Source organism: Salmo salar, chromosome 24 (genome assembly GCF_965601325.2).
Source record: "Salmo salar chromosome 24, fSalSal1, whole genome shotgun sequence".
NCBI classification, from domain to species: Eukaryota; Metazoa; Chordata; class Actinopteri; order Salmoniformes; family Salmonidae; genus Salmo; species Salmo salar.
Genome location: NC_138314.1, coordinates 21,951,806 through 22,023,894, shown reverse-complemented (window position 1 = coordinate 22,023,894; position 72,089 = coordinate 21,951,806). Strand labels below are relative to the sequence as shown.

Sequence of the window (72,089 nt, the reverse complement as noted above, 5' to 3'; positions counted from 1 at the left end):
GCCTGAGATAGAGTAGCTCATGATAAGCTGTAGACCACACTATCTACCTAGAGAGTTTTCATCTGTATTTTTTGTGGCTGTCTACACACCACCACAGACTGAAGCTGGCAATAAGACCGCACTCAATGAGCTGTATTCCGCCATAAGCAGACAGGAAAACGCTCAACCAGAGGCGGCACTCCTAGTGGCCGGGGACTTTAATGCAGAGAAACTTAAATAAGTCTCATCAAATTTCTATCAGCATGTTAAATGTGCAACCAGAGGTAAAAACAACTCTGGACCACCTTTACTCCACACACAGAGACGCATACAAAGCTCTCCCTCACCCTCCATTTGGCAAATCTGACCATAATTCTATCCTCCTAATTCCTGCTTACAAACAAAAAATTTAAGCAGGATGCACCAGTGACTCCATCATTAAAAAAAGTGGTCAGATGAAGTAGATGCTAAGCTACAGGACTGTTTTGCAAGCACAGACTGGAATATGTTCTGGGATTCCACCGATGCCCTCTGACGAACCATCAAACAGGAAAAGTGTCAATACAGACTAAAATCAGATCGTACTACACCGGCTCTGACGTTCATAGGATGTGGCAGGGCTCGCAAACCATTAGACTACAAAGGGAAGCACAGCCGAGAGCTGCCCAGTGACACGAGCATACCAGATGAGCTAAACTACTTCTTTGCTCGCATCGAGGCAAAAAACACAGAAACATGCATGAGAGCACCAGATGTTCCGGAAGACTGTGTGATCACGCTCTCCACAGCCGATGTGAGTAAGACCTTTAAACAGGTCAACATTCACAAGGCCGCAGGGGCAAACGGATTACCAGGACGTGTACTGCGAGCTTGCGCTGACCAACTGGCAAGTGTCTTCACTGACATTTTCAACCTCTCCCTATCCGAGTCAATAATACCAACATGTTTTAAGCAGACCACCATAGTCCCTGTGCCCAAGAACACTAAGGTAACTTGCCTAAATGACTACCGACCCGTAGCACCATGAAGTGCTTTGAAAGGCTGGTCATGGCTCACATCAACACCATTATCCCAGAAACTCTAGACCCACTCCAATTTGCATAACACCCTAACAGATCCACAGATGATGCAATCTCTATTGCACTCCACACTTCCCTTTCCCACCTGGACAAAAGGAACACCTATGTGAGAATGCTATTCATTGACTGCAGCTCAGTGTTCAACAAAGCTCATCAATAAGCTAAGGATCCTGGGCCTAAACACCTCCCTCTGCAACAGGATACTGGACTTCCTGACGGGCCGCCCCCAGGTGGTAAGGGTAGGAAACAACACATCCGGCACGCTGATCCTCAAAACAGGGGCCCCTCAGGGAGTCCCCTCCTGTACTCCCTGTTCACTCATGACTGCACGGCCAGGCATGACTCCAACACCATCATTAAGTTTGCCGATGACACAACAGTGGTAGTCCTGATCACCGACAATGACGAGACAGCCTATAGGGAGGAGGTCAGAGACCTGGCCATGTGGTGCCAGGACAACAACATCTCCCTCAACGTGATCAAGACAAAGTAGATGATTGTGGACTACAGGACAGGGCTGCAGTGGAGTAGGTTAAGAGCTTCAAGTTCCTTGGTGTCCACATCACCAACAAACTATCATGGTCCAAGACAGTTGTGAAGCTGGCACGATAAAACCTATTCCCGCTCAGGAGACTGAAAAGATTTGGCATGGGTCCTCAGATCCTCAAAATGTTCTACAGCTGCACCATCGAGAGCATCCTGACTGGTTGCGTCGCTGCCTGGTATGGCAACTGCTCGGCCTCCGATCGCAAGGCACTACAGAGGGTAGTGCGTACGGCCCAGTACATCACTGAGGAAAAGCTTCCTGCCATCCAGAACCTCTATACCAGGCGGTGTCAGAGGAAGGTCCTAAAAATTGTCAAAGACTCCAGTCACCCTAGTCATAGACTGTTCTCTCTGCTACCGCATGGCAAGCGGTACCGGAGCGCCAAGTCTAGGTCCAAGAGGCTTCTAAATAAGACTCCTGAACATCTAATCAAATGGCTACCCAGATTATTTGCATTGCCCCCCCCTTTTTACACCGCTACTACTCTGTTGTTATCATCTATGCATAGTCACTTTAATAACTCTACCTACATGTACATATTACCTCAATACTGCTGCTCCTTATTTCCTTGTTACTTTTAATTCTTATTCATATGTTTTTATATATTGTTTTTAATATTTTTAAACTGCATTGTTGGTTAGGGGCTCGCAAGTAAGCATTTCACTGTAAGGTCTACACTTGTTCTATTTGGCACACGTGACTAATACAATTTTATTTTATTTGACAATATAGAAAAAAGTCTAAATAAAGAAAAACCCTTGAATGAGTAGGTGTGTCCAAACTTCTGACTGGTACTGTATATAAGTATGTAAGGGATAATCAATGAGGGGTTACAGTATGTGTTCTATGGAAAATAATGAACGACTTGGATGGTGTGTTCCCCAGCCTGATGCCTATACAGACTTCTCAAATTATATTTGATTTATTAGAGGAATAGTCCTCAAACATTATGTTATGCCTATCAACAGGTGTATTATGTTATGAATAGCATATAGTTAGACACACAGCTTTTAAAGAACTTTGGAAAATATGATCTGCCTACACACTTAATGGCATGGCATCCTACTCCATCCATATTATCTCCATGCTCCCACCTCTGGGCTGAAATCAAGAGAGATCAGCATGAAATCCTGAATGTCCAGGATCTCTTTTATTTCTGATCTTTCCTTGATGCGAGCTCATCTGTCAGTAACAATTTTCTAAGCTATAATATTACATTTCAAACTCCCAAAATAACATTGCTGAACAGACAAGCCCACATAAATAGTTGGATCTATACTTCGTCTCCCTCTCACTTACCAAGTGCGCCATGCAGGCCTTTCTGCTTTTCGTGGTTTAACCCCCCCCCAAAAAAACTACTACCAAATATGTTCTCATCTATCTGTTCTACTACTGTAGCCACTTCCTGGTTACTTTATCTAGCTAGAAAGTATTTTATGTGAAAGGGGATGAGGTTTTCTGAAGAGAGAAAAGCTGCCCATTGAAACTGGATGAGAAATTCAGACAAAATGAGCTGGTATGTATTTTGATAAGACAGCTAGACAAATTAATCGTCTTCAACAAGCTAACGGTTTGACTCGACTAGTGAAATTGTGGGGTTAGCTAGCTAACTTAGCAGTTAGCCATTGGCTTAGCTTTCAGTAAGTTGACGGTGTCTAGAACTGGCCAAGCTGTTTAGAAATATTATACACATGATGTGATGAATGGGAGGTTCAATTACCACACCTTTATTGGGTTTGGGCCTGTTTTTTTAATCAATTACTAAGGTACGGCAGGGCTCGTGTATCACTAAATTGATCAAGCGTTTTGCAGTCTTAACTTACTAAGATCATAACATGGTGTCAGACGTGCTTCAACCACGTCAAATATACGACCAGAACATTGTCCGAGTCGACAGGACAGATTTTTTTCACAGAAAATAATAATGTTCCTGAGTTTAGAGTGACAAAAACTTGTCTCGTCTTTGAGCAGCCCGAGGAGGAGAAATTGCTCTGGATACTCACACAGGCAGACTATTAACCTAACGTAGCAGGCGTTAAAGAAACACTTGAGCAGTGTTTCTTTCTGGTCCTGATGTCAAGGAAGGTTCTCTTCTGCACTGTTAAGATCGAGTGTCGCCTTGTTAACGTCCAAAAGCGGAAGTCGCGTCCTGAAAACCGGATGCATCCTGTTTTTTTACAGCCCCACTGAGGGTGGCAGACTAGCAGCAGAGTACATGCTGTGTGAGCACTGCAGGGAGGGGGAAGACAGACAGAGACCAGCAGCTAATGGATACTAATGATTGAAGTTATTTTGGCCTTTCGTCCGGGCCTTAAATTTGGCAGAAACAATCGGGCCTGTTAGAGTAGGACCTGATGGTCACGGGCATGGGTAGGGTTCGGGCTTAAAATGTATGCCCGTGCAGGGCTCTACGCACAGCCAAGCACAGGGTCAAATGTGGGGTGCCTTAAATTTGGCAGAAGCAATCGGGCCTGTGTAGGGTAGGGCTTAATGGTTGCTGGCATGGGTAGGGCTCGGGCTTAAAATTCATGCCCGTGCAGGGCTCTACGCACAGCCAAGCACAAGGTCAAATGTGTGGTGCCTGTCCAGTGAAAGAGCCCTTTATCAACTATGCTGACCAACGCATTCCAGTCAGGCCCTCACTCTTGCTTCTGTGACGTGAGCGAATTGACTCAGGGGTCATCCGAACAATTGCACTCCTAATGTCCTCAACCAGCCCTCTGTACTCCAGGCAATAGCCCCAATTGAAGTGATATGTTATCCCCTTGCCAATGGCGCACACATTTATAGTTCCAACGTAGTCATTGGTTCTTCCTGTAGCAGCATCATTTCTGTATTTTTATCATTCAGAGCTAATGGCTGTGCTGGTAAATAAGACGGTTGTTTCTCTGGGCATGCATACGTCTAGACTAGAGTAGAGTGACGTCCATAAGGAAACAGCTTAGTTCTAAAGGTTTGGTCAAGGGGGAGAGCAGGGGTGTTAAACTGTTGGTTTTAACATGAGCCACTATGTTTTAGGGAATGTAAAACTGGGTACAGCTGTTTGCTGACAGCTAAAACAGTGGGCCTTACCTACATTAATTAGGCCTACACCAACAGCCATACTGTTGTGTTGAACTCAGGGCAAATTAGGGTTTATGCCTTACTCTCATTAGCTACATTTTTACAAGAAACAAGGTAGGGATCTGTGAACTGTACATGTAAATCGTACAGACCTCTGTGAACCGTACATGTAAATCGTACAGACATCTTGGTGTCATTATACTCCTTATACTGTGCTCTAAAATATGGAGCAAGTCTTGATTCTGAAATAAAAAATCTTATTTAACATTGAACATATTAATATCTTAAAAGTACACTTTTTAATTTTGTTAATTGTAAGACAGGCTATTGTTTAGAACAATATACTCTACATGTACATTTTCCAGAATGGGCTCGCTGTTAATTACGGTGCCTTTAGAAAGTATTCACACCCCTTGGTGTCAGGCAGGTTATATCCTGCCTGTTTGGCCCTGTCCGGGGGTATCATCGGATGGGGCCACAGTGTCTTCTGATCCCTCCTGTCTCAGCCTCCAGTATTTATGCTGCAGTAGTTTATGTGTCGGGGGGCTAGGGTCAGTCTGTTACATCTGGAGTATTTCTCTTGTCTTATCCGGTGTCCTGTGTGTATTTAAATATGCTCTCTCTAATTCTCTCTTTCTCTCTTTCTGTCTTTCTCTCGGAGGACCTGAGCCCTAGGACCATGCCTCAGGACTACCTGGTATGATGACTCCTTGCTGTCCCCAGTCCACCTGGCCGTGCTGCTGCTCCAGTTTCAACTGTTCTGCCTGCGGCTGTGGAACCCTGACCTGTTCACCGGACGTGCTTGTTGCACCCTCGACAACTACTATGATTATTATTATTTGACCATGCTGGTCATTTATGAACATTTTAACATTTTAACATTTTGACCATGTTCTGTTTTAATATCCACCCTGCACAGCCAGAAGAGGACTGGCCACCCCTCATAGCCTGGTTCCTCTCTAGGTTTCTTCCTAGGTTTTTGGCCTTTCTAGGGAGTTTTTCCTAGGGAGTTTTTCCTAGCCACCGTGCTTCTTTCACATGCTTTGCTTGCTGTTTGGGGTTTTAGGCTGGGTTTCTGTACAGCACTTTGAGAATATCAGCTGATGTACGAAGGGCTATATAAAAATAAATTTGATTTGATTTGACTTTTTCCACATTTTGTTGTGTTAGACTGAATTTAAAATGGATTACATTTAGATTTTTGTTGTCACTGGCCTACACACAATACCCCATAATGTCAAAAGTGGAATTATGTTTTTACAAATTTTATAAAAAAATTAAAGGATGAAATGTCTTGTGGCAAGTATTCAACCCTGTTATGACAAGCCTAAATAATTTCAGGAGTAAATATTTGCTTTACAAGTCACATAATAAGTTGCATGGACTCACACTGTGTGCAATAATAGTGTTTGAATAGGTACCTCATCTCTGTACTCCACAAATACAATTATCTGTATGGTCCCTCAGTTAAGCAGTGAATTTCAAACAAAGATTCAACCACAAAGACCAAGAAGGTTTCCAATGCCTCTCGAAGAAGTGCACCTATCGGTAGATGGGTAAAAATAGAATATCCCTCTGAGTATTGTGAAGTTATTAATTACTCCTTTTAATGGTGTATCAATACACCCAGTCACTAAAGATACAGGTGTCCTTCCTAATTCAGTTGCCGGAGAGGATGGAAACCTCAGGGATTTCACCATGAGGGCAATGTTGACTTTAAAACAGAGTTTAATGGCTGTGATAGGAGACAAGAGGATTGATCAACAACATTGTAATTATTCCACAATACCAACCTAATTGACAGAGTGAAAAGGAAGCCTATACAGAATACAAATACTCCAAAAGATGCATCCTGTTTGCAACAAGGAACTAAAGTCCTGCATGCTCTAGTCTTATCTAGATTTTTTGTCCAGTCATATGGTCAAGTGCTGCAAAGAAAAACCTAGTTAAGCTGCAGCTGGCCCAGAACAGAGCAGCACACTTTGCTCTTTATTGTAGTCAGAGGGCTAATATCAATACTATGCATGCTAGTCTCTCTTGGCTAAGAGTTGAGGAAAGACTGACTGAATCACTTCTTGTTTTTATAAGAAACATTTAATGTGTTGGAGATTCCAAATTGTTTGCATAGTCAGCTTACACACACAGCATTGACAAACACACTAACCCCACCAGACATGCCACCAGGGGTCTTATCGCATTCCCCAGGTCCAGAACAAATTCAAGGAAATGTACAGTATTTTACAGAGCCATGATTGCATGAAACTACCATTTCATATAGGATTGCACAAGTGAACAGCAAACCTGGTTTAAAAAATAATAATAAAGCAACGCCTCTCCTATTGTTGTGTGTATGTACTAACATGTATGTGTACCTGATAGATGCACACTACAGTGCCTTACAAAAGTATTCATCCCCCTTGGCGGTTTTCCTATTTTGTTGCATTACAACCTGTAATATAAATAGATTTTTTATTTGGATTTCATGTAATAGACATACACAAAATAGTCCAAATTGGTGAAGTGAAATGAAAAAGATAACTTGTTCCAAAAAAAAAAATTACAATGGAAAAGTGGTTCGTGCATATGTATTCACCCCCTTTGCTATGAAGCCCCTAATAAGATCTGGTGCAACCAATTAACTTCAGAAGTCACATAATTAGTTAAATAAAGTCGAAGTGTCACATGATCTGTCACATGAACTCAGTATATATACACCTGTTCTGAAAGGCCCCAGAGTCTGCAACACCACTAAGCAAGGGGCACCATGAAGACCAAGGAGCTCTCCAAACAGGTCAGGGACAAAGTTGTGGAGAAGTACAGATCAGGGTTGGGTTATAAGAAAATATCAGAAACTTTGAACATCCCACAGAGCACTATTAAATCCATTATTAAAAAATGGAAAGAATATGGCAACACAAACAACTTGCCAAGAGAGGGCCGCCCACCAAAACTCACGGACCAGGCATGGAGGGCATTAATCAGAGAGGCAACAAAGAGACCAAAGATAACCCTGAAGGAGCTGCAAAGCTCCACAGCGGAGATTGGAGTATCTGTCCATAGGACAACTTTAAGCCGTACACTCCACACAGCTGGGCTTTATGGAAGAGTGGCCAGAAAAAAGCCATTGCTTAAAAAAAAATAAGCAAACGCGTTTGGTGTTCGCCAAAATGCATGTGGGAGACTACCCAACCATGTGGAAGAAGGTACTCTGGTCAGATGAGACAAAATTTGAGCTTTTTGGCCATCAAGGAAAACGCTATATCTGGCGCAAACCCAATGCCTCCCATCACCCCGAGACCCCCATCACCCCGAGACCACATCTCCACAGTGAAGCATGGTGGTGGCAGCATCATGCTGTGGGGATGTTTTTCATCGCCAGGGACTGGGAAACTGGCCAGAATTGAAACCTGTTTCAGTCTTCCAGAGATTTGAGTCTGGGACGGAGGTTCACCTTCCAGCAGGACAATGACCCTAAACCTACCCTATTGACCCTACCCTATTGCTAAAGCAACACTTGAGTGGTTTAAGGGGAAAAATTTAAATGTCTTGGAATGGCCTAGTCAATGCCCAGACCTCAATCAAATTGAGAATCTGTGGTGTGACTTAAATCTGTGGTGTGACTTAAAGATGCTGTACACCAGCAGGGGGGGGGGGGGGGGTGAATAGTTATGCACGCTCAAGTTTTCTTGTTATTTCTTGATTGTTGCATCTTCAAAGTGGTAGGCATGTTGTGTAAATCAAATGATACAAACCCCCCAAAAATTCACTTTAATTCCAGGTTGTAAGGCAACAAAATAGGAAAAATGCCAAGGGGGTGAATTATTTCGCAAGCCACTGTACATGTTAATGATTTTAAAAGTATAGTACCAGTCAAAAGTTTGGACACCTACTCATTCAAGGATTTTTCTTGATTTTTACTATTTTCTATATTGTAGAATAAGAGTGAAGACATCAAACATATGAAATAACACATATGGAATCATGTAGTAACAAAAAAGTGTTAAACCATATTTTAGATTCTTGAAACTAGCCACCCTTTGCCTTGATGACAGCTTTTCTGAGCACTTGTTTGCTGTTTTTCCTTCACTCTGTGGTGCAACTCATCCCAGTCCATTTCAATTGGGTTGAGATTGGGTGATTGTAAAGGCCAGGTCATCTGATGCAGCACCATCACTCTCCTTACACAGCCTGGAGGTGTGTTGGGTCATTGTCCTGTTGAAAAACAAATGATATTCCCACTAAGTGCAAACTAGATGGGATGGCGTATCACTGAAGAATGCTGTGGTAGCCATGCTGGTTAAGTGTTTCAAGTAAATCACAGACAGTGTCACCAGCAAAGCACCCCCACACCATCACACGACCTCCTCCGTGCTTCACGGTGGGATCCACACATACGGAGATCATTTGTTCACCTACTCTGCGTCTCACAAAGACACATCATTTGGAACCAAAAAACTCAAATTTGGACTCATCAGCCCAAAGGACAGATTTCCACCGGTCTAATGTCCATTGCTTGTGTTTCTTGGCCCAAGCAAGTCTTCTTATTGGTGTCCTTTAGTAGTGGTTTCTTTGCAGCAATTCGAACATGAAGGCCTGATTCACACTGTCTCCTCTGAACAGTTGTTGAGATGTATCTGTTACTTGAACACTGTGAAGCATTTATTTGGGCTTCAATTTGAGGCTGGTAACTCTAATGAACTTTTCCTCTGCACAAGAGGTAACTCTTGGTCTTCCTTTCCCATGGCGGTCCTCATGAGAGGTAGTTTCATCATAGCGCTTGATGGTTTTTGCGACTGCACTTGAAGGAACTTTTAAAGTTCTTTATAGTTTTCCGGATTGACTGACCTTCATGTCTTAAAGTAAAGCTGGACTGTCGTTTGTCTATGCTTATTTGAGCTGTTCTTGCCATAATATGGACTTGGTCTTTTACCAAATAGGGCTATCTTCCATATACCACCCCTACCTTGTCACAACACAACTGATTGGCTGCTTTCAAGAATCTCACATATAATTTGTTTTATTTAATACTTTTTTGGTTACTACATCATTCCATATGTGTTATTTCAAAGTTTTGATGTCTTCACTATTATTCTACAATGTATAAAATAGTAAAAAGTTAGAAAAACCCTTGAATGAATAGGTGTGTCCAAACTTTGGACTGGTACTCTATAAAAACCCGTTTTCACTTTGTCATTGTGGGATATTGTGTGTAGATTGATGAGGATTCTTTATTTAATCCATTTTAGAGGCTGTAACGTAACAAAATGTGGAAAAAGTAAAGGGGTCTGAATACTTTCCGAATGCACTGTATACTTTGACTGTGGGGCTCGATTGTATGTTCTGCTGGGCCAGGATCTTTTGTATTGGGCCAAAGATATAGAGTCGTGGTGTTTTGCATGAATTCTAGCAGTCTTTGCCATCTTTATGATCTTACCTTCTTTCTTGGAAAGTTACTGCGTGTTTAACAAACAGTTGACATATCTTGCAGTCCTTGCCAAGTCTTATGTGATCACTGCTCAGATAGGTAGGCTAGGCCTAGTTACTGCCATAGTGTTCTAGTGATGCATTGCATGGGTAGTAAGATGATTCACACCGTGGACCTCAAGAATTTCAGTGGGTGACGAAACGTAGTTTTCCATGATGGTGTTGGCTCACCAAAAGTATGACATAAGTGAAACTTTTCCTCCTGAATCAGCAATTTTGACTGTAGAATTGATCTGATATGAGTCAGTGATTTATGAATGGGATGCATCCATGTTGTTACAACACTGCTTATCTTTAGGAGTCAAAAGGGTAATCAAAGAACATATTTTTCCCAGCACTTTACCAGGGTTAGTTTGATAGGGACTTAATACTCCCTCCTGCCAGTGAAAGCATCCTTTCTGTTGTAATTCGGATTAAGCCCATTTTCCTGTTGCCTCTCTTGGCTGTGTTGGGTTTTCTGATTGAGCTGTTATCAAAGGGAACTGCCACACACGCATCAGTGGTGTTCCCTGGTTACACAACACGGCCCTGCCTCGCACCCTCATCTTTCCATCTCATTAGTTTACACACCTTTCTTTTGACGCAGCTGTTGTCTCACTGTGCCTGTCAACGGCAACCGTCCATCATGTTCCTTGGATGTTATTAGTGTCACATCAATGTCAACCTACAGCCATGTGTAGTGGCAATAAAAATAGTGTTTTCTTTCTCATGGATTCTCTATCACTCTGGTGATTTTAAGTAACAACTTATGTAGCAAGACATGGTTTAGAAAGTTGGATTCAGGCAGATAAAAGATGGATGGCATTAAGAAAATAAGTTGTTACCTATCAAAACTATCATAAGATGTCACAAGCAGAGGCTCAAACAGGAAGTACCCTTGATGCGCTCAGTTGGGAAATGGTCCTCTGTTTCCGATGCTATGCTACAAAACTGCTTTGCTTGCGCTGACTGGAATATGTCCCATGACTCTGCCAATAGCATCGACAAGCTAACCACCTCCATCACCGGCTTCATTAGGAAATGCATCACGACGTTGTCCCCAAAGTGAAGGTTCGCTGCTTCCCCAATCAAAAACCCTGGATTAACACAGAGGTTGGCGCTAAACTAAAGAACAGGGCTCCCGCACACAGGGCTATCGCAGCCAACTCGGAGGCTACGCCTGAAGACACAAACAAGTGCATGAAGCCCCGCTACGACCTCCGCAGAGCCATCAAACAAGCAAAAGGGCAATATAGGAACACGGTGGAATCCTATTACATAGGCTCTGATGCATTAAGAAGGGGCTACAGTCCATTACGGATTACAAAGGAAGACCCAGCTGTGATCTGCCAACGATGCCTCTCTACCAGACGAACTCAATGTATTTTATGCACTCTTTGACAAAAATAACACCGAGCCGGGAACGAAGGCCCCCGCTGACCCAGGGGACTGGTTGATGTCGGTACTCCGAGGCTGTCGTAAGGTTTTTAAAAAGGTAAACATGCTTACGGCCGCGGGGCCGGGTGGTATTCCAGGGTGTGTTCTCAGAGCATGCTGGCAGGCATATTCACGGTCATTTTCAACCTCTCCTTGACCCAGTCAGTAATTCCCACATCTCAAGCTGACCACCATCATTCCTGTTCCCAAGAACTTTAAGGCTACCTGCCACAATGACTACTGCCCTGTAGCACACATCTGTAATCGTGCTTTGAAAGGCTGGTTATGGCACACATCAACTCCCATCATCCCAGAAACCCTAGACCCATTCCAATTTGCATACCACCCCAACAGATCCATAGACGATGCAATCTCAATTGCACTCCACACTGCCCCCATCCACCTAGATAAGAGGAATGAATACCTATGTGAGAATGCTGTTCATTTACTACAGGCCAGCGTTCAACACCATAGTCCCCTCCAAGCTCATCACCAAGCTTTGGACCCTAGGACTGAACACCGCCCTCTGCAGCTGGATCCTGGACTTCCTGGCGGGCCAACCCCTGGTGTTGAGGGAAGGCATCATTTCCTCTGCCACGCTGACCCTCAACACGGGGGCCCTACAGGGGGGTGTGCTTAGTTTCCCTCCTGTACTTCTTGTTCACCAACGACTACGTGGCCACGCAAGACTCCAACACCATCATCAAGTTTGCTGACAACACGACTGATCACCGTTGACGATGAGACAGCCTACAACAGGGATCATCAACTAGATTCAACCACGGGACAATTTTTTTAATTTATTGATCAAGTGGCCTGAACATAATTACAAATAATTGTAGACTGCAAATTGACCACAAGACGCCCAAACAGATAGTTGACTAAAACATAATAATTTCAAACCTTACTTACATATATGTACAATAATGTGTCGCTCTCTATTATGTGTGGGATTACGTGGGAACATATTTCCAAAATGTAAATCACTTGGTGCTGATTTCCTGGTGATTGTTTTTAATGTCCAACAGTGAAATATATTTATACAGTTGAAGTCGGAAGTTTACATACACCTTAGCCAAATACATTTAAACTCCGTTTTTCACAATTCCAGACATTTAATCCTAGTAAAAAATCCCTGTCTTAGGTCAGTTAGGATCACCACTTTATTTTAAGAATATGAGACGTCAGAATAATAGCAGAGACAATGATTTATTTCAGCTTTTATTTCTTTCATCACATTCCCAGTGGGTCAAAAGTTTACATACACTAAATTAGTATTTGGTAGCGTTGCCTTTAAATTGTTGAACTTGGGTCAAACGTTTTGGGTAGCCTTCCACAAGCTTCCCACAATAAATTGGGTGAATTTTGGCCCATTCCTCCTGACAGAGCTGGTGTAACTGAGTCAGGTTTGTAGGCCTCCTTGCTCGCACACGCTTTTTCAGTTCTGCCCACAAATGTTCTATTGGATTGAGGTCAGGGCTTTGTGATGGCCGCTCCAATACCTTGACTTTGTTGTCCTTAAGCCATTTAAGCCAGTATGCTTGGGGTCATTGCCCATTTGGAAGACCCATTTGCGACCAAGCTTTAACTTCCTGACTGATGTCTTGAGATGTTGCTTCAATATATCTACATAATTCTCTTTCCTCATGATGCCATCTATTTTGTGAAGTGCACCAGTCCCTCCTGCAGCAAAGCACCCCTACAACATGATGCTGCCACCCCTGTGCTTCAAGGTTTGGATGGTGTTCTTCAGCTTGCAAGCATCCCCCTTTTTCCTCCAAACACAACATTTTTTACATTTTACATTTTAGTCATTTAGCAGACGCTCTTATCCAGAGCGACTTACAAATTGGTGCATTCACCTATAATATCCAGTGGAACAACCACTTTACAATAGTGCATCTAAATCTTTTAAGGGGGGGGTTAGAAGGATTACTTTATCCTATCCCAGGTATTCCTTGAAGAGGTGGGGTTTCAGGTGTCTCCGGAAGGTGGTGATTGACTCCGCTGTCCTGGCGTCGTGAGGGAGCTTGTTCCACCATTGGGGTGCCAGAGCAGCGAACAGTTTTGACTGGGCTGAGCGGGAACTGTGCTTCCTCAGAGGTAGGGAGGCGAGCAGGCCAGAGGTGGATGAACGGAGTGCCCTTGTTTGGGTGTAGGGCCTGATCAGAGCCTGAAGGTACGGAGGTGCCGTTCCCCTCACAGCTCCGTAGGCAAGCACCATGGTCTTGTAGCGGATGCGAGCTTCGACTGGAAGCCAGTGGAGAGAGCGGAGGAGCGGGGTGACGTGAGAGAACTTGGGAAGGTTGAACACCAGACGGGCTGCGGCGTTCTGGATGAGTTGTAGGGGTTTAATGGCACAGGCAGGGAGCCCAGCCAACAGCGAGTTGCAATAATCCGATACAATACAACGATGGTCATTATGGCCAAACAGTTCTATTTTTTGTTTCATCAGACCAGAGGACATTTCTCCAAAAAGTACGATCTTTGTCCCCATGTGCAGTTGCAAATCGTAGTCTGGCTTTTTCATGGCGGACTTGGAGCAGTGGCTTCTTCCTTGCTGAGTGGCCTTTCAAGTTATGTCGACATAGGACTCGTTTTACTGTGGATATAGATACTTTTGTACCTGTTTCCTCCAGCATCTTCACAAGGTCCTTTGCTGTTGTTCTGGGATGGATTTGCACATTTCGCACCAAAGTACGTTCATCTCTAGGAGACACAACGCGTCTCCTTCCTGAGCGGTATGACGGCTGCATGGTCCCATGGTGTTTATACTTGCGTAGTATTGTTTGTACAGATGAACATGGTACCTTCAGGCATTTGGAAATGGCTCCCAAGGATGAACCAGACTTGTGGAGGTCTACAATTTTTTTCTGAGGTCTTGGCTGATTTCGTTTGATTTTCCCATGATGTCAAGCAAAGAGGCACTGAGTTTGAAGGTAGGCCTTGAAATACATCCACAGGTACACCTCCAATTGACTCAAATGATATCAATTATCCTATCGGAGGCTTCTAAAGCCATGACATCATTTTCTGGAATTTTCCAAGCTGTTTAAAGGCACAGTCAACTTAGTGTATGTAAATGTCTGACCCACTGGAATTGTGATTAAGTGAAATAATCTGTAAACAATTGTTGGAAAACTTACTTGTCATGCACAAAGTAGATGTCTTAACCGACTTGCCAAAACTATATTTTGTTAACAAGAAATTTGTGGAGTGGAGTTTTAATGACTCCAACCTAAGTGTATGTAAACTTCCGACTTCAACTGTGTGTATATATATATATATATATATATATATATATATATATATATATATATATATATATATATATATATATATTAATTAATTACTTGGGTGGCCAATTAAAACCACCTGCAGGCCAAATTCAGCTCCCATGCCGCCAGTTAGGGAACCCTGGTCTACAGGGAGGAGGTCAGTGACCTGGCAGTGTGGTGAACTACATAAAACGGGAGGGCGAGCAAGCCCCCATCCAGTGCAGCGGGTTGAGAGCTTCAAGTTCCTCGGTGTCCAAATCACTAAAGACTTAAATTAGTCCACACACACTCAAAGCGCCTCTTTCCCCTCAGGATTTTGAAAAGATTTGGCATGGGCCCTCTTGACTGGCTGCATCACTGCTTGGTATGTTAACTGCACCACCCTCGATTGCATGGCGCTACAGAGGGTGGTGCAGACAGCCCAGTACATCACTGGGGCCGAGCTCCCTGCCATCCAGGACCTCTTATATCAGGTGGTGTGAAAGTAAGGTCTGGAAAATTGTTAAAGCCATAGACTATTCTCTCTCCTTCCGCACGGCAAACGGTACCAGATCAATAAGTCTGACACCAACAGGCACCAACACACAGTTAATTTGCTTACTCGCACATAACACACACACATATTTATACTGACTCTAAACACATACACATATATATACTGACTCAGTACTGTGTGCTTCGGGTCATTGTCCTGTTGGAAGGTGAACCTTTGCCCCAGTCTGAGGTCCTGAGTGCTCTGCAGCAGGTTTTCTTCAAGGATCTCTGTACTTTGTGCTGTTCATCTTTCCCTCGATTCTGACTAGTCTCCCTGCCGCTGAAAACATCCTCACAGCATGATGCTGCCACCACCATGCTTCATCATAGGGATGGCGCTACGTTTCCTCTAGACATGATGCTTGGCGTTCAGGCCAAAGAGTTCAATCTTGGTTTCATCAGACCAGAGAAATATGTTTCTCATGGTCTGAGACTCCTTTAGGTGCCTTTTGGCAAACTCCAAGCGGGCTGTCCTGTGCCTTTCACTGAGGAATGGCTTCCGTCTGGCCACTCTACCATATAGGCCTGATTGGTGGAGTACTGCAGAGATGGTTGTCCTTCTGGAAGGTTATCCCATCTCCACTGTCGAACGTTTGAGCTCTGTCAGAGTGACGGGTTCTTAGTCACCTCCCTGACCAAAGCCCTTCTCCCCCCGATTGCTCAGTTTGGCTGGGCGGCCAGCTCTAGGAAGGGTCTTGGTGGTTCCAAACTTCTTCCATTTAAGATGATGGAGGCCACTGTGTTCTTGGGGACCTTCAATGCTGCAGACATTTTTTGGTACCCTTCCCCAGATCTGTGCCTCTCCGAGCTCTACGGACAATTCCTTCAACCTCATGGCTTGGTTTTTTGCACTCACATGCACTGTCAATTGTGGGACCTTATATAGACAGGTGTGTGCCTTTCCAAATCATGTCCAATCAATTGTATTTACCACAGGTGAACTTCAATCAAGTTGTAGAAACATCTCAAGGATGATCAATGGAAACAGGATGCAATTTCAAGTATCATAGCAAAGGGTCTGAATACTTATGTAAATAAGGTATTTCTGTTTTTATTTTTATCAATGTGAAAGAAAAATTTACTTTTCACTTTGTCATTATGGGGTATTGTGTGGAGATTGAGGGGAAAAACAAACCATTTAATCCATTTTAGAGTAAGGCTGTAATGTATCAATGTGGAAAAAGTAAAGGGCTCTGAATACTTTCGCGAATGCACTGTATACCGTAGGCTTAGGATGTAGGCAGACTGGATTCTGTAAGGGGTGCAGAGTGATGCATTGTGAACTGCCATGCTGCAGTCTCCATTCACAGCAATCTGTCAGGCCATGGCCAGTACAACATGTGGGCCTGTGTTTGACCGGGGGGGTGAGTTGCAGGAAAGCCACACAGAGCAGAGGGGACAGCCACTTCTAATTAGTGATATCCACCAGTAATGGAAGCCAGATGTGGCGTGTGATGACAGGAAGTCAATGCACAGGGCTCCTGAAGCACACTCCAGAAGGCCAGGGGTTAACAGCATTTGGATTTGGCTAGCTGTGACTGAGCCAAAGGATTCACTTGTTCACTTGTACCCACCTCGCAACACATTATTACCTACCAGTCAGAGTACCTGTCTGCCAGCCCCTTAAAAATGCCTCATTTCAGTTAAATGCCTGTTTGGATGTGTTAGATTGTATTTGTGATGTGCAGAATGTGGTCTGTCCCACCAATTTATAATTTTGTCTACTTTTAGGATGCCTTTCAAGATTGGACAACCAAAAAAAGCAGATTGTTTCCAAAACGGTAAGTGTTCAGTCTTCTGTCCCCCCCAAAAATAAAAATAATTACTAATGTGCCAACATAAGATCTTCCATTATTTGTGTTGCAACACCTATGAAACTAGACAATACATAATTAAATGTCAAATTTCACTAGACATTCGCTACCAGGCTTTATTTAGCGGGTTGTTGTATGGTTGTTACACTACATGGCCAAAAATATGTGGACAGATGCTCGTTGAACATCTCATTCCAAAATCATGGGCCTTAATATGGAGTTGGTCCCCCATTTGCTGCTATAACAGCCTCCACTCTTCTGTGAAGGCTTTCCACTAGATGTTGGAACATTGCTGTGGGGACTTGCTTCCATTCAGCCACAAGAGCATTAGTGAGGTCGGGTACTGATGTTGGGCGATTAGGCCTAGCTTGCAGTCGGTGTTCCAATTCATCCCAAAGGTGTTTGATGGGGTTGAGGTCAGGGCTCTATGCAGGCCAGTCAAGTTTTTCCACACTAATCTCAACAAACCATTTCTGTATGAAGCTCGCTTTGTGCACAAGGGCATTATCATGCTGAAACAGAAAAGGGCCTTCCCCAAACTGTTGCCACAAAGTTGGAAGCAGAGAATCGTCTAGAATGTCATTGTATGTTGTAGAGTTAAGATTTACCTTCACTGAAACTAAGAGGCCTAGCCCGAACCATGAAAAACAGACCCAGACCATTATTCCTCCTCCACCAAACTTTACAGTTCGCACTATGCATTGGGGCAGGTAGCGTTCTCCTGGCATCCACCAAATCAAGGTTTGTCTGTCGGACTGCCAGCTGGTGAAGCGTGATTCATCACTCCAGAGAACGTGTTTCTACTGCTCCAATGGCGGCAACTTTTACACCACTCCAGCCAACTCTTGGCATTGCACATGGTGATCTTAGCGTTGTGTGCGGCTGCTTGGCCATAGAAGTCCATTTCATGAAGCTCCCAACAAACAGTTATTCTGCTGACATTGCTTCCAGAGGCAGATTGAAACTCGGTAGTGAGTGTTGCAAATGTGGAGAGAGAATTGTTACGCGCTAAGGCTTCAGCACTCGGTGGTCCCATTCTGTGAGCTTGTGTGGTCTACCACTTCGTGGCTGAGCCATTGTTGCTCCTAGACGTTTCCACTTCACAATAACAGCACTTACAGTTGACCGGGGCAGCTCTAGCAGGGCAGAAATTTGAGGAACTGACTTGTTGGAAAGGTGGCATCCTATTACTGTGCCATGTTGAAAGTCACTGAGCTCTTCAGTATGGGCCATTCTACTGCCAATGTTTGTCTATGGAGATTGCATGGCGGTGTGCTCGATGTTATACACCTGTCAGCAACGGGTGTGGCTGAAATAGCCAATTCCACTAATTTGAAGGGGCGGCCACATACTTTTGGTCATGTAGTGTATATGGAAGCACACTGGGATCTTACGACTCCTCACTTTGTTACAGATGAGTAAGAGACTTTCAGACTGCAGAAATACAAGCTTGATATTTTTACCTCTTTTATAGGGGAAGGCTAGGAAGTCTGGCCCAACTAATAAAAATATTTGGTTGCATTTTGTTGTTCAAATTGTATGCTAAAAGATCAAAGCCCTGTGGTGGCTATGGAAGAGGACATTTGGCTTAACCTGTCAATTTTTTCTCTGAAACCTTGAATTTAGACTTGGGGAGAGCAGAGCACCTCTGTCCACACCCTAGACAGTGAAGGAGTTAATGCATGTCTGTTTGGCCTGTGGAGAGAATCACACATAAACCTCAAACAATGTTCCAGGTCCCACAGCATGGTTGTTTTCAGAACTGAATGCACAGGAGTTATAAAGCTTTTACATCCAATCATTGACCTCCAAAGGAGCCTGTAATCAGAAATTAAGTTTAAAGATGAGGAGGAAACCCAAATGAAGTCCCTCATCCTGACCAACTGCATCTTTAACTTGTTTCTTGGGTTTTCTGAAATATCTTTATTGTATAAGGCGTATGAGTCTATTCACAAAATGACCATTGTGTACTAGAGGTAACCAACAGCAAATCGTCAGACAAGTGACTGCACTCTCATCAATGAGCATGGGCCTGTGGGGTGCCAATTTGTCCAAACCATGTGAGGGGGCAGAGGTAGCTGCCTTGAAGTGCCGGTGAGTGGGTGCCTTCCTTTGGGGAAAACCACTTCCACAGTAATCTGTCTGTCTCTGTGGTCCGGCAGTGGCAGACAGTCAGAACGGGCTCCCAGGCAGCTTCCTGTGACATCCCAGGCCAGACCCAGGGAGTGGGCTACAGTACAGGGAGCCCAGTGTACAACCCTCCCTCCACTGACAGACTGGCAGCTGCCTCCCTCACTGTTTATTTGTTTATCCAGAAGCCCACAGAACCACAAGACAGGAACCCCTGCTACCTCCATAACCAGCGCTGGCCAGTTCAATCAGTCCAGTCTGATCTGAGGCGGAGCAGGGAGGGGGTGGGTGGGGGCTGTCAACCAGACCTTTAGAACTAACAATATGAAGCAAATTAGGGGGAGCCAGGCTGTGCTCAGGATATGGCTTTATTGGCTCTCCAATAGTAGGGATATTCAGTATTCATCAAGCACATGTTAGGACCATAATCGAAGGTAACAACATTGAATGAACAAACATGAACACAAAGATGATAATGTTGTATCTAACAATGAGTTTCAATGTGTTTTTACAGGTTGAAAGAGACTTTGAACGAGAATATAACAAGCTCCAAAAGTAAGTTTGTTGCCACTAATGTTAAAGGGCAACTCAAATCAAATCCAATTTATTTTATATAGCCCTTCGTACATCAGCTGATATCTCAAAGTGCTGTACAGAAACCCAGCCTAAAACCCCAAACAGCAAGCAAAGCATGTGAAAGAAGCAACTCCTCTTTTCAAACTCATATTCATTATCTCCAGCACCAAACCAGTGTCTACATATGTGAAAACGGCACATTTCTACATTTTGTAGAAGTTCTACCCGATGAACTGATCTTCAAACATTATGAGATTTTTGGGCAGCAAGAAAATACCCTTAGAAATAGCTAACTTTTAATCCTACTATGTGATGTCACAGAGAGTCATTGTTAGGACCTTTTTTCTCTCTTTTTAACCACAGATCATAGAAATGTGCCATTTTTACATATGTAGACACTGTTATTGTGCTAGAGATAATGACTTAATTTCTCATTTGTACTCCGTTTTACATACTGTATGTATTGACTCTGCATCATTAGTGCAGCAAAAACCCTCATTGCAGATGAACGCGGAATTGACAGACTAGAAAACATAACGAGTGCTATTTTAAGTGTAAGTTTTCCATTGATTTTTAGAGGTGAACACACATGCCTGTTCTCTCAACATTTAACCTTGAAATAATTATTTTCATGAGAAATACCATGTTAGAATCTTTCACCTCTCTCTTCTGACCCAATGCTGAAGTGAGTTAGATTACACAATATACACTGAATAAAAATATAAACGCAACATGTGAAGTGTTGGTCCCTTGTTTCCATACACAAAAAGCTTATTTCTCTCAAATGTTGTGCACAAATTAGTTTACATTACTGTTAGTGAGCATTTCAGCTTTGCTAAAATAATCCATCCACCTGACAGATGTAGCATATCAAGAAGCTGATTAAACAGCGTGATCATTACACGGGTGCACCTTGTGCTGGGGACAAAAGGACACAATTAAATGTGCAGTTTTATCACAACGCAATGCCACAGATGTCTCAAGTTTTGAGGGAGCGTGCAATTGGCATGCTGACTGCAGTAATGTTCACCTGAGCTGTTGCCAGATAATTGATAAATTCTCTACCATAAGCTGCCAATGCCGTTTTACAGAATTTGGCAGTACGTTAAACCGGCTTCACAACCGCAGACCACCTGTAGCTACGTCAGCCCAGGACCTCCACATCTGGCTTCTTCACCTGCGGGATCGTCTGAGACCAGCCACCTGGACAGCTGATGAAACTGGGTTTGCACACCCAAAGAATTTCTGCACAAACTGTCAGGGAAGCTCATCTGCGTGCTCGTCGTCCTCACCCAGGGTCTTGACCTAACTGCAGTTCGTCATCGTAACAGACTTCAGTGGTGTGCTATTTTATGGATTAATCCCGGTTTCAAATGTATTGTGCAGATGTCAACGTTGTGAACAGAGTGCCCCATGGTCTGTAACTCAGTAAAATCTTTGACATTGTCATGTTGCGTTTATCTTTTTCTTCAGTGTAGATGGTTTGTGTGAAACAAGGGAGAGAAGCATTCTCTTGCCCAAGACCTTCTGTGAGCTAGCACATAGGAGGCCCTCCCCTGTTGTGTGTAGAGGTTAAAGAGACTCCCCGAGGGGCCTGCAGACTGAGTGAGAGCACTTCACATTTAGGTTTTGTTGAGTAGGAGACATGGCACCACCATACACATTTCTTACACATGATGAGTAAGAGGAGCAGGCATGTACAGACGTCTTAGCACTCCCCTCTGTTACATATCGTTAACTCTTAGTGAACATAAATCTGCCATCTAGCTCTTTGAACTGTTGTTGAATTCATTATATCTATTAATTTGTGTGGAAATATACTCAGTGTCATTTGAAAGACCGGTCAGGTCAAATTTAGCAAATTATTTCATCATCCAATGTCTTCCACAGTAAATCTAGCATCTATAATCCCATAGCAGTATTTGTCTACCTGAGATCAGCTTCTAAATCCATACTCCTACGGCATTATACCGCAGCATCTGGGAGTGTAGAGAGGCTGGCTGTTGGCGGCAGTAAAGGGCAAACTGTTGGGGCACACAGGAGCGAGAAGTAGCAGCTGCTCCAGCAGGCCTCCATTAACACCTTGTAGAAACGGACTTCTGGCCCACATCCAGAAGAGCCCTCCTCAGCCCTCGCATTCTCCTGCCTCCCGTCAGTTCACACAGATTGGAGAATGAAGATGGAAATAGGAAAACTGTTGTTTTTTTCAGTCCCCTTCTCCTCCCCCCTCCCTTAATGAAACCCTGAAAACTGATGTGACAGCATTCTCCTGGGAGTTGCTAAACAGCCCCTCGTTTCCCTTAATTGATATAATGAACGGCACACGATTCAGCCTCCATAGTCTCGTAATTGCCATTTTAACACCCATCATTTAAATGAATGCGGAGGTATGATTGAAGACATAAATGCTTTTATGCCAGAATTTAGTTGACAGTAACAAAAAGCAATCCTAGTATTTTTAATTAGCAAAAGGGAAGTCATAATAATGTGTTTTATATTAAATCAATGCATTTTTGTAATCCTATTGAATGTCCCAGTCCATAGTGACTTGTAGGTGTTTATTTGTAACATGCAGGCTGGACTGAGATATCCCAGTAAGACTGTCAGTGAATGCTTTATAGAGATTAGAGGGGTTTGATCAGGATGGACACAGTGGACCCTTTTTCAGTACTTTCCCTCTCTCCCTACTCTAGCTGCTGAATGTAAAAACATGATCCTACTGTCAATTTGCTCTGTTGATGCCCAACTGTACTTGGACAGATGCTTACCAAATGTCATATGTTGTATTATTGTGATATCCAAGGTACACTTGAAAAAAAACAAAATCCCTTCCTTTACAGGTTGTAAGATCAGACAAAGAAGCTCCACAAAGACATGAAGAAAAGCACAGAGACTGATATAGGTTTGTTGTTGACCCAGTGTTGTATATTTTGTCCAATCTCAGAAAAAAATGGATTTCCCACTGATCAGCTTTTCTTTCATGTACAAATCTCCTTTGTCACTAACTTGCTCTCATTCGTCTCATCTCTTTCACACACTAGGCATACATTTACTGACACCTTAATTGTTGTGCCTGTCAGGTTTTTCAGGGACATGTCTGTTAAGCAATTTTGGAATGTGAGGTTTTATTCAGTAGCCCTTAAAGATTAGCAATATTTATCACATGCTTTACTCTTAGCTTGTGTATTTCTGCACAGAAGAAATATAGATTTTTGGTTGGCTCTTTTGGAGATGGAAATGTGTATCTTTGGGAGGAGCAGTAGCAGAATGTGCCCCTGGTAGATAGCTACTCTGAGGGTGGAGAGGGGAAGGATGGGGGAGTGTGGGGATTCTTCATTTCCTCTGCTTTGTGCTCTGGAATATGGGATGATGCCTCATCAAAGTATCAGAGCTGTCAATGTCTCATTAGAATTAATGGATTCCATCTGTTGCACAGGTCCTTTCTCCACCAACAGCAACCAAACAAAGAGTAGACCTGCCTGCACAATATGTTAACACACAGTGTGCTCCACACAGCTTTTCATAACACAATCATTTGTCTAGTCTATTTAAAGTAAGACAATGAAATTGTGGGTTCTTCTGAGGCAAGTCCATAAGCCTTTAGAGAGAAATCTTTACTGAGTCGGTATATCACTGGCCACGAGCCATTTTTTTCAATCTGTTTGACTGCAAGCAGAAAAACTGAGTCAAGTTCTACATTGGCAACACAAACGGTTTATTCATTACCTGATACAATGGAATTTAACAGTTAGATTTTCTGTAGCTTGACAACCATGTTAAGATCTTTGCTCACCAACTGCAGTGCAATCTTTTTGCCCGAATTCAGAAAAAAATCACAATCGGATTTTGTCACGCTAGCCGATACGTTGTACCCTCCACTTTTTCGAAAAAATCGCATAACACCACCAACACGGCTGCAGTCATTATCAGTGGCAATGTGTTGTTCAAAGTGGCTATGAGAGGATGCAGAATGAGAGAAAAATCATATACTTCCGGACAAATAATATGCAACTGAAAATATTAGGATAGGCTATTCATGAAAGGAGCTTGGCTGCGATTCATTCAGTTAAAAGCATAACTGGGAACTGTCGTCATTCCACGCACATAAACTGACCATCATGATGTTTGCTGCCAATAGTTTTCTTTCTATCTGATTAAAGAGGTGAAGTCCAGACAGACAAGACCTATTTTAGGCAACTTCCTGAATGGACATGGATAATTAGCGAACTCATACACGCACACCCACCCACCTAAAAGAACCCGTCAATCAAAGCAGCCTGCTGCGCATCCCACTTAGACACATAAGCAAATCACATTTCTCCTTTCCCCAAAACAAAACGTATTAAAAACATTGTCTTTAAATCCTTTCTGTAGGATATCAAAACCCACTCTACATTATAGGATAATGCTAAATCTATGTAGCCTATCATATAATTTGACGAAAGTTGTAAGGGGAAGATATCGAGACAGATATAAGCCTAGGCGATATCAGGATGAAATTGACAACCATTAGAAAATAGGAACAAATGCACACAACCTGTCCATAAACAATCAGCCGTTGATCAATTTTAGTGAAGCAACGGGTGGTTATGTTGACACTAGGCCTACATTTTATTTTGAGTGAGTGCTTTATCTAAATCTTCGCAAAAACGTATTGATAAGGGTAAACTCCAGCAGATCTTTTTTGGTCTGTATTTTATGGTTGTCTATATTACACTTTAGCAGGCCTATAATACATAGCCTAATATATAGGCTATATGAATGATTAGTTAATATATTAATTAACTTCTAACTTATCTCCGTCTTCACTGTTCCCTTCTTGCGCAATTCACGCATCTCTGCTGGCAAAGCCACTGGCCTCTCTCTTTCCCCTCTAGCTCTTGAACGAGTAACATATAGATAGACAATGAACAGCAATATTGTTTAAAATATATTTCAAGTTATTTTTATTATGTACATTTTATTTTCGCAGGGGCGCGAACATTGACTCTAGGGGGTTAAACTAATAGGCTTATTTGAGAAGAGAAGCATCGATCGATCCTCTTGCTTGCTGAATGGCAATGAACTGGCGGAGAAGTTTTAATGGCGAGAGTGACGTGTAGCTCTGGTGTGATGTGATCACATTGGCTAAATTGATACATTGCAGCATTGATTAATTGTAAACGCAAAAAAAACTGGCAAATATAAATGAATTAATTCACACAAAGAACACAGACCTGTCAGGGGTAGTGCGCGGCGTGTCAGTGGCAGTATCCCAGATAACAATTTCTATTGGTCAACAGTTTATTTTCACTTGCGAAAAGACGCAAAAATCGAACCTGGCCCAAAAATAAATAACTGACTGATTGCGGCAGGATATTTCGCAATTAGTGTGAAAGGTGTCATAAACAAGACGTGCTGTATTTATTTTTTTCGTCTAAATTATTCAGACAAAAATAAGGGACTTGGTGAGAAAGGGACTTTTAGTCTGTTCCATAACCACTAAATCAACGTGGCTTGTTTTACCCACATAGACATTCTCATGTGAATGCCAGGTTAGGTCAGGCTCAACCTGTTATTACAAAACCAGAAACTCCACCTGCATATGGTTGATTGACAGTAAATGGGTCTTTACCCGATCCTAAGAGTGTTTGAATGTGTCCTACGTTTAGTCTGATGTTTTTCTTTTTTTACTTCCTGTCTTATCAACTTCTTTGCGTGTCCCCAGTGCAGGTCATTTCTTTTGATTGTGATGCTGTGATCCGATATGCACTCTGGGTCTAAAGATAAAGTGTCAAGGGTGCAGATTAACAGTAATTGGCGCTGGCGCTGTAGAAACATTTGCACAGATCCCCAGTGCTTTTGTGAATATTCATGACAGCCGCCGAGCCCACCACACCCTCGACTCCTTCCAACTGATGCTGTGCTGCTCTATCCTACTTTCCTTTTAGCTTATTACACGAAAAGCTCAAACTTTTGAACCCCTCCCGCTGTGTCAGTCTTGGCACAGTGCTAACCTCTGCTGCTAGCCATGCCCACCAAGCATGTCTGGGCCAAATAGTCAAACCAGGCCAACAATTAATAACACAGATTGTATGTTGGCATGGTGATGTTTCTCCCTTCCACCATATCTATTTGGTTATGGCGGTTTTTTTCTTATCCTTACTTTCTCTCTCTCCTTCCCTCCCTCCCTCCCTTCTCAGGCTCAGTTTTAACATGGTAATAACAATATTCCTTGCGTGTTCTATATGTGTCTCTCAGCCATGTCCAAGGCAGCAGTGAAGATCTCAGGGGACCTGCTCAGTAACCCACTGTGTGAACAGGACCAGGCTTTTCTGGAGTCCATGACTGCTTTGGACACAGCCACGAAGAGGATGGACTCCTTCAACCAGGAGAAGGTCAGGTCCTGTCTGCTCTTCCTCAGCCTCACACCACAGCCGAGTCGTTCTCCTAGATTATTTTCCAGGTGGGGTGCAATTTCAAAAACCCCAGAGCAACATCTAGGTCAGGTCCTCTTGCATCGAAATTGTCTATTGAAACCAAAATATACAATATACTCTTCTAGGCAGGGGGCCAATAAACGGTATACTCTTTTAGGCAGGGGACCTATACAATGGTAGAAGAAACCCTCCCCCAGCCTAGCTTTCACAGCTCTACCTATGAGCATTTGATTCAGAATTCTGACAGGTATGCCTCATACGCTCCCCTCTCTTCAAACACTCAAACGGCTGAAACCAAAAGGGTTTGGTTTTCCTAAGTGTATTTTCATCTTTGTCAATATTGTGTGAACGTGAAGAAAAAACTCACTCAGGATCTCTTTTCTTCTCTTGTCTCCTTTTGAGAGCGTCTCCAGCAGAACACTGGTCTATTAGCTGCTCGTCTTTGTCGAATATCAGAGAGCTGTAGATCGGATGCATTTGTGACTCACTAGTGTTTAAAATAACTCGTACTATGGAATAGCTTCACTTGGAAATGTCACAGGCTGTTTTAATGGGATTTGTTCTCTGCAGGATCTTCCACAGTCTCTCTCTGTGAGGAATGCTGCTTCTGCTCTCAGCTCCTTTATATTATTTGCCATGTGTACATCACATATTTGATTAAAATCATCGCTGCAGGTAATCACAAAGGTAATCATAGGGATGTCATTGCATGTGTGTTTCTTCAGGGCATTGCACTGTGAGAGACATCTGTGTTAAGAGAGAGAAGTCAGTCAACAGGGAATCACACTGATCATCAAGAATGCAGAAAAACAAATATGTACAAGACCTGATTCTACTACAATTTTAGAAGAGTGCTTTTTCCATGAGTGTACTTTAGACTGGTTTTCCCAGCGTCCTTTTATGTCTTGTGGCCTTACCTTGAGTGACAATGTCCCTGTCTGTACATATTCTGAAGATCTCTGTGAATTCCTTTCAAGCACTCAACAAGGCATTCAGGCATTCTTCCAGCAAAGACTGGACGTAAAACACACAGTGTGCTCAGATCAAGTTTTACAGTAGCCATTTGGAATGACTGGACAAAGATGTGTGGTGACTGCTTGTGGTTCACAGCATGTGACCTATGGTAGGTCTTTTCAAGAGTTTGGCTTGGTGGTCTGCCAAGAACAGTCCTTCCATTTTGACTGTATTTAAGATGAAATGTCTTCTCATCCTTCTGAAGATTGGAAATGAGTAACATTTTTACATCAGAACAAGAGTTATTCTCCCCTTAAAATCTGGAACCCTTGCAAAAGATGAAGAGTAGTCAATATTCTCTACCCCATTTCTATGAAAATGTCGAAGGCAAATGTATTTGTGATCATCCATTTTCAGTCTGCTTTTCTCTTTCCTTCTCCACGTCCCTCTTAGTTAAACAGTGTGTCAGAACCCTGAAGTGTAGTTAACATCTCTTACTGTTCTCCTCTGAGTCCTCTTCCCTCTGGCTATGCTAATAACCCTCATAACCTTCACCTCGGACAAATATGGGAGGCCAGCTTTGCACTACACAGCACTCATCTTGCTGGACTCTACTTGAGCTTTCGAAATCATCTCGAATCGGTTTTGAGCTGCTTTGAGTCATATGGTCAGGAACAGCAAGATGTCTATGTGGTATTGTATTTTTACATCACTGCCGTTTTGCAGGTCAGTAACAAAGGTGCAGGTTTGCTGTACAGTGCGTAGGATTGGAGGCGTTGGCTGGCTCCATAGGGTATAATTTCCCTGCTTGGCTCCATGGCCATGGTCTGCTGGACAGTTCTTCAGCCAGGCAGCATGGAGCCAAGTATACCTTCTTACTTCTGGAAGTGAAGCAGTCATCATAAGTTAGAAAATACAAAAACCAAAATACATTATTCTCCATCATATTGAGCCTGGTAGTTAGGTGGCCTTCGCAGTATTTTGACATGCAACCCTTCTGTTATCACAAGTTGGTGCTTGAGTTTAGAGGCCTCCTTTTCAGACAGTCTCAGTCGACAAGATGTTTGACATGACCGTGTTCTGCTACAGTATGTCTCTCTGAGCCGCATAGCTTGGCATTCGGTTAACTGGTTGAGAGCTGACGCACAAGCAAAGCGTTTCTAGGCCCTTGGTTGGTCAGTTGGTTCAGTATTTTTTTGAATATCACCTCAGGAGTCCAGAGTTGTTAAAGCCCAGCGCAGCTCACCAGAATCACACTCCACCAGCTTCTCCCTCCAAGCTGGCTGTTCTTCCTTCTGACAGCACCACCAACAACTCAACTGCTCAAGCAAAACAGACACAAAAGCAACCACCCTTTGCTCTCTTTGGTGTTGAGAGAAGATGTTCTGCCGCGGGGCTGTGAGTGAGAGAGCGAGCAGATAAAATGTGCAGGGATAATGAAGGCAGCAGTGGCCCAGGCCTGTGTGTTTATTTCTGGGGCTGAGGAGGGCGCACAGCCCCCCCGGCACACTGCTGCTGAAGCCGAGCCCCAGTGAAAATGGCGGCTGAGCAGTAGCGGATGCTCCGTTTGGAGGGATATTGATTTCCTCTGCGATCTGCGTGTATTTTTGGGAGGCCTGTGTGCCGGGATGGCCTCTGCCCCGTGACTCACTCACGGAGACTGCTGCTAGAGCGCCGGCCTCAGGCGCTGTTGGGCCTCAGTGGAATAGTCCTGCCCCCCCCCCCTCCTCTCTGTGAGAAGGGGCAGAGGGTAGAGGGCACCAGCATGCTTAAGCAAATGTGCTGTTGTTGTTCTCCCTGCTTACTGCATGCGCTCACCTCAGCAGCAGCGCAGCTCCAGACTTTTCTCTCTCCCAGGGAGGGGGGGATGGTGTGAATATGTAAAACAGAGGAAAATGTAAATTCCCATGTACTTATTTGTTATTGGTTCTCTTGTTTTCCCTCAAACCAAATTCATTCGTGTTATGTACTTGTTTTAGCGAAGCAGTGTTGATGTGTGTGTGTCTTCTCAGAGATGGTCAGGGCATTCAGAAAGCTCTGCTGTTTTACAGAATTTGTTTCTTATATTCTGTGATTGACTATTCTTCCAATAACTAGTGAGCAAGTAATTACTTGTACTAGGCTCACTGTTCACATGGAGCTGTCACTTCATGGAGTTGTCTTGCCACTTTTTATTTCTCATGAAATGTTGTTAGCGATGTTGTTCACTGGAGTTGTTTGCCAGGTTAACTTAGCGTTCTGTCAGAGATCTAGCATTCATTTTGACTATGCAATATAAATGACACTGGACATGTTGTTAATTGTGTGCCAACTTCTATCGATGGGACTTTGGCGTCAGGGCTGGAGGCCTCAAGATGAGATGTTAATTTACTTCCATTTAACAAATTCCCCCTCCTTCCCTTCCCCTGTCGGCTCTGGCAACGAGAAGGAGAATGCAGGAAAATATAAACTGTTATTGTTAAAATGTTTGTTTGCAAAGAACTTTCATCTTGTAAAGCAACCCACCCTCCACAGGATTTGAAATCAGTGGGGCTTTGCTTTCATGTCCATCCCCTGACAGTTGTATCCTTTTGTATTGTTGAGCTCAATGAATATTCAGGGGTTTCTCCTCGGGGCTTGTGTACAATAAAACAGTCAACGTCACAAAAGTTTCTTTGCAACCCGCCTCACCTCCCTCCCCTCTGTCTTGAGTGCTCTGTTTGAAAATACACAATTGTCGATTGTTTGTGTGGAGGCATTGGACTTGGAGGAGCTATTATGTTCAACTTGATGTAATCCACTTTGACAACACATTTTAATTCATAAAGACATTCACATTCATATTAAGAGAAGTACTGTACTTTTTTTTTTCATCTAACATTGACCCGTGTCTGTTCGTCCACAGGTGAACCAGATCTCGAAGACGGTGATCGATCCTCTTAAAAGGTATGTGTCTATCTGGACCTGCCCCTCTCCCATTGTCCGCATGTTTTTAATACATCACAAGCCACAGCTGCTGTGTCTGTAGAGTGGGACGGAGCGCACACACAAGGGGAGCTGGAACGTAGCATTAGCTCCAGAAGGCGCTGTAATAAAGCATAGCAGATAGTAAAACTGAACTGGACAGGGGAGGGAATGGGGCTGCTGTGGTAGTGTGTCTGGAAGAAAGTTTAACATTTAATTCCCTATACTCGCCCCCGTCCGTCCGAGCACGCAATGAGTGCTATTCCATTCCTGAAGCCTGGCCCTGATACACACACACACACACACACACACACACACACACACACACACACACACACACACACACACACACACACACACACACACACACACACACAGAGAGAGAGTGCAGAGGCGGTAGAGGGAGTGGCCAGGCTTGGGAGCAGGGATCTCATCCGTCTTCCGTAGTGCTTGTTAAGGTCCTGCTTCCTCCTGCTGGCCCCTCCCCCAGGGGCTGCTTTTTGGAGTGGGGTGTGTGTTTGAGAGAGAGAGAGACTCAATGTGTTTGCTGTCTGGTGAATTTGTGTGTGTTTTAACTTTATAGTTTATAACAAAAAATCTGTCTGAAATTCCTGATCTTGTCATGTCAAACCCCTGGCAAAATGAACTTTGATGGAACATATGAATGCACTAGTTAGTGATTGTGTGCATGCACTATTTGTCTCCTCGTGTGTTCTGGTAGCAGAGCTGTGACAGGATGGAATGGTTCTAATTTCCTCTTCCTGGTGGGCGGCAGGCGGACGTGTGGGCAGGCTCTGAATATGGCAGAGGGCCCAGCTTCCTGGGCCAGGGGCAGGGGATTGGCTGGAGAGCAGGACTGTCTCAGGACAGTACACAAACACACACCGCATTGGACAAACACATTGTGGGGACAGACTGGTTGATCTCTTAGGCATTCCTAGTTTATCACCAAACTCCTTTTGTTAAATGTGTCTTTTTTTCTTCTTTTTTTACCCCTTTTTCTCCCCAATTTCGTGACAGCCTTGCGTTCCTATTTTTTTTTGTATTAGTTTGGACTGTTGGTGGTAGGCGCACTTGATTCAGCAGCCCTAGAGCTGGGAAGGCAAAATGTTCCCATTTTTAACTGGAGGTAGAACTCTGCCTACCCGGCAGGCCCAGAGAGCAAATCAAGTGCACCTATAGGCCCACCGCTGACCAATCGGATAGCTCAGATCACTGTGTCTGCACAGTGTCTTCGAGCAATAGACTGGGAAAAAAGCCTAGAACGCACAGCAAAGTTGATACTGTAATTTCAAAACTTTTAAAACCATGACTAGAGAGAGACTCAACGAATACAACAAAGAGCTGCTGTTTTTATGTGTAAGTTCATGTTTAAATTGTTATTCAGCACTGTCAACATTTTTGTTCAACACCTTTCTTTATTAGCCATAAAATGCACGTTATCCCTACTTCCACGCGCTACAACCAGCACTGCAGCTGCAATGAATGAGTATAGCAAAGTGTTCTGATAAGCCTGCGTTGTTATTATTTGCAGCCTGTGTGTCTTTTTTAATATCAAGGAATATTTCACTTTCTCTGGTCATAGGAGTAACAACATGAATTGGTGCATGAGGCAGTTCGACTTGAGTTTCGCCATCAGCTGGAAGACTGTCACCTTTTCTCAGCGGAGGGCGGAGGGATGGGTGAGAGGCAGCCTCAATGCTGCTCCCTCCATCCCTCCCTCTCCGACTGACCATCAGATGCAGGCCCATCAGTCCAGTAAAAAAAAGCAAATTATTAACCTCACTCAGCTGTGCCTCACAAGTAATACAACAAATTATCCATTATCTGTGTGATCATATACCTAATTAAAAAATATTTATATAATTTCAAAATGGTCTGTGAAGAACAACATTGGCAGGGCAATTCAAGCATAGCCAATATGCAGTGATAATATTTTGGGCCTATAGCCTACTGCACAAACCTCATTGCTACAGAACTGTTACAGGCTTACATTTTTGAAGATGTGTTTTTGTTTTAACTGAGCGGTAGATCTCGGCTTGCATTTTAACTCGGAAAGTGATCTTGACTCAAAAGGTTGGTGACCACTATTTTAGGACGAGGAAAAAAAGCAGTCAGCCCTGTTGCTGTATATGGCATTGAAGCTCCGCATATTGTAATTAGCCATCAAAGTAGAGGACTGCTCTATTAAGCCACCATACATTAAGCTTCCATTAGAAATAAAATGCCATTAGTCCACCAGTAACAGAATGTAAATCATTGTTTCTGAAGTCTCAATAGTCTTTATGTTTTTGTGTCGATCTGTAAGAAAATGTGTGGAATCTTAAATAGAGCAGAGAATGGCTTGAGCCTGGACAGTGTTAATGGAGTTTTTTTTATTTGTCACTTCAATGGGCTGTGTACGTGCCAGAGTATGTGTATTCAAATTTAGGCTACACTTAGTTGGGTAATTAACACTCACTGTATTAGGACAAATATAAGCATCCACCAACATATCCAGGAAATGATGAGCACGAAAATGTGCTCTCCCTTTCTCTGTCACTCCCTCCCTCCATTCAATTTAAGGGCTTTATTGGCATAGGAAACATATGTTAACATTGCCAAAGCAAGTGAACTAGATAATAAACAATAAAAGATTAACAGTAAACATTACTTACAAAAGTTCCAAAATAATAAAGATATTTCAAATGTCATATGTCTATATACAGTGTTGTAATGATGTGCAAATAGTTAAAGTACAAAAGGGAAAATAAATAAACATTAAATATAGGTTGTATTTCCAATGGTGTTTGTTCTTCACTGGTTGCCCTTTTCTTGTGGCAACAGATCACCAACTGATTGTTTTGTAATTCTTTGTGGGTCTGTGTAATCTGAGGGAAATATGTCTCTCTAATATGGTCATGCATTTGGCACGAGGTTAGGAAGTGTAGCTCAGTTTCCACCTAATTTTGTGGGAAGTGTGCACATACTGTAGCATGTCTTCTCTTGAGAGCCAGGACTGCCTTCGGCGGCCTTTCTCAATAGCAAGGCTATGCTCAGTGAGTCTGTACATAGTCAAATATTTCCTTAATTTTGGGTCAGTCACGTTGGTCAGGTATTCTGCCACTGTGTACTCTCTGTTTAGGGCCAAATAGAATTCTAGTTTGCTCAGTTTTTTTGTTGTTGTTAATTCTTTCCAAGTATCTTTTTGTTGTCTCATGATTTGGTTGGGTCGAATTGTGTTGCTGTCCTTGCTCTCTGTGTAGTCTGTTTGTGAACATAGCCCCAGGACCAGCTTGCTTAGGGGGCTCTTCACCAGGTTCATTTCTCTGTAGGTGATGGCTTTGTAATGGAAGGTTTGGGAATCAGTTCCTTTTAGGTGGTTGTAGAATTTTACGTCTCTATTCTGAATTTGGATAATTAGCTGATATTGGCCTAATTCTGCTCTGCATACATTATTTAGTGTTTTACGTTGTACAGGGAGGATATTTAGCAGAATTCTGCATGTCTCTATTTGGTGTTTGTCCCATTTTGTTTGTCCCATTTTGTTAATTCTTGGTTGGTGAGCGGACCCCAGACCTCACAACCATAAAGGATAATGGGTTCTATAACTGATTCAAGTATTTTTGGCCAGATCCTAATTTGTATGTCAACTTTTATGTTCCTTTCGATGGTGTAGAAGGCCCTTCTTGCCTTGTCTATCAGATTGTTCACAGCTTTGTGGAAGTTACCTGTGGCGCTGATGTTTAGGCCGAGGTATGTATCGTTTTTTTGTGCACTCTAGGGCAATGGTGTCTAGATGGAATTTGTATTTGTGTTCCTGGCAACTGAACATTTTTTGGAACACCATTATTTTTGTCTTACTGAGATTTACTGTCAGGGCCCAGGTCTGACAGAATCTGTGCAGAATATCTAGGTGCTGCTGTAGGCCCTCCTTGGTTGGGGAGAGAAGCACCAGATCATCAGCAAACAGTAGTCATTTGACTTCAGATTCTAGTAGGGTGAGGCCGGGTGCTGCAGACAGTTCTAGTGCCCTCACCAATTCGTTGATATATATGTTGAAGAGAGTGGGGCTTAAGCTGGATCCCTGTCTTACCCCCCGGCCCTGTAGAAAGAAATGTGTGTGTTTTTTGCCAATTGTAACCGCACACTTGTTGTTTGTGTACATGGATTTTATAATGTTGTACACTTTTCCCTCAACACCACTTTCCATCAATTTGTATATCAGGGCCTCATGCCAAATTGTCTCGAAAGCTTTTTTGAAATCAACGAAGCATGAGAAGACTTTGCCTATGTTTTGGTTTGTTTGTCAATTAGGGTGTGCAGGGTGAATACGTGGTCTGTCGTACAGTAATTTGGTAAAAAGCCAATTTGACATTTGCTCAGTACATTGTTTTCACTGAGGAAATGTACAAGTCTACTGTTAATGATAATGCATAGGATTTTCCCAAGGTTGCTGTTGATGCATATCCCACGGTAGTTATTGGGGTCAAATTTGTCTCCACTTTTGTGGATTGGGGTGATCAGTCCTTGGTTCCAAATATTGGGGAATATGTCAGAGCTGAGGATGATGTTAAAGAGTTTAAGTATAGCCAATTGGAAGTTGTGGTCTGTATATTTTATAATTTCATTTAGGATATCATCAACACCACATCCCTTTTGGGGTTGGAGGGTTTGTATTTTGTCCTGTAGTTTAATTACATTCAATGTAATTGGATAATCCAGTGGGTTATGGTAGTCTTTAATAGTTGATTCTAAGATTTGTATATGTTTTTGCTGTTTGTTCTTTGTTATAGAAGTCGTTTATCCATACATCTCTGTTTTGGATAGATAACTCTTCGTGTTGTTGTTTGTTTAGAGTTTTCCAATTATCCCAGAAGTGGTTAGATTATAAGGATTCTTCAATTACATTGAGCTGATTTCTGACATGCTGTTCCTTCTTTTTCCGTAGTGTATTTCTGTATTGTTTTTGTGATTCACCATAGTGAAGGCGTAGGCTCAGGTCTTCTGGGTCTCTATGTATTTCGTTGGTTAGGTTTCTCAATTTCTTTCTGAGGTTTTTGCATTCTTCACTAAATCATTTGTCATTGTTGTTAATGTTCTTAGGTTGTCTGCTTGAAATGTTTAGATTTGATAGGGAAGCTGAGAGGGCAAATGTACTGTTTAGGTTTTCTACTGCCAAGTTTACACCTTCACTATTACAGTGAAATGTTTTGTCCAGGAAATGATCTAGAATGGATTGAATTTCTTGCCTAATTGTTTTTTGGTAGGTTTCCACACTACTTTCCTTCCATCTATAGTATTTATTAATATTATTCAGTTCCTTTGGCTTTGATGCCTCATGATTGAGCAAAGCTCCGTTCAAGTAGAGTGTGATTTTGCTGTGATCTGATAGGGGTGTCAGTGGGCTGACTGTGAATGCTCTAAGAGACTGAGTTGAGGTCAGTAATAAAGTAGTCTACAGCACTACTGCCAAGAGATTAGCTATAGGTGTACCTACCATTGAAGTCCCCGTAAAGCCTACCATTGACTATGTACATACCCAGCGCCCAACAGAGCTGCAGGAGTTGTGATCCGTTTTTGTTAGTTATGTTGTCGTAGTTGTGTCTAGTGGGGCATATGGCGGAGGGAAAGCTGTCACCTCCCAGGTAGGTGTTTGTCCCCCTGTGTGCTGAGGGTGTCAGGTTCTTGTCCAGTTTTGGCATTTAGGTTGTCACAGACTAGTACATGTCCCTGGGCCTGGAAATTGTTGATCTCCCCCTCTAGGATGGAGAAGCTGTCTTCAATAAAGGATGGGGATTCTAGTGGGGGTATATAGGTAGCACACATGAGGACATTTTTCTCTGTTGAGATAATGTCCTTATTAATTTCTAGCCAAATGTAAAATGTTCCTGTTTTGACTAATTGAATAGAGTGGGTTAGGTCTGCTATATACCAAATTAGCATACCCCCTGAGTCTCTTCCCTGTTTCACACCTGGTAGTTTGGTGGATGGGACTACCAGCTCTTTGTAATCTCTCTCTCTCCCTCTCTCTCTCTCTCTCTCTCTGACCCTCTCTCCCAGACGTGAATTCCATCTACTCAGGGGGGAGAGTGAATGACATCAGGGTATTTATATGTAGGGATGGGCATTTGACATTCTTTGACTGTTCAAGTACCCACATGATTTTTTTTCATGTACTTGAATGGAAAAGCAAATCTATTTCTAGAACTCAAGGCCCGCACTGGAAAATAAAAATTGCACGTTTATCTACATGCCAACAGATCGCAACAATGCCTAATTTACCATAACCATTACAGATAACAAATCCTAATTGCTAAATTGCCCCATATATATATATTCTGTCAATAAAATGTAAACTCTTTTATTGAAACATCAACTGGTTATATTACATTGTGGAACACAATCTTCAAAAAGGCAGCAACCTCAGCAGTGGTGCTTGCTTCTACAAGCCTTCTTTAAAAAATAAAATTGCCTTGTTTTTTATTTATTTATAGTAGACAAGATGTTCTTATTTCTCAAGCCCTTATCACAGTCAAGACATGCCTATTTCATTGTAAAGAAATTGAATATAACAGAATAAAATATTAAAAAAATTCCAAATGTAAAAAGTTCCCATTGTGAAGTAATTCACATCTCGTGCCTGGAACAGTTATTCTCAAAGAGTGTTCATTTGAAACCTGGCTCAATTTGGCCAGTTGAAATAAAACCAAATCTGTTACAAACCAAAATCTGTCTTCTTTTCGATATACAGATGTTCGATTTAGTTTATTATGCCTTGGAATTTAAGTGGATGAACAATTCCACATTGAACATTGTATGGTGATGAATTACAGCCACAACATCAGTTTGGTGAGTAGGCCTATGCTCAATGATTCTGATGAAAGTATGCTCTTTGTCTTTATCAAACTATTTTTGCATATTTTCAGTGTGGAACTTGTCTATGTTTAGGGGGGTTATAGCCTAGGGCCCTAGGCTAACCAATTCTAAATGGCACTAGCAGATAGACAGGACACAATTATTCCAAACTGCAGCTCGTTGTTGGAACACATATTTCCCTACTTCAATCAAACAGTCCATTTTGAATTTGTGATAAAACTTGACAAGGAATATATCTTGTGTATCCCATCAGATTTGTTTTATAGACATGTATTTCTGTAAGCCTAAGGAGTTGTGTGCGCACTCAGCACGCGTGTGTGGAGGGAGGAGTCGGAATGCAATTGAGTGAATCCTATCCTAATCCTTTCTGCTTTGTTTCTCTTTAGGTGAGACAGAAGGCAGCCCTGATGTAAGACCTGGGGTTGTAAGACCTGGGGTTGTGAGACCTGGGGTTGTGAGACCTGGGGTTGTGAGACCTGGGGTTGTGAGACCTGGGGTTGTGAGACCTGGGGTTGTGAGACCTGGGGTTGTGAGACCTGGGGTTGTGAGACCTGAGGTTGTGAGACCTGGGGTTGTGAGACCTGGGGTTGTGAGACCTGGGGTTGTGAGACCTGGGGTTGTGAGACCTGGGGTTGTAAGACCTGGGGTTGTAAGACCTGGGGTTGTAAGACCTGAGGTTGGGGAAGAAAGCGACTGCCTCTGACACTCTGGTTCATTTAATCTACTTTGGGAGTTACTCACGGTGCTGTTTTGTTTTCTGGCACTGTCAGATTGAAGCTTTTAGATGTGTTTTACGGGGGTGTCTCAAAATTATGTAGCCTATAAACTAGCTTACATTTTAGTTCACAATCACAGAAATGTTTTTTTATTTAAGTTATTCTAGACATTTTTTTCTGCTCTTGCCTTATAGCTGACCCTGTAAAACAACACATTTCACTGCACCTATCTAGTGAATGTGACAATACAAACATATAAAAAAAAAATATGCCTGGTGTATCAGGTATCTAGCTTGCGTGAGTCGTCCTCTCACTTTCGATCAACAGAGACAAAGCATCAGGCATGTTGCGGCAGAGCAAACCTTCCCTATCAAAACAGAGGTTCTGCTGGCACTCTAGCCTTCACGCAACACTTAGCCTACAGTGACTTTGTATTTTCATTACGCATAAATAATGCCTTATGTGATTGCGTAAACTTGGCTTTCACTGTGTTACTTCCTCATTTCATAGACAATGAGACATGGAAGGTGAACATGTTCTTAGAGAGGCCTTTTGTCATGTGACAGTGTTCAGTGGACCGGTCAGTCAACCTGCCAGACTACTGTCTCTGCTCCGGCAGGGCTGGTTGGTCCAGACTCGGGCTTGTCTGGCTGGCTGTCTGGTTGTGTCGGTCCGGCTGTGGATCAACTTGTCATAAACAAGCTCTCGTCCAGCTGCTTTTTCCATCCAGCCAGCCACCACACCCTGACTGACCTGTCACACAGACAGTGGTGGTGCGCCCTTGGTCCAGCAGAGCTTAGGCCTAGACGAGGCCAGATTAAATATAGGCTGGTCTGGAGCTGACTGGTCAGTATGTGGAAGTCAGACCAGAGACATCTTGGGAAATGTCCAGCCCAGCCAGCGATCCCAAACTATCATTACGCAGTGTGTACAGTGACATTCAAACACAGCCACTGTCACTCCTCTACATGTCACAGTTACAGCTGAGTCAGCCAGGCTCCCACAAAGCTCCTCTTTAGATAGTCTGAACACAACAGACACATTGGCATCCTCTAGGTATGACAGCATTAGAACAGTGACCTCCTAATATCGGCTCACACAGGTGTTCTCTCAGTCACATCATTAAGAGAAAGGAAGTGGTGGTTCTCCTGACTGTCAGGATACCTCCTACCTACAATGTGATCATGTGTGAGTGACCCAGATGTTATCATTACTACTCTATTGTGATGTAGTCTGAAGTGAGAGCATCTGATCAGATGGCACCTCATGATGCCGTGCAGAGATGGTGTGAAGTGAGGTGCTCTGGAGGAGGAGAATGCGGTCAGCCTTTATGTCTTTAATGAGTCAGTGTGGTGTGTATTGATGTCATGGGCCAATGGAATCGTGTCGGAGTGCATTTGTGCTTAGGGGGCGGTTGTGTAATCCCCTGGCACTTGAAGTATGTGTACACTACACTGGAGCAAGAGACAGATCGTAAATTACTAGAGGAAGGCATCCACCCAGCCTGGCTGCCTGCCGTAAACTGGGCCAAAGTGTTGTTTTATAAATAGAGGGAGAGCGTGGGTCGTGGGGCTGGGCTCTGTGACGTCGCCAAAACGATACAGGACCGCTCCCTTCTCAACTTCCTGTGGGAAACAATCCACAGCTTGTCTTAGGCTGAGCCCAGGTCACGTCACGCTGCCCAACTCCCCCCCACCCCAGCTGGCCACCCCCTCACAGGGCTTATTCTACTCTTTGTTGAGGCAGACTGGATTTCGCAACCTCTTGTCAGGTCCATTGTGGATTCCCCTCACCTGTGGTATATTAAGAAGAGGACCAGGAGAATTGGCTCATTGTTTGAGGAAAAAATGAATCACTGGCACACTTTACACTAGTGAGAGTAGCAGACGTTCAAGGAACTAGGCTATAGCTAGCTGCAGCCTGTATGGAATCCTCCCAGATGAATCATAGAAAAACAAAGCATTGTCATCAGGTTATGAAACTTAGACCTGGGTAAATAAACATGCATGGTGAATGTGACACCTGACTTACTGTGCCTATATAGAATCACACAAAGTACATTAAAGTGCTCTCAAATGTGTGAAAATCCAGGTATCTAGTTAGACATCTCCACTATTGACTTGATGGTTAGTCTATAATGGTAAGATTTTCTAACTAAACAGGTTTGCAACCGTGCAAATTAAGTGGTGTATCTGCATTTCTGTACTGTATTTCCCATAAAAGCAGAACGTACAGAACCAGTGTGTTGGAGCAAAGTAAGTCCCAGGATGAGGCACGGACTCCTGTTGCTAAGTTACAAATGTGTTTCCTATTTTTAGTACCTGAGACAAAGATTCTCTCGGAAAGATTGTATGTTCATTTTGAATAAAATCATTGAAACCGAATGAATTGTTTCATGCCAATTGCACTATAGTAGTTAAATAAAAATTGGAGTCGGTTTGACCGAAAATTGGCCTCCTTGGTTGTTTGAAAGTGACTCCAGTCTACACTAAGATGTCTCCTACTTGAGGACACTTTTCTGTGCTGCATGCGTATTGATCCACGAGACCTCACATGAGCACTTCAACAAGTTGTCAGTGGTTTAGAGAAAGCTTATTCTTTCATGTTTAGTCTACTTTCGATTATAAAGTGCAATACTTTTTTCAATGCACATGTTTATTATTTTAAGACAACACCTTGGGTTCATTTTCACATGATTTGTTTAGATTTATTGGTCTGAATTAAGGACACATTGCAATATGTAGGAAGTTTCATTCGGATTGTCAATAGGCAGCTGTTCCTCTGACAGGCTCTTGTCTGTATGTCAGTTGGTAGAGCATGGTGTGTGCAACGCCAGGGTTGTGGGTTCGATTCCCACGGGGGGCCAGTACAAAAAATGTATGAAATGTATGCATTCACTACTGTAAGTCGCTCTGGATAAGAGCGTCTGCTAAATGACTAAAATGTAAATGTAATGTACACAGAGCAATATCATGTCTCGTTATGTCCATATCTCAGGTACAAAGCAGTCACTTTGGCACTTTGGTATCTGTCTCTCTGTGTCTCAAGGTCTGCCTCTGTGTGTCAGATCTGATTCACTGTGTCTCTGTCTGTGCGTCTCAGGTACAGCAGTGTGTTCCCCAGCCTCAACATGGCTGTGAAACGAAGGGAGCAGGCTCTACAGGACTACAAGAGGTTACAGTCCAAAGTAGAGAAGTATGAAGAGAAGGAGAAGACGGGCCCCACCATGGTCAAACTGCACCAGGTACGCTGCTCTTTCAATGTAATGGAACTGTGCTAACAGCTTCTGCTGGCACGTGTTGCCACTTCATCTCTCACTCCATCTCTCTGTCCTAGTATGATGTTAGTGTGTTCAATACAATCAAGAAGTGAACAAGGTACAAATGTTGACTGTCTGTGAACAAAAATAGTTGAGCGCAATGCATACTGTACATGTGCTCTCTGTTCACCCACACAAGCTACCAGGCTCTCAAGTATAGCCTTTAGAAAAGACACTGCTGCACATATACAGGCACGTAATTGAGTATTGTAGAAACACTCACAGAGACATCTTCAGCAGCACACACATTCACAGATATCAATGCAGCGCTGCCTGGGCTCACACCCTCACATGGCTGCCCACCCACACACATTGAGAAAAGCATTGTCAGGGGCACAAAGCCTAAACAGGCCCCCTATCTCCTTGGTCTTTGAATCTCACAGCTCTTAGCGAAATGATCTTGACAAAACACCACCACACCATTTTAACAGACTCACTAAGGACGGACACACAGAGTAGATTCTCAAGATAAACATGAGTGCTCACAGGTGATGCTGTTACACCCCCCCCCCCCCCCCCCCCCCGAACATCCACACACATCATGCACTCTAAATCATACACATTCGTTGAGATATCATTTCTTTATGCCCACCAATAGACTACGTACTAATACATCACACATAATCCTGATCAGCGGTGGTGTGGTCTGCACACAGCCAAGTCTTCCCACATAACCCACTCCTCTTCACTTGTGGTCGTGATTAGTCTTTTTCTTTTTTTCTCTATTGTTCTGCGTCAGAACACATTTTCATTCTCATATTGTTTTTCATGGTTATTGACAGATGACATTCCTGAGAACGTAGCTGGAATGTGATTGCTGAGACTCCATAGTGATGATGAGGTGTGTTTTGTTGAAGTCTTCGGTTTGCCCCCGGCCAGGCCAGGGAGGAGCTGAGACCAGTCAGGGAGGACTATGAAGCCAAAAACAAGCAGCTGCTGGACGAGATGCCCAAGTTCTACCACAGCCGCATCGACTACTTTCAGCCCAGCTTTGAGGCACTCATCCGTGCACAAGTGAGCTATAGTGTGGCTGGGTGCACACATACCCAGTTTAACTCCCGTGAGCCATCTTTGTAATGCATACATACATGCACAGTTCTGAATTATTAGGCCTAGGTATGTATGAGCATTCAGTTGATACACAAAACCTGTTCACATCTGTCCAATCCCAGTCCACAAAGTTTCCAATGGGTTTTATTACTCTTTTTAGTAGATTGTTGATCTGTAGTGTTGTGTTGCCCCCAGCTGTCTGTTGACCAACAGCAGAGAGAGGTAGTGGAGTGGAGAGAGAGTGTAATCCTCCCTGTCTCCCTCCACCCAGTCTTAATGTGATTAACCCCCCACGCCTCCCTGATTAGCCCAGGAGGCCCAGGTCTGTCCGTCTATCTGTCTGGCTCCAGCCCCTCTAACCTGCGGGCCCGTCTCGCTTTAACCAGCCCAGCAGCACGCCTACCCCACCCCAGCCATGTCATTTCCTTTTTGGAATAGAGACTGGCACACGCCTAATCAGATTGAGTAGTGGCCACGTCACTAGGCCAGGCTGGCACCCCACCCCCAAACACACTGACAGACCGACAGCTGCCTATCAGACTCAAACAACATTTTGTCATTGATACTACCAGGTGTAACAGTGTAGGTTCCGTCCCTCTCTTCGCCCCAACCCGGGCTCGAACCAGGGACCCTTGCACACATCAACAACTGACACCCCACGAAGCATCGTTACCCATCGCGCCACAAAAGCCGCGGCCCTTGCAACGCAAGGGGCAACCCTACTTCAAGTCTCAGAGCGGGTGACGTCACCGATTGAAACGATATTAGCGCGCACCACCGCTAACTAACTAGCCATTTCACATCGGTTACACAGGCAAGCCCAGAGGGTGTTCAAAGGACGTTGATATTTGTGCCCTTTGATCAATCCATAGTTCTGTCTTCCGTGACAGAGTTCTTTACTTTCTCTGTGTTTCTGTTAGATTACAACAAGGGGGTAGGCTTGTATGTGATGACTGTTACTGGAAGACTGGAAGTGAATGGAGCCCTCCTGGGCTGGCTGAGTAAAGACAGACTTGTGTAACAGCAGTGGAGCCTGATCTTCACAGCTCAGGAGATGGTGTCACTGGAGGCAGTCTGAATAAACTTGGCAGCTGCCATTAGGTCTCTGGTAATCTTGTTAACTGATCAGGATTATCTCCTCCATAGTAGATCTGTAATGTAACACTGGACATCACTGAGCCATTATCTCTCCCTAGAATGATGATTATAGAAACATGGATCAAATGCCCTATAAGATAAGGATTTAATAGAGACAGGTTGTGGATATACAATTATTGGGTGAAGATTTTTGGCCTTCCCACTGTTAGTGTCCCTTTTTCAGTGCTCTGTCCTCTATGGACATTGGAGCAGGTCTGTACTCAGTCATCTGCAAAGAATGACTTGAAACAGTAATGAGGGCCCTCTGAAGGCAAAGCGCTGATGACTCAAATTCAAAAGCTCATCTCTAACTCCAGAACACTGAATGGAGGCAGGGGGGTGCAGTTGGGCCAGAGGGACAGACTCCAGTGCTGGGCTGGTCTACACACCCACTCCTCCAACACAGCCGCTCCTGGGTGGTCAGTCAGCACAGCAGCCCATGCACAGTCTGGACTCCCACTCCCCCTCTTTTCTCTCCCCCGGACCTGCTGCATGGCTCCCAGGGCGCCCTCACAATGCCTCCCTTTGTTCTGAGGCTCTAGCACCACTAGCAGGAGTTTCATGAAACGGCTATGAATGGGACGCAATGCTCTGCTGCGATCGGATGTGCCTGTCCACCTGTACGGTTGCTAGATAATTGAGACATTGTCTGAGTGTGGATTCCCTGTGGTTGTTCTTGGTTAGGGTGTTCTGTACTGCTTGTACTAGCAGAAATGTGTTCTTTTGACATGCTACTGTCATAATGATTTAGTTATATTGCACTTCTCCTGAGGCAATTGATAGACTAGATTGATAGAGATGGGATCTTATTGGATGCCAAATTTTTTCTCTCTCACGTAATGTGTTTTTGAAATATTGAGATCAGATGAGTCGGTGGAGCTCTCTGTCTAAGTAAATATTTAGTCAACAGGGCCAGGGTGACGAGGGTGTGTATTTGGTCATTTGTAAAAAATAAATAAAAGGTAATATAAATAATTATGAATTTGGCTATTGGCTCCTTTTCATAGGTGGTCCATGGAGTTTATGGCACATGATTACTGGGCTAATTGTAGAGACTGGATGACATAAAGGATGTTCACCCCAGACCGGACACAGTGATCTGGTGTACATTATAACTAACATGTATCCCATAGCTTTTTCACCAAGCCACTTTTTAAATGAAAAATATCCGCTTTGCCCCCACATACACTGGTAACCCAATACTCATGGCCCACTCATGTGGTCTAGGTGACAGAGTTCGGTATAAACACAGAGGCTTTTCAAACTGGGTTCCTCTTCCGGTTAGTCACTGGGTATACCAACTAGCTTCTGTTAATATAACTGGACTGAAGCTGGCACATGTCATGTGGAATAGACATTTGGATAGTTAATCACAGTTCAAATGTCATTTGTTGAAAATGGCTACATGATCATTTCTCTACCAGCATGCCTCCTGTGACAAATCTCTTATAGTTACATGTGGTTAGGTCTTCTCCCTACCCAAGTGAGATCTTCATTTTCCTATCTGAAATGGCCTGTGTCTCTATTCTTAAACGCCTTGATCTGCCAGCAGCTCTTCTTTTATTCCAGCCTCTATGCAGAACACACGTGTGCATTTCCAAATAAGTCAGAAATTCCCCCTAAAGTGCACTGTAGCGTATGCATCGCTGCATGAATAAATATTGAAATGTGTGTGGGTTTCAAGGGGTTGTATTTCCCAGTACTTTCATTCTCTGCCCACTCTCCTGGAGTCTTGTAATGTGATTAAAGTCTATTAATCATCAAAGCATCTCTCCTGGGATCCTGACTCATGAACTGGGGGAAGAAGCAGGGGTGGGATGTGTCAAGAAAGCTTTCAGCGAACACTCTATCTCATGTTCAGATTGGAAGAGAAAAGGCAGGGTCACTACCCACTGAAGAGCTGGGGTTTGGGCTTTGTTTTAGATGTTTGATTTCTACGGGCTCGCTCCTTTACTTCTGAATGGCTTCTCATTAGTGGAGGTGAAGGGCTATAGGACCATGAGCCTCTGCATGTTGTAAGTAAACTGTGGCTAGATTGTGGGGGTGGACTGGGCAGGGTTCTGATTTGAACTTCAACTGCTCTCTTTCCGTAAGACCCTCATCGTCTTAAAGTTTTCCACCTCGGTAAATTCACCATTCTCTTTCCTTCTCTCTTTCAGGCGGTGTACTTCACAGAGATGCACAATATTTTCAGTGAATTGAAGAATCAGATCGACCAGGCAGGGCTGACTGATGAGCAGAGGGAGAGGGAGAATGAAGCCAAGCTGAGTGAGCTGCGTGCCCTGTCCATTGTCGCTGATGACAGAGAGGGAGAGAACACCAAGGAGGGGAAGGGCTCGCTCTATACCTCTGGCCTTGACTCCTTTCAAACCTCAGTGAATGGATTGCTCTTCAGGATCCTTCTCACTGTGCAAATGGACAGCTTTGGTCGTATCCTAATCATCAACTGGTTTCTTGCACTCATCTTCCCACCTCTCTCACATCTCTCATCTGACCCTTTCCTCACGTCTAAAGAAACACTGATAGCAACTCAAAGCATTTTAACTGCCACCAAGCCATCAGCCAAGTGCTATTATCATAAGCCAATATGTATATATTTTTTTAAACGATGGAATGAAACTGTTCTAAGAACTCATTTGTGGGTCTCACCGTAGAATTACACTTAGAAATATAGATGTATAGGATATCCGTGGATCACACTTTCTTCTCAAAGCTGCATACTCGTTTTTGATCGTTTGAGTTTTGTAATCTTTTCCAAACCAAGGTACGTACCAATATGGAATTTATTGTAACAAATTGGTAGTACTGTATTGAACACTAGTATTTAAATGTTATCGGACTAGAGGATGAAGTGTAGGTCAGAATGCTACATTCATTTAAATCTCTGTATTTCTCCCTCCCTCAGGGTTTATGCACAGTGATCTAGCCTGTGCATTGTGGACCGGGAGCTTATCTGTTGGGGTAAATAAAAATGATATTGAAAGTAGTATTTAACACTAGTCACTCCAGCTTCCCGGCTATGGATATGTCGAACTCTTTCATCTTCAGACCTCTGTGGTGGCTGTATAAAAGGAGTGTCAAAATGTTTTTGTCTGTTCCCTAATCGTCCCCTACTTCTGAAAAGGAGAATCTGACAGTCTTAGACTGAGATAGTCCTTACCCTTCTCCACGTACAGTAGGTTTACAAGTCAAGCTAGAGTATTTGCCTTCCAAAAGCAACGCTCTTGCTCCCTCTAGTGACACTTACTGTTCATTGTTCCCATAGCTTTCCTTCATTTGACCATTATCGAAGTGGTTCTTTGTTCCATTGTTTGTCCTCAGTTGTTTTATTTGTGCAAACAGATGAATTATTGATTTAAACTCTCTAGTAAATGTTCCTACTACATACCAGATCAAATAAAACTAGGAGAGGACTATGTCTATCAGTTATTGCCTAAGATGAGGTCATGGCATATGATTTAAGTACATCACTTAACTATTATACCCACCTTTGTTGCATATTTATTAATGGAAAAGGCTTCTGATGATGAAATTGTTCCTTAGAATTCCCTCAAAACATGACAAATTGAGTCTTTTTCTATGAACAATGCAATGAATGTGCCTTTTCTTTGTGGACAGCTATGTACATAATGCATTCTTGACTAAATGTGTACATTTTTTTTTATCTTGTTCAATTTAATTACCATTATTATTGAGTGAAAAACATGACTTGTAATCTGTTTCTTTAATGTTAATGGTTTTTATTAAGCTGTTGTTTTTTTTAGCTCTGTTACTTACCATCCTGTTTAGACATTGTTTTCAGTAAAGCTTTTTCCATTGTCATTTTTTATGAACAACCATGCAATAAATGGATGTAAGAAGTCTCCTTCAGTGATGTGCCTTGTCATGCACTTCAACTAAATGAAATTGACTGATAATCATCCGTTTCTTTATTAAGGAACATACAATAATATTTCTACATGGTTGGGAATTAGTCAAAATAGTGCCCAGTGAACATATTTCATCAATAGAGTTTAAAATGTACTTCCCATTTACACATTTACTATTTAATGGCAACTGCATGAATTATATTAGAGATTCTCCAATACATTTGTATAATTTCTTGCCAGTAGTTTTAAAAATAGTCCCCGAAAATGTTTTATGCCATATGTGCACCAGGTCATTGCGCTTTCTCGGGCTCTACTGTGTATGCATCTTTCTAGCGGTCACCCAAATGGTGAGGGGCCAAAGCTCATTGGCTACATCTTGAATTGCTAGGGGCTGGCCCATGTAGGGAAAAATTTAGGGGGGGGGGGGGGGGGGACATCCCATGATGTCAAGCAAAGAGGCACTGAGTTTGAAGGTAGGCCTTGAAATACATCCACAGGTACACCTCCAATTGACTCAAATGATGTCAATTAGCCTATCAGAAGCTTCTAAAGCCATGACATAATTTTCTGGATTTATCCAAGCTGTTTAAAAGGCACAGTCAACTTAGTGTATGTAAACTTCTGACCCACTGGAATTGTGATAGTGAATTATAAGTGAAATAATCTGTCTGTAAACAATTGTTGGAAAAATTACTTAGATGCCCTAACCAACTTGCCAAAACTATAGTTTGTTAACAAGACATTTGTGGAGTGGTTGAAAAACGAGTTTTAATGACTCCAACCTAAGTGTCTGTAAACTTCCGACTTCAACTGCAAATGTCATTGGAGTGTGTGTGAGCATGTTACAGTGGATAGAGGTCTTCTAGATGGCTGTTGTGCTATACATGTTTGTGATCCGTTCCTGGAAGACCCTGTAGATGTCCACTCGTCTGGTCTTCAGAGTGGGGGTGAGGAGACCGTTGCTAACACTGAACATCTCTGGATGCAGGTGCAGATCCTTCACCTGACAGTGAGTAAATGATCAGACTCATGTCTTGATGTTGTATTCCGTTTCCTGTTACACCATGTTTTATGTCTTCATATAGCATGGCACCATTTGTTACAAATATGAAGTCAATGTATGCCTGTATTCATGTTGAAGATTCCTCACCTGCTCAAATGACTTCAGCCCAGCTTCCTTCCCCACGGCTGTCATGTCTTCTAACACTTCTTTCTTCACATCCTGTAGTGAGAGAAGATTTCAAATCAGTACCTTCAGAGTTGACACAATCCAACAACAGAAAACATTGTAAAAGGCGCAGATGGCATATTGAGTGAACCAGGGTGACGTCACATACTGGATTCTGGCAGAGTTCCTCATAGGATCCAACAATTCCCCTCTCCTTAACCCAGTCAATGAACACTTCTGGGTCTGGCACAACAATACCGATCAGGTGAGACTGGAAACAGAACATTCACACAGAACATAAAACAGTGTTAGTGAGAATGACTGTGTCTTAGAAAAGGGACTATTCTCTGACAGTGAATATAAGAGTACCAGAATATACCTGTAGGCTGTCTCCGTGCACAAAGACCTGTAGCACAGGGACACAACGCATGTAGACATTCTCAATCTTCTCAGGGGCAATGTACTCTCCCTGGGACAGCTTGAAGATGTGCTTCTTCCTGTCGATGATGCGAAGTGTCCCATTCTAACAGGAAAACATACCGACACACATTCACATAAAAATCTATATGACTTGACTGACTGGAGTATCTACTGATCATTGTCCTCTATTGTAACCCAGCTCACCGGTAGCCACTGGCCCACGTCTCCACTGTGCAGCCAGCCATCACTGTCCAGGGCCTCTGTTGTTTTCTCCTCATCTTTCAGGTATCCCCGGAACACACTGTGGCCACGGATACAGATCTAACTCGGCAGAAAGGTAGGAACAGTGTTAATATAGGAACAGCATATGATACACAACAGCCAGAGGGATACATTTTTGCTGGGTATGTTGTACAATAACATGGTAATACCATGATGCTTTGTTACCACCTCACCTCTCCTTCTCCATTCTTGGCATAATAGTTCATATCAGGAATGTCAATCAACTTCACCATGGCACAGGGCAATGGAGCACCAACATGGCCTGAGACACACACACACACACACACACACACACACACACACACACACACACACACACACACACACACACACAGTACCAGAGTATAACCAACACGCAGCTACTGGGATCAGTGACTAGTTGTCTCCAGATATGAAGTACATAGTTTCCCATAGTCATAGTCAGAGAGTCAGCCCCATACCTGCACTCCAGTCACCTGGCATGGAGAAGGTGCAGCCTGCTGTGCATTCAGTCTGCCCGTAGCCCTCAAAGATCTGCACAGAGCAGCAGGCACATTCCACATCACTAAACCTCACACTCCCATCTGAAATAAACCCACACATTTAGTCTGAGCTCCAGGCAGGCATTCTCACCAGACAGCCGAGGGTGGCCCTGAGGAAGGAGAGCACAGTGGGGGAGATGGGGGCCGAGGCGGTCAGGATGAACCTCAGATTACCTCCTAAATTAGCCTGAAACACAAAAGAAACAACGAGAATCCCAATTACATCTAACAAATAGTTTTCTGAAAAGACTTAACAGTACATTCAGAAAGTATTCAGACCCCTTGACTTTTTCCACATTGTTACCTTACAGCCTTATTCTAAAATGTATTAGATTTTTCCCTCAAATCTATACACAACACCCCATAATAACAAAGCAAAAACAGGTTTAGACATTTTTACAAATATATAAAATAAAAAAACTGAAAAATAATTTACATAAGTATTCAGACCCTTTACTCAGTACTTTTTTTATTTATTTAACTAGGCAAGTCAGTTAAGAACAAATTCTTATTTTCAATGACGGCCTAGGAACAGTGGGTTAACTGCCTTGTTCAGGGGCAGAACGACAGATTTTTACCTTGTCAGCTCGGGGATTCGATCTTGCAACCTTTCGGTTACTAGTCTAACGCTCTAACCTGCAGCAATTACGATATCGAGTCTTCTTGGGTATGGACGCTACAATCTTGGCACAACTGTATTTGGGGAGTTTCTCCCATTCTTCTCTGCAGATCCTCTCAAGCTCTGTCACATTGGATGGGGAGCATCGGGGCACAGTTATTTTCAGGTCTCTCCAGAGATGTTAGATCGGGTTCAAGTCCGGGCTCTGGCTGGGCCACTCAAGGACATTCAGAAATTTGTCCTGAAGCCACTCCTGCATGGTCTTGCTTGTGTGCTTAGGGTCGTTGTCCTGTTGGAAGTTGAACCTTCACCCCAGTCTGAGGACCTGAGCGCTCTGGAGCAGGTTTTCATCAAGACTCTTTGTACTTTGCTCCGTTCATCTTTTTCTCGATCCTGACTAGTCTCCCAGTCCCTGAAAAACAACCCCACAGCATGATGCTGCCACTACCATAAAGACCTGATTGTTGGAGTGCTACAGAGATGGTTGTCCTTCTGGAAGGTTCTTCCATCTCCACAGTGGTGGAGTGCTGCAGAGATGGCTGTCCTTCTGGAAGGTTCTTCCATCTCCACAGAGGAACTCTGGAGCTCTGTCAGAGTGATCATCGGGTTCTTAGTCACCTCCCTGACCAAGGACCTTCTCCCCCGATTGCTCAGTTTGGCCAGGTGGCCAGCTCTAGTAGAGTATTGGTGATTCCAAACTTCCATTTAAGAATGATGGAGGCCACTGTGTTCTTGGGGACCTTCAATACTGCATGAACTTTTCTGTACCCTTCCCCAGATCTGTGCCGCGACACAATCCTGTCTCGAAGCTCTATGGACAATTCCTTCGACCTCATGGCTTGGTTTTTGCTCTGACATGCACTATCAACTGTGGGACCTTATATAGACAGGTGTGTGTCCAATCAATTGAATTTACCACAGGTGGACTCCAATCAAGTTGTAGAAACATCAAGGATGATCAATGGAAACAGGATGCACCTGAGCTCAAATTCTGAGTCTTATAGCAAAGGGTCTGAATACTTAAGGTATTTATTTTTAATACATTTGCAAAAATGTCTAAAAACCTGTTTGCGCTCCGTCATTATGGGATATTGTGTGTAGATTGACGAGAAAAAAATCATATTTAATTAATTTTAGAATACGGCTGTAACATACCAAAATGTGGAAAAAGGGAAGGGGTCTGAATACTTTCAGAATGCACTGTATGTGTTCTGTGACATACCTGAATCCTGTTGAACACCAGCCTGTCCCACAGACTGTTGTTACGTACCACCCCACTGCTGAGCTCAGCCTGCTTCCTCCTCACTGCATAGTGCAGCACTGCCCGGCGCAATGGGGAAGTCACGGAGCCTAAGATCTACACAGACATGCATGCACACAGAAGAGAGCATAGAAAAAATTAGAAGTGAGGCTACATAAACAATTGGTATGGTTGGTACAGTATCATAGGATTTGCACGAATCTGCTGACCTTGTCGTAGATGCGGTTGAGTAGGCGAGGCACCACTGGGAATAAGGTGGGTTTCAGAGTCTTAATATCATCCATGAGCAGGGAGATATCCCCCTGGTAGAATCCTATCCTGGCCCCATGACATAGCATGGACACCTGAGGCAGACAGGAGCATTTAGAGCACTGTCTGACATGCAGAGTCACCAAGACAGACATAGAAAAGTATTATTGTAATCAAGAGGGTGAGCTACCTGAATCATCCTCTCAAACATGTGGGCAAGAGGAAGGTAAGATATTGACACATCCTCTTGCTGAATTACAAATGACCCCTGTAATAGAGGGAAATAATTGACGCATAAAAAAAAGTTACACAGTGGATAATAGAGATGACATGCAACCAATTAAAATATGCAATCTAGATTTTACAACAGCAATGTATATTTTATAAGGACAATTATGGGTAAACTATTTCGCATTCACAAGGGCTATTAAACATCCCATTTATCATCTATTTAACACTACAGGGAGAAGAACAGTGAGAGAGATGGAACGAGGGATGGAGTGAGACAAATAGAGAGAAAAATGGAGCTAGCCATGAAACTCCTTCTGAATTCAAGACGGAGGTGGGAGCCAGAACAGACCTCCAGGATCTTAATAACAGAGGAGGAATTGGAGGCGATGTTGCCGTGGGTGATCATGGCTCCCTTGGGCTTTCCTGGCCAAATAAACAGAACACAGTTTAGTTTGGAGGAGGGCATCACTGCACGGCTCTGTGTAACACCGGAATTTATCTCATAACTTAATGAGAGGTTGTCAGTGGGCCCCCATGGGCACATTCTTAGTAGCGTGGGTAAATGCTTAAGTATATGATTAACATGCAGGGTAGTGGGGGTACTTGAGGACTCACACAGAGATCTATAAAAACACATGGTACCTGTGGTTCCACTGGTGAAGCACACGACTGCCAGGTCCTGGGGTTGGGGTGGCTGCAACAAACAGACACGGATGAATGACAACAGGATCAAAAACAGTAGGGAAGCAGCAAAAACTGTAATTGTGACCTAATCGACATTTACCAGAGGGAAACTCACCGCAGGATCTCTGAGGTTCTGTCGTCCAAGTTCCTGCAATATACACACACACACACACACACACACGGTCATGTATGTGGTACTCAAGGTGACTTCTAATCTAACCCCGGCGAAAGGAGTGTGTGATGGGATCTTTTGTTTGTGATGTTGATCCAGTATCACAACCAAAGAAGCAGGCATCTATTCTATCAATTCATCTTCTCTACATTTTATACATCTACCCTCCTCCCACCATGAGCTGTGGGAGTTCTAGAATCTCCACTCCACAGTTCTTCCCCCTCTCCACTATGGCATCACTGCAGGCATTGAAGAGCACCAGGCAGGAGAGAGTAGGCGTCACACCCTTCTCCTTATTCCCCAGAAGGGACTCTGCCTTCTCCTCCTTGTCACACATCACCAGGGAGATCTCAGCTAGGAGGTGAAACAGCCAGAATGAACATGAAGAGTAAAAGGACATTGGTATAGGAGTGGACCAATAAAAATAAAAATAAATAAATAACACACACACACACACACACACATACATAGTGGAAGTCGTATATACACACACACACACACACAGTTGAAGTCGTATATACATATATACACACACACACACACACACACACACACACACACACAGAGTTGAAGTCGGAAGTTTACATACACCTTAGCCAAATACATTTAAACTCCGTTTTTCACAATTCCTGAAATTTAACCCTGGTAAACATTCCCTGTCTTAGGTCTGTTAGGATCACTGCTTTGTTTAAAGAATGTGAAATGTCAGAATAATAGTAGAGAGAATGATTTATTTCAGCTTTTATTTCTTTCTTCACATTCCCAGTAGGTCAGAAGTTTACATACACTCAGTTAGTATCTGGTAGCATTGCCTTTAAATTGTTTAACTTGGGTCAAACATTTGGGTAGCCTTCCACAAGCTTCCCACAATAAGTTGGGTGAAGTTTGGCCCATTCCTCCTGACAGAGCTGGTGTAACTGAGTCAGGTTTGTAGGCCTCCTTGCTCACACACGCTTTTTCAGTTCTGCCCACAAATTGTCTATAGGATTGAGGTCAGGAGACTTACCCAGAAAGGTCAGCTTTCTGATGGCCACTCCAATACCTTGACTTTGTTGTCCTTAAGCCATTTTGCCACAACTTAGGAAGTAGGCTTTGGGTCATTGTTCATTTAGAAGACCCATTTGTGACCAAGCTTTAACTTCCTGACAGATGTCTTGAGATGTTGCTTCAATATATCCACATAATTATCCTGCCATCTAATTTCTGAAGTGCACCAGTCCCTAATCCAGCAAAGCACACCCACAACATGATGCTGCCACCCCCGTCTTCATGGTTGGGATGGTATTCTTCGGCTTGCAAGCCTCCCCCTTTTTCCTCCAAACACAACGATGGTCATTATGGCCAAACAGTTCTATTTTTGTTTCATCAGACCAGAGGACATTTCTCCAAAAAGTACGATCTTTGTCCCCATGTGCAGTTGCAAACCGTAGTCAATCACCACCTTCCGGAGACACCTGAAACCCCACCTCTTTAAGGAATACCTAGGATAGGATAAAGTAATCCTTCTAACCCCCCCCCCCCCCCCCTAAAAGATTTAGATGCACTATTGTAAAGTGGTTGTTCCACTGGATATCATAAGGTGAATGCACCAATTTGTAAGTCGCTCTGGATAAGAGTCTGCTAAATGACTTAAATGGAAATGTCTTTTTTATGGCGGTTTTGGAGCAGTAGCTTCTTCCTTCCTGAGCAGCCTTTCAGGTTATGTCTATATAGGACTCGTTTTACTGTGGATATAGATACTTTTGTACCCGTTTCCTCTAGCATCTTCACAAGGTCCTTTGCTGTTGTTCTGGGATTGATTTGCACTTTTCGCATCAAAGTTCATTCATCTCTAGGAGACAGAACGCGTCTCCTTCCTGAGCGGTATGACGGCTGCATGGTCCCATGGTGTTTATACTTGCGTACTATTGTTTGTAGAGATGAACGTGGTACCTTCAGGCATTTGGAAATTGCTCCCAAGGATCAACCAGACTTGTGGAGGTCTACAATTTTTTTTCTGAGGTCTTGGCAGATTTTTTTTTATTTTCCCATGATGTCAAGCAAAGAGGCACTGAGTTTGAAGGTAAGCCTTGAAATACATCCACAGGTACACCTTCAATTGACTCAAAATATGTCAATTAGCCCATCAGAAGCTTCTAAAGCCATGACATTTTCTGGAATTTTCCGAGCTGTTTAAAGGCACAGTCAACTTAGTGTTTGTAAACCTCTGACCCACTGGAATTGTGATAGATTATTTCACTTATAATTCACTATCTGTAAACAATTGTTGTAAAAATGACTTGTGTCATGCACAAAGTAGATGTCCTAACCAACTTGCAAAAACTACAGTTTGTTAACAAGAAATTTGTGGAGTGGTTGAAAAACAACTTTTAATGACTCCAGCCTAAGTGTATAAACTTCTGACTTCAACTGTATATTATATACATAGTACGAGTCAAACGTTTGGCCACACTTACTCATTCCAGGGTTTTTGTTTACTTCTACTATTTTCTACATTGTAGAATAATAGTGAAGACATCAAAACTATTAAAACACATATGGAATGATAGAGTAACCAAAAAAAAGTGTTAAACAAATCAAAATATTTTATATTTGAGATTCTTCAAAGTATCCACCCTTTGCCTTGATGACAGCTTTGCACACTCTCGGCATTCTCTCAACCAGCTTCACCTGGAATGCTTTTCCAACAGTCTTGAAGGAGTTCCAAAAAAGCTGAGCACTTGTTGGCTGCTTTTCCTTCACTCTGCGGTCCTACTCATCCCAATGCATCTCAATTTAGTTGAGGTTTGGTGATTGTGGAGGCCAGGTCATCTGATGCAGCACGCCATCACTCTCCTTCTTGGTCAAATATCCCTTACACAGCCTTGAGGCGTGTTGGGTTATTGTCCTGTTGAAAAACAAATGGTAGTCCCACTAAGTGCAAACCAGATGGGATGGCGTATTGCTGCAGAATGCTGTGGTAGCCATGCTGGTTAAGTGTGCCTTGACTTCGAAATAAATCACAGACAGTGTCAACACCAAAGCACCCCCACACCAACTGCTCCATGCTTCACGGGGGATCCACACATGCAGAGATCATCTGTTCACCTGCTCTGCGTCTCACAAAGACACGGCGGTTGGATCCGAAAATCTCAGATTTGGACTCAGACTAAAAGGACAGATTTCCACCGGTCTAATGTCCACTGCTCGTGTTTCTTGGCCAAAGCAAGTCTTCTTATTGGTGTCTTTAGTAGTGGTTTCTTTGCAGCAATTCAACCAGGAAAGCCTGATTCACACTGTCTCCTCTGAACAGTTGATGTTGAGATGTGTCTGTTACTTGAACTCTGTGATGCATTTATTTGGGCTGCAATCTGAGGTGCAGTTAATTGCCGATTTATGAGGCTGGTAACTCTAATCCTCTGCAGCAGAGGTAACTCTGGGTCTTCCTTTCCTGTGGCGGTCCTCATGAGAGCCAGTTTCATCATAGCGCTTGATGGTTTTTGCAACTGCACTTGAAGAAACTTTCAAAGTTCTTGAAATGTTCCGTATTGACTGACCTTCATGTCTTAAAGTAATGATGGACTGTCGTTTCTCTGTTCTTATCTGAGCTGTTCTTGCCATAATATGGACTTGGTCTTTTACCAAATAGGGCTATCTTCTGTATACCCCCCTACCTTGTCACAACACAACTGATTGGCTCAAACGCATTAAGGAAAGAAATTCCACAAATTAACAAGGCACACCTGTTACTTGAAATGCATTCCAGGTGACTACCTCATGAAGCTGGTTGAGAGAATGCCAAGAGTGTGCAAAGTTGTCATCAAGGCAAAGGGGGGCTCCTTTGAAGTCTCAAATATAAAACATATTTTGATTTGTTAAACACTTCTTTGGGTTACTACATCCTTCCAGATGTGTTATTTAATAGCTTTGATGTATTCAGTATTATTCTACAATGTAGAAAATAGTACAAATAAAGAAAAACCCTGGAATGAGTAGGTGTGTCAACTAATGTATGTATATATATATATATATATATATATATATATATATATATATTATATATATATATATATATATATATATATATATATATATATATTACAGTATGTTGTATTCCAGCCTTGTATTCCAGCCTTACCCAGGTTGAGGATATGCACCATGGCCTCCTCTCCAAGTGTGTCATACAGGGGAACCACAGCCATAGAGAAGGTGTAGCAGGCCAGCTCTGAAATGATCCACTGCCGCCAACAGAGGGAGACAGAGCAACACTATTAGAAAGACAGAGACCAGACTCCTTCCTAGCTGATGCTTGGTCACTGCATTAGTGGAGTCTCTACAAGGACAGTGCTCTAACAGACAGGGAAATCTTAGGATTAAACATCATGGCATCTCACTACGTAGAATAGCAGGGAAGGAATGTGTAGCCTTCTGTACCTCTGGCCTGTTCTGGGCAAATATTCCAACTAACTGCTCAGGGTTTGGTTGGCAGCCTTTGCCCAAAAGCCCAGAGCCCAGCACCTGTGCCTGTTCAGCCACCTAAAACAGAGGACAATCAGACAGCAACAATAATTAAAATCAATGAATAGAGCTTGAGCATACCGTATAACGTAATTACTTGGTAATAACAATCAAAGACCAAAGATCCACACCCCACAGACCTCAGTGTAGGAGATCCACTGGTAAGGTTCCCCAGGTTTTCTGAAGCCAAGGCATGGGCCATCCCCTGTGCATCAACACAGTCTAGTCAGATACACTCTGACATGTCTGGTAAGTTGTCAGTGCTCCTAACTAGCTCATTAGTCCACTGTGTCCGACCAGCTCACCTGCCACTCTCAGTCCTCTCTGGAACATGTCATAGGCTGTCCTGGTGTCATCATAGTAGAACTCCAACAGGAGATCGTCTTTGAGCAAAGCTGAACGCCTCCAATTGGGCTCTCCCTGCAATACACAGACTCCATAAAACTCTCCCTCTTCAGCTCTTTGATGTAATCAACGATAATGTAGTAGTATAACTACAATCCAAAATACAGCGATAAACACAACTACTATTACTCACACCAACAAACATGACTGTTTTGAATAAATATTACTCTTACTAACACTCCTCTGCTCCTTGAAGCTTCCAGAACACAATACTCTCACCTGTACAGGGATAGACTGGGTATTCAGATCACAAGGGGGGCGCATGGGCCGAGGGCGAGTCACCAGCCAGTATGCAGTGAAGGAGGCCAGAGCCCCTATACCCAGCAGAGAGGACGGGGATAGAGAGAGGAAGGAGAAGGAGAAAGAGGACGACAAAGGGAGAGAGGGGACAAGGCTCCAGAAGTCTTTGTTTTCAGGTCCTCGAACCCCCCCACTGGTACCAAGGGATTGTAACCACTCCTGAAAATGCATAGCTGGGAGAGAGAGAGAGAGAGAGAATGAGTATTTGCCTGAATGAATGAGAGAGAAATGTAATGAGAGAGTCAATGTGAAAGGGGAAGCAATTACATCCAGGAATTCTCTACAAACTTGTGAAAAGACGTCCAGAGGTGCTATTGTACTTTAGAACCGGAACATAAAGCATGTGCTGTATGCAAGAAAGAGGAGCTAATCTCCCTTATACAATAGTATTCTACATGTCAGTTTCAGGGATAAGAGGGGCTGGGGGGGAGGTCAATGTTTATTGAACAATTAGGAATGAGACTGACAAATTGTTTACAGCCCAAAATGAATAAAGCAAAATTTAAATTACAAACAAACTTGGTGATTAAAACTAAATAATGCAACATCCACTGTTTTTAAAAAGCCCAGCCGAAGCGCACTGGCCCTCCGGCTCAGCAGACAGACAAGGGGACTGAAGAGAGAATGAATGGGCTGGGGTGTATAGGGGAGAGGGACTCGGAAGTAATCATGATTGGCTAACCAGAAACAGGCGCTTAGGTTACTCTTAGTCAATGCTGTGTCTACCAACATAGATGGAGCTAGAGAGAGGAGAGAATAAAGAGAGAGCGAGTGAGGGAGGGAGAGAGTAGATGCATACAGTAACAGAGTTTGGTGGCGAGATGGGAGGGACAGCGTGAAGGCCTGTAGGTCCACCCTCATGTTTCCCTGCCAGTCTGTAATTGCTCACAACCAAACCAGAGTACGAGAAAGAAACATGGACACAATATATTAACCAAAACAAACGTGAAACAAACGTACATCTACTAAAACATTTCATTCTCACACCCTCCTGTCTTCTAAAATCTCATATGTCCTTCCAAACTATGAGTTTGCCCACAGTTCCACTTTCTCTGCATATGCACATGGAATTCACTTCACCAAATAAATCCCCCTCCCCTATACCCCTCAACCTCTCACCCACTTTCTCCCCCCTTCTTTCAAAAGTGAAGGGGATAAAGGGTGGTCACCCCCCCTCTCCTACAGTCTTTGAACCAGGCCAACCATGTCGCAGTTCGCTCCCCTGGAGGAAATAATTACCAAAGATTGTCGTGGAAAATTGCAAGATTATGTTATAATGCTTGTATTGTATTATTCGACAGAATAGAGTATTCTGTTAACTATTGTGTGTGTGTTTTACTGAGGATGAGCCTCTATGAGATAGCACTGACAGAGGAGATTTACGTGTCTTTGGGTAATAAAGCCTAAAGAGCATTCCAGATAACATGAGCTAATGGTTCTGTTCTATACCGTACCAGGGAGAGACGGTTCCAGTTTGGAGTAGGAGGACCAGACACTGGTCTATACAATGAAAACTGTTGACACAGCAGTTGCTGTCTGCTATGTTTTATAGGTATCTTTCATACAAATCTTAACCTTGTGACCCTTCTATGCATCTGTTGTTCGTCATGTACGTTGAGAAGGGTGTATCTTGGCTACTTTCAATGGTTCATTAGAGATGGCGCATCATTGAAAGTCATTGCTAATACAGAGCTCTTATTATTAAAGATGTAGTTTAAGTATAACTCTGACTGGCGTGTGAAGTTTGTAACTCTCCTCATTTGGTAATGCAGTAATTAGCCATCACAAGATCATCATTCTTTTTCTCCTTACTTTTTTTTCAAGTTCTTTGAAAGTTCTAGGACCTCTCCAAATGCACAATATCTAGCCAGAATATTTAGCCCTGAACTCAAATAAAATGGCATGTTGGAGTGGTCACATAATTCATACTGTACCCAGCATTCATAATAATTACAATTCTTTTAACTGATAAAATAATAAATATGGCTACAATTGTCTTAAGCGTTGCACTACAATAGGAGCCAACACCTGCTGAAAAGTGGCAGTCTGAGTTTGGAAGGTCCCCATGGCTCCTTTGACGTATACAAAGACAATATAAATGGTCTTTCATATATGACACATAAATGGTTTGCTAAGAAGAATATCCCCCTATGTTCCCCTATTTCTCTCTTTATCTAGATTAGAATGTAGCATTATCTCTCTTCCTCCCTCAGTCCCATTCATTATGGCTATTGTCAGAGCCAGACAGAGACCATTGTGCTTCCCTGGCACTTACTCCCAAACAGAGATGAGACAAAGGGAATAATGGAGACATGTGAAACAGTTACTAAGCAAATTAAATATCTAAGAGGCATGAAATACACCCACTGTAGACCTCTAACATATATTTGCTGTGTTATAACGTGTAGATTAAACGCAACAATCTGGAATCAATCACCTATACTGCTCAGTAAGATACGCATTAAAGGGTTGCGTAAAGCACTAGCTAAGAGTTTCAAAAGTGACAAATATTTAACAGACACCCAAAGGCAGTTTGCATGTCTGTGCATATTCACTCCTGCTGGCAGACAGAAACAGAGATTTAAAAAAAAAACTGAGCAATACTAAGAGAAAAGCAGAAACCACTCAATGTGTAATCCTCTCCAATAGAAAATAATGAGGATCAGGAGCAGTGTTGCATCCACTTTCTGTATCCTCATTGTCTTTGTACTAAAATAACATAGGTACCTATGTCACTGCAGACCTGGATCTATGTTCCACAGGAGAGAGGTGTATGGGGGAATGTGGTTGGCAAGGGATTTCTTCATCAAGCAGAGATTCAGTATTTTCCAGATTTCCAGTGATCAAAAGCCACCACACTAGAAAAATCTCATTACGTGTGTGAGCCAATGGCATGTTGGCTTCGAAGACCATCCCTGATGAAAGACAAATGGCATGTTATTCTCTGACCCAGAAAACTACAGGTGGTGAGAGGAAGGACTGAGCGGCAGCATAGCCTAGCACTACACCAAACGGTTCTCTGAATGGAGGTGGGAAGAGCACTGGGGACACGTGAGGTTAGTGAATAAGTGACAGAGTAAGGGGGAGAACGAGTGAAGTGCACGGTTGTTTTCCGGCTGTGATTCCCAAATGAAGCGTGAAAAACATGGACATAGTCACAATTAGGGTTTTGGGAAGGGAAAGGAAAGGCGACGGAGAGGAAGAAAGATGGCACGGCATGCGTCACGATGATGGCTGCTGGGAAGATTAACTGTCCAGGAGCAGACAGAGCAGCATCACTCTAGTCAACACACACTCAGAGAACACAGGACCTCTTTGCAGAACTCCTACCACCATCATTAGACTCCCATGGTATTGATTAGAAGGAGGGCCTGTCTTGAATGTGTGTTTGTGCACTAAAGCAGCACAGCCTACTATACATAAATGGTCACTCAAACTTCAGCTGTCCAAGGTGTTACTTTTACCCAGTGTTACTATACCTCCACTATCTGACTGTACCAGCGACACAACAGTATGCCAACTCAGCCCTGCCCAGACTGCATTCCAGCAACATGGACAACTTTTAAACACTTTGCCTGTGGTTTCCATAGACAGACATAGACTTCAATATTAATGTAAAGGCACAAAGCCCCTGCAAAAACAAACTCAATGCAGACACATGGGTACATGCAGCCAGACATTATGTCTGGTAACTGTACAGCATAAATTGCAATTGGAGGAATTCCAAAGAACTCAAGCTATACATGCGTTTGGTCCACCTGCCAAATACAATGGGTTTCAAGCCATATAGCAATTACCTTTGTTTGGGGAAAATGAAGGACCACATAATTCTGCAATGGGTGTTTTCACCTCATATGCTAGAATTAAAAGTATAAAGAAGTATTTGAAATATATCCTTACTTGAAACTGATAACCTACTGTTATGGCAGCTGACAATTTCTTTCCATGTATTGCAAAGTTTAGAATACCTTGTCTTTCAGTTACTGTGTAGATATTGGGGTGTTAACTAATACTGTAGCTTGCAAAATAAAAGGCTACAATGTAATTAAGACGGCCTGATTGATAGCGAGCTCGAAAATCTTATTTCTGTCCCATTCATAACCAATACATAACTTAACATACATTATCTTCAGAAAAGACACACGCCTCTCGCTCTCTCTTCATTGACATATTTGTGCAGGACAACTAAAAATCGTCAAAACTGTACTGTAACGTTACCTGTTTCAAAGCTTGTATCGAATGGAAATGGTAAACAGGTTATACGTGTATTGCACTTGTGCCCCACGATGAGTACCCTCGCTTGTTTCCAATAGTGTCACTACTAATGTGTTACAATTACCTACTCTAGCTAATTTGTACCTAGTAGAGAACTTTACCCACAGTTTTAAAGAAATACTTTCACAAGAGTCGAGGCAACCGACTCTTACCTGAACAAAATCTAGGTCACCCGATTTTCTTCAAATTGTGTTCTTCTACTTCGGCAGGAGTAGCGAAATCACCAACCGACACCAAACACACCAAAGTGTAACCCTTAACCCCCCTCTTCTTGAGAGGGGTACAGCTGCAGACCTCATCCCTCAGGCCCCTCTCTATACCGCCACCTACTGGAGACCTCATCTCTCAGGCTCCTCTCTATAATGCCACCTATTTGGAGATCTTTCATGCCCCTCATCTCTCATAACCCTCATTCTCAGGCACCTCTCATCTATCAGAGATTGCCATTGAACTGTTGCCATAGAACTGAACTCTACATGTCAGACAGGATTATCGTCATCATCCAACATAATTCACAATTCTTCAATAATGCAAAATAGGGTTCAATTTGTTGTCTCCCAAATAGAATGAAATAAACAAGTCAATGAAACAATTGGGATAGCGACATGAAAGGCATTCCATGAACAAAATACTTACAAATAAGAATATAAATCAGGAACAGTAGCCTTTCAAAAAATGGCTGCTACTGCGACCCGTAGAACGATAAAGTAGTCACGAGCCAATAGAAAGAGAAGCATCCAATAGCCTTTTGAAAGAGGGGGTTCATTTTTCCTGGGCGGTTCGTCACTGAGGGGCCTGAGAGATGAGGGGTAGGGGCCTGAGAGATGAAGGGTAGGGGCCTGAGCGATGAGAAGGACCTGAGCGATGAGGTCTCCAGTACGTGGCAGTATAGAGAGGGGCCTGAGAGATGAGGGGCCTGAGAGATGAGGTCTGCAGCTAGTCTATTGCTCTTGAAATAAATGATCATGAGAGAAAAAAAAGCTATTGAATTAGTAAAGCACTTTATATCTCAACTCAACAAATGCTGGAGGTGATTAAATTTTTTTTTTTTAATTAAAGTGCTTTAAAACACCCTATGATTTAACAACCAGTTATTGAATGCATTCACATGATAAAGCTCAGATTATTATTAGTTTGTTTACTTAATTGCAAATATTCAGATGTTTACTCATAGGTTTATGAATTGAAAATGCCTACATAACACTTTTGGTAAAACAATAATACAAAATAAGAAATATCACATGATAATACAGGAACAGCTATCAACATTCACTTCTTTGCTAGTTCACAAAAATTTTGTAAATATGGAATTACAAAATATTCTAACCAGTTGAAATAAAAGAATGCTGAACACAATGACATTCCATTGCTCTGTCTCTTCGATTGAATTTATTTCCAGTACCAAAAATTATATTTTCGTATCAGATCATGTGTAGGATTCAACCCAGATCAGCATTATATTGTTCAATCAGAAATCTATGTCCCAGTCTGAGTCCTCAACAGCTGGTGAGTCCTCGAGGATGTCAGTGAAGGAGTCCAATTTGCTGTCCTCCAAGTGACTGATGAACTGAAAAAATAATATTTCTAATGGTAAAATACAATATGCAAGTATATATATATATATAGTCAACATCTGATTATTTTAGTACCAGTCAAAAGTTTAGACACACCTACTCATTCAAGGGATTTTCATTCTTTTTACTATTTTTGACATTGTAGATTAAGAGTGAAGACATCAAAACTATGAAATAACACATATGGAATCAAAAATATTTTTGATTCTTCAAAGCAGCCGCCCTTGATGACAGCTTTGCACATGCTTGGCATTCTCTCAACCAGCTTCACCTGGAATGCTTTTCCAGCAGTCTTGAAGGAGTTCCCACATATGCTGAGCACTTGTTGGCTGCTTTTCCTTCACTCTGTGGTCCAACTCATCCCAAACCATCTCAATTGGGTTGAGGTCGGGTGATTGCGGAGGCCAGGTCATCTGATGCAGCACTCCATCACTCTCCTTCTTGGTCACATAGCCCTTACACAGCCTGGAGGTGTGTTGGGTCATTGTCCTGTTGAAAAACAAATGATAGTCCCACTATTTGCAAACCAGATGGGATGGCATATTGCTGCAGAATTCTGTGGTAGCCATGCTGGTTAAGTGTGCCTTGAATTCAAAATAAATCAGACAGTGTCACCAGCAAAGCACCCCCACACCATCACACCTCCTCCACCATGCTTCACAGTGGGAACCACACATGCGGAGATCATCCGTTCACCTACTCTGCGTCTCACAAAGACACGGCGGTTGGAACCAAGAATCTCAAATATGGATTCATCAGATCAAAGGACAGATTTCCACCGGTCTAATGTGCATTGCTCGTGTTTCTTGGCCCAAGCAAGTATCTTCTTATTGTTGGTGTCCTTTAGTAGTGGTTCCTTGCAGCAATTCGACCACGAAGGCCTGATTCACGCAGTCTCCTCTGAACAGTTGATGTTGAGATGTGTCTGTAACTTAAATTCTGTGAAGCATTTATTTGGGCAGCAATTTCTGAGGCTGGTAACTGTAATGAACTTATCCTCTGCAGCAAAGGTAACTCTGGGTCTTCCTTTCCTGTGGCGATCCTCATGAGAGCCAGTTTCATCATAGCACTTGATGGTTTTTGCAACTGCACTTGAAGAAACTTTCAAAGTTCTTGACATTTTCCGGATTGACTGACCTTCATGTCTTAAAGTAATGATGGACTGTCATTTCTCTTTGCTTATTTGAGCTGTTCTTACCATTATATGGACTTGGTCTTTTACCAAATAGGGATATCTTCTGTATAACACCCCTAGCTTGTCACAACACAACTGATTGGCTCAAACGCATTAAGGAAAGGAATTCCACAAATTAACTTTTAACAAGGCATAACTGTTAATTGAAATGCATTCCAGGTGACTACCTCATGAAGCTGGTTGAGAAAATGCCAAGACTGTGCAAAGCTGTCATCAAGGCAAAGGGGGGCTACTTTGAAGAATCTCAATATAAAATATTTTCATTTGTTTAACACTTTTTTGGTTACTACATGATTCCATATGTGTTATTTCATAGTTTTGATGTCTTCACTATTTATTCTACAATATAAAAAATAGTATAAATAAAGAAAAACCCTGGAATGAGTAGGTGTGTCCAAACTTTTGACTGGTACTATATAGAGTTGAAGTCAGAAGTTTACATACACCTTAGCCAAATACATTTAAACTCAGTTTTTCACAATTCCTGACATTTAATCCTAGTAAAAATTCCCTGTCTTAGGCCAGTTAGGTCAGAATAATCTTAGAGAGAATGCTTTATTTCAGCTTTGATTTCTTTCATCACATTCCCAGTGAGTCAGAAGTTTACATATACTCAATTAGTATTTGGCAGCGTTGCCTTGAAATTGTTTAACTTGGGTCAAACGTTTTGGGTAGCCTTCCACAAGCTTCCCACAATAAGTTGGGTGAATTTTGGCCCATTCCTCCTGACAGAGCTGGTGTAACTGAGTCAGATTTGTTGGCCTCCTTGCTCGTACACGCTTTTTCAGTTCTACCAACACATTTTCTATAGGATTGAGGTCTTTGGGTCTTTCAAATGGACAATGACCCCAAGTGTACTTCCAAAGTTGTGGCAAAATGGCTTATGGACAATAAAGTCAAGGTATTGGAGTGGCCATCACAAAGCCCTGACCTCAATCCCATAGAAAAGTTGTGGGCAGAACTGAAAAAGTGTGTGGGAGCAAGGAGGCCTACAAACCTGACTCAGTTACACCAGCTCTGTCAGTAAGGAATGGGCCAAAATTCACCCAACTTATTGTGGAAAGCTTGTGGAAGGTTACCCGAAACGTTTGACCCAAGATAAATCATTTAAAGGCAATGCTACCACATACTAATAAGTGTATGTAAACCTCTGACCCACTGGGAATGTGATGAAAGAAATAAAAGCTCAAATAAATCATTCTCTACTATTATTCTGATATTTCACATTCTTAAAATAAAGTGGTGATCCTAACTGACCTAAGACAGGGAATTTTTACTAGGATTAAATGTCAGGAATTGTGAAAAACTGAGTTTACATGTATTTGGCTAAGGTGTATGTAAACCTCCGACCTTCAACTGTAGCTCTGCCAAGTACTTACTTTCGGTATGATTGGTGGAGACAAAGTGCCTTTGCGAAGTCCTTCCCAGTTGAAACCTTCAAACCACCTGAAAGAAAGAACAAGATAAAAGACTATAAGCTGCTGCTATATAGATGACATTGACACAGTCTGATGTTTTCATCTCAGCCTTTCATCTTACTTGTGCTTCTGGATGTCCTTGGCCCCGTTTCTCTGGTTCCCCAGTCTCTCTGCAGGGTTGTTCCTGAGAGACCAGGACAGAGAGTCATCATGACACACAACTAATAGCTGAGGAAGTGTGATACAATGAATGTCTGTTTTCAGTCATTGCTTAATGTGTCACACCTGCAGAGCTTCTTGATCAGGCTTGAGGCACTCTTACTGATGGTTTTTGGGAATTCAACCAGGTCAATCCCACGGATGGTGGCTGTGAAAGTCTTCATAGGATCAGGGCCACAGAATGGGAGACTGGAAAGGTAAAGATTGGGAAGAGACATCTACGAGAATGACTGACAGAGACGAGAACAAAAAACTGGAGCTCTGGAGAGAAATGAACTGTCTTATAATCGCACCTTCCACTCAGCAGTTCAAACACGAAGACGCCTAGAGACCAGAGATCTGCAGACACACTGTGCCCCTTGTTCAGGATTATCTCAGGGGCCACATAGTCAGGTGTGCCACAGAACGTCCACGTTTTCTTACCCAAGCCCACTTTCTTAGCACAACCAAACCCCACCTAGGAATAGTAGCACAGTCAAGTCATGAATATCGATGTTCAGTATCTCAATGGATCCATAACATATATTTTCCAAAGTGATATTTTCCATAGATTATTCAGACTCCTTGATTTTACCCCCATTTTGTTACATTACAGCCTTATTCTAAAATGTATTATATTGTTTTTTTTCTTCATCAATCTACCCACAATACCCCATAGTGACAAAGCAAAAACAGGTTTTTAGAATTTTTTGAAAATGTATAAAAACAAAACAAACGGAAATATGACATTTACATAAGTATTTAGACCCTTTTCTCAGTTCTTTGTTGAAGCAACTTTGGCAGTGATTACTGCCTTGTGTCTTCTTGGGTATGACGCTACAAGCTCTCCCATTATTCTCTGCAGATCCTCTCAAGCTCCGTCAGGTCGGATGGGGAGTGTCGCTGCACAGCTATTTTCAGGTCTTTCCAGAGATGTTCGATCGGGTTCAAGTCCAGGCTCTGGCTGGGTCACTCAAGGACATTCAGAGACTTGTCCCAAAGCCACTCCTGCGTTGTGTTGGCTGTGTGCTTAGGGTCGTTGTCCTGTTGGAAGGTGAACCTTCCCCCCAGTCTGAGGTCCTGAGCGCTATGGAGCAGGTTTTCATCAAGGATCTCTGTACTTTGCTCCGTTCATCTTTCCCTCAATCCTCACTAATCTCCCAGTCCCTGCTGCTGAAAATCATCCGCACAGCATGATGCTGCCACCACCTGTAGGGATGGTATTGGCCAGGTGATGAGCGGTGCCTGGTTTCCTCAAGATGTGACTCTTGGCATTCAGGCCAAATAGTTCAATCTTGGTTTCATTAGACCAGAGAATCTTGTTTCTCATGATCTGAGAGTCTTTAGTTGTCTTTTGGCAAACTCCAAGTGGGCCACTCTACCATTAGGGCCTGATTGGTGGAATGCTGCAGAGATGGTTGTCCTTCTGGAAGGTTCTCCCATCTCCACAGATGAATTCTGGAGCTCTGTCAGAGAGACCATCAGGTTCTTGGTCACCTCCCTGATGGTAGAGTGGCCAGGTATTGTGTGTAGATTGATTGGGGGGGCGATTTAATCAATTTTAGAATAAGGCTGTAACGTAACAAAATGTGTAAAAAATAAAGGGGTCTGAATACTTTCCGAATGCACTGTAAATGTAACCTTTGAAAGTACTATATTTCTTTGTGTAACCTTGTGCAAAATTGACAATTACTATATTACATTCTAAGAATGTACCCTTCTCCATCTTGTGTGGGTTTGAAATGCAGTGAAAGGAGCTCTAGTCATGTTACCACTTTGGCATATCCACGCTGGTCCAGAACTACATTCTCAGGCTTCAGATCCCTGTATGCGATACTGTTGTGGTGCAGGAAGATAAGGGCCTCAACAACACAGGCAGTGTAAAAACGTGTGCTACTGTCATCAAACGAGCCTCTGAAATGTAGGAACAAGAGCACAATAGTGATTAGAAAGTGGGACATACTAATGTTGTGCCCTAAAAATAAGAATTCAAACACTATCAATTCAGTTATAAAATCCATACTGTAAAATATACAAAAATAACATGTAGTAGACAGTAGTGAAGTTAGCAGTACCTGTCTTTCAGTAGATTCCAGAGCTCACCACCTAGACAAGCTTCTGTCAGCATGTATAGGCACTTTGCATCTCGGAAGGTACGGTGTAACCTAGGAGTGGCAAAGAAAACACAGGTGTTGTCCAGTTGATAAGCATATAGTGAGTTAACCAATCTAAGATTAGTGCAAGGATTCAGTCCGATCGCAGGTGATTGAGAAGAAAAAAAAAGAGCCGATATATGCAGCATTAATACAGTGAATGGGATCTCCGCGAACGTGGGAACATTGCCTAAGCCACAATGCCTATAACTAGCGATAGGTTTGAATCCCGTCCTAGGTATGTTTGGCTGGTGGTTGGGTGCACAGCACACCTGACGATGAATGGACTATGAGCTGCCATGAGGATGTGTCTTTCCCTCAGGATGCACTCCTGTTGAGCAGTGCTTAGGATCTGATGCTTCCTCAACACCCTCATGGTGAACGGGCAGTTGGTGTTGGTCTTAAGCTGTACCTAGAAGGAATGCAAAAACATCAACATGTAGGTTAATCCATTAAAAGCAACATGAAAACCAGCCAATAATGCACTGGGATTTACTGACACAGTTTCAAGCTTGACCCACTACTTACTCCCAACTTCGGCCAATTAGACCACGTCGGTATTCCTACTTCCCGCCTACAAGCAGAAACTCAAGAGGGAGCCACCAACACAGAGAATAGTGAGGCGCTGGACAGAGGAGGCAGACTCAATGCTGCAGAATTGTTTTGAGAATAATGCTTGGAATATGTTCAAAAATTCATCCACCCAGGACTCATCCATCAACATTAATATACATCGTCAGTCACAGGCTTCATTAGGATATGTGTTGATGATGTTGTACCCACAATAATAATCCGGACATACCCCAATCAAAAACCATGGATGAACGGCGATATCCGTACAATGGTGAGAGCCCGTATTTCAGCATTCAATGTCAGCAGAACAAACCCTGATGACTCGGCTGTGCACAGCGCATACAAGACAAGCAGGTATGAGCTCAATACATTCGGGACGCAAAACAACAATACAGACTCAAACTTGAATTGATGGTCGACAACTCAGACTCGCATCACAAATCCAGCTGTAAATACAGCTGTACGTTGCCCACCGAAGCCTCCCTCACAGACAAACTTAACACATTCTATGCTCGCTTCGAGGCAGACAATACCCAACCATCCAGGAATACTCTCACTGCTCCCGACCACCAAGTGATTACACTCTCTTAACACAGGGCCCCCCCAGATGTGTGTCCTCAGTCCTCTGCTGTACTCCCTGTTCACCCACGACTGCGTGGCTTTGCACTACACCAACTCCTCAAGTTTGCTGATGACACCGCGGTTGTAGGCCTGATAACTAACAACGACAAGTCACCCTATGGGGTGGAGGTAAGTGAACTGGCATTATGGTGACATGACAAAGACCTCAACGTCAGAAAAACAAAGGAGTTGATTGTTGACCTGTTCGGCATCAACGGGATTGCAGTAGAGAGAGTCACGAGTTTTAAGTTCCTCTGCGTCCACATCACAGAGGACTTGTCATGGACCAACACCACCACCATTCTTGTCAAGAGGGCGCAACAGAGTCTCTACTTCTTAAGGCGGCTGAAGAAATTCTCTCCAAATACTACCTCTGCACCATTGAGAGCCCCTCCTGCGGGTGATGAAAACAGCCCAGTACATCACTGGGACCGTGCTCCCACCCATCCAGGACATCTACTTGAAACGGTGCCTGAGGAAGTCACACAGCATCCTCAAGGGCCCCACAAACCCCAGCCACGAACTGTTCTCTCCCTTACCATTGGACAGACGGTATCGGAGCATGAGGTCTGATACCAACAGGTTCAGAGACAGTTTCTATCTACAAGCCATCAGACTGCTGAACAATTGAACTGGACTGACCATCTGCTCTGATTCTCTGCACCTTAGCACACATGCCCTCAGTCATGCACACACCCAGACAGACATACACACACGCGTATACATTCATGCTACACACACACACAAGTGCTGCTAACAGACTCTTGTTATACGGCTCAGTTTATACACTGTCCCCCTTCCCCAATACACGTGTAAATATTGGACTATAAATTGTGCCTTCCTGTATAATACTTATGCTAAAATGTTTATTCTATTCTACTGCCATTTACTATATGTTTGTATTCTTATCTTTTATTATTATTTATTGTTGTTGCATTGTCAAGAAGGAACCTGCAAGTAAGCATTTCCTTGGATGATGTATTCCATGCATATCCCGTACATACTACTAATAAAACTTGAAACAACTCACCAGCTCTGAATGACCGGTTTCTCCCTCTCCTAGGTTACAGATGACCTGGAAATCTCTGAGAGACGCGTTGGATAGGAGAGCTGCATCTTCCTCTGACCTGCTCACATGGAAATGATGAATTAGCCAATGCTGCTTTACTTGTTCTAAATAAAGGTTAAATCCATAAAAATGGTTCATTTGGATCAAGGCTCATTAAAATATAAACAGAGAGATAGAGAGACAAAACATGTAAGCCTTATGATAAGACATTATAAAGGTTTATACCATGCTTATAACAAGTACTAACGCAATATACCTGTTGGCTGGAAAGTGTTACCTATAGTTTCAGTTGCTACTTACTGGCCTTTGAGTTCGCTGCTCTTGTGCACATTATGACTGTCCTCTACCAAACCTATGATCTTTTTGAAAGACCTGATGAAAGATGATATGGTCTCAGGTCACTTAAAACATTTTTAACAATTTTCACATCATAACAAAGTGGCTTAGAAAAACTATACTGGCATTGTGTGCTTGGGGGTCACTGTGGTGGGGCATTGTGTGCTTGGGGGTCACTGTGGTGGGGCATAGTGTGCATGTTGGAGATCTGTACTACATATTCTACAAATAAGATTGAAGCAGAAAGTCCAACATTCTTAAATAATCATGCCATAGTCTAAACAAATCACTTACTCTCTATCCACAACCAGGCATGTGACATCACCAGCAGCAATTACATTCACTGTCCGCACATCCTCTCTGGAAATCGAACAAAAGGTTTGTAATTGAAAGGTTATCAAAATGGCATTGCAATAAATGACAACAGCACTGACACCATGCAGACAGAAAATGTTATCGCTCAGAATATTGTTTTGAAATCTGTGAGACCCTGTGTTGCTTTTATTACTATCATTTTCTCAAATCCATTGACCTCCATAGTTTCATTATGAATTTGCATATTGCACTAGCTCACACTGTCCTATTGATTGTAGTTGATTATGAGGGACAACATGATGAGCAAAATGCAATCAAATGGAGAGAGTATGTCTCATTCCCCAGATGATTCCGTCAATCAAACTTGGACAATGTTGGCTTAGTAATA

At 42.9% G+C, this 72,089-nt stretch overlaps 2 protein-coding genes and 1 pseudogene across 3 annotated transcripts in view; 1 reads left to right on the top strand and 2 right to left on the bottom strand.

The window, feature by feature from the left end:
• The first annotated feature begins 16,213 nt into the window (after nucleotides 1–16,213).
• Nucleotides 16,214–47,169, top strand: LOC106585344 (bridging integrator 3-like; annotated as a pseudogene).
• A 38-nt stretch (nucleotides 47,170–47,207) lies between these two features.
• LOC106585590 (long-chain-fatty-acid--CoA ligase 1) lies at nucleotides 47,208–62,514 on the bottom strand. Of its 2 annotated transcripts, none has more exons than XM_014171970.3 (21): nucleotides 62,402–62,514; nucleotides 57,894–58,147; nucleotides 57,575–57,689; nucleotides 57,410–57,474; nucleotides 57,186–57,287; nucleotides 56,890–56,989; nucleotides 52,948–53,126; nucleotides 52,701–52,748; nucleotides 52,559–52,610; nucleotides 52,266–52,339; nucleotides 51,876–51,953; nucleotides 51,646–51,780; nucleotides 51,398–51,532; nucleotides 49,648–49,743; nucleotides 49,476–49,548; nucleotides 49,209–49,297; nucleotides 48,958–49,074; nucleotides 48,713–48,856; nucleotides 48,503–48,604; nucleotides 48,316–48,387; nucleotides 47,208–48,168 (listed from the first exon to the last, which is right to left on the bottom strand). In XM_014171970.3, exons 2-21 carry the CDS (start codon nucleotides 58,143–58,145, stop codon nucleotides 48,028–48,030), a joined length of 2,169 nt encoding a protein of 722 aa, XP_014027445.3. In that variant the 5' UTR covers nucleotides 58,146–58,147; nucleotides 62,402–62,514; the 3' UTR covers nucleotides 47,208–48,027. The 2 variants fall into 2 exon arrangements, with proteins under 2 accessions (XP_014027445.3, XP_082824702.1); XM_082968576.1 differs by having other exon boundaries at nucleotides 52,716–52,748.
• A 3,856-nt stretch (nucleotides 62,515–66,370) lies between these two features.
• LOC106585592 (cGMP-dependent protein kinase 1) overlaps nucleotides 66,371–72,089 on the bottom strand; it is a 12,635-nt gene continuing 6,916 nt past the window's right edge. Inside the window, exons 9-18 of the mRNA XM_014171973.3 lie at nucleotides 71,681–71,746; nucleotides 71,351–71,422; nucleotides 71,012–71,108; nucleotides 69,060–69,199; nucleotides 68,710–68,799; nucleotides 68,407–68,548; nucleotides 66,949–67,112; nucleotides 66,722–66,844; nucleotides 66,558–66,620; nucleotides 66,371–66,464 (exon numbers count right to left, since the gene is read on the bottom strand). Coding sequence (XP_014027448.3) covers nucleotides 66,371–66,464; nucleotides 66,558–66,620; nucleotides 66,722–66,844; nucleotides 66,949–67,112; nucleotides 68,407–68,548; nucleotides 68,710–68,799; nucleotides 69,060–69,199; nucleotides 71,012–71,108; nucleotides 71,351–71,422; nucleotides 71,681–71,746 — 1,051 coding nt within the window. The remainder of the gene's footprint in view (nucleotides 66,465–66,557; nucleotides 66,621–66,721; nucleotides 66,845–66,948; nucleotides 67,113–68,406; nucleotides 68,549–68,709; nucleotides 68,800–69,059; nucleotides 69,200–71,011; nucleotides 71,109–71,350; nucleotides 71,423–71,680; nucleotides 71,747–72,089) is intronic.

What these genes read in the sequence shown, in the direction of transcription:
- LOC106585590 (XM_014171970.3), bottom strand. Translation starts at nt 58,145, where the DNA reads ATGCATTTTCAGGAGTGGTTACAATCCCTTGGTACCAGTGGGGGGGTT. An exon ending in TCAACCGCATCTACGACAAG is followed by an intron (nt 51,533 to 51,645) that starts GTCAGCAGATTC and finishes ATGTCTGTGTAG; the next exon opens with ATCTTAGGCTCCGTGACTTC. An exon ending in GCCAGGTGACTGGAGTGCAG is followed by an intron (nt 49,298 to 49,475) that starts GTATGGGGCTGA and finishes TGTGTGTCTCAG; the next exon opens with GCCATGTTGGTGCTCCATTG.